This window comes from Dipodomys spectabilis, unplaced genomic scaffold (genome assembly GCF_019054845.1).
Source record: "Dipodomys spectabilis isolate Male_0828 unplaced genomic scaffold, ASM1905484v1 ptg000259l, whole genome shotgun sequence".
Lineage (NCBI taxonomy): Eukaryota > Metazoa > Chordata > Mammalia > Rodentia > Heteromyidae > Dipodomys > Dipodomys spectabilis.
In genome coordinates, this window is record NW_024870936.1 from 1,900,561 (window position 1) to 1,972,649 (window position 72,089).

A 72,089-nucleotide genomic window follows, 5' to 3' on the forward strand; every position below is an offset into this window, starting at 1 on the left:
CTATTCGAAATTATTCTAACTGGAGAGTAGGGAATTGATGGAGAGCAGAGGAAAGATGTTATTCCGTATTCAAATGTACACACTGAAAATGAGGACAAGTGATGTCTTCATGTGCAGCTTATTCTAGGAATGAGAAAATAGGAAATAATGCCTTCTATATAAATGATTTGGGAAATGGCAGAGCAAAAAGTGAAATGCAGCAACCAAAAATATAAAAGCAAAATAAATTAAGATAATTATGGAGCAATCATATTATCTATGAGAACCAAGAAAGGGAGAGACAAAGAGAGAGACAGATGTGTAATGACCTAGCTTGTCACAAAATCCATTCCTCTGATCAATTAATAGAGCAAACAAAGTATTATTTTTTTAAAAAGATGGGAGTTCAGGAAGATGGCGGAGCAGAAGCTGGAAGCTAAACAAGCTCTCGCATAGAAAGCAGTTTTAGAGTTACAGTGAACAGTCCTAAACCAGAGAATCACACCAAGTGTGCCTTCACGGACACAGAATTAGACCAGAGAGAGAAAACACAGCCAAGGACACAGCTCTGAGCACTTGCCAGCAGCCGCTGCGGTGGCGGCAGCGGTGGTGGCAGCGACTACAGCCGCCATACTGAATCACAGAGAGTCCGGGACAAAGGAACCAGACACGTCAGGCAAGCAGATTCCACTCAACACCAGCAAGAACCGACAAGGAGAAGAAAAATTCATCTTGCAGGTCAGAGACCAGGGACGACCCAGGAACCAAGATTTGGCGTGAGTAGAAGCCTAACATCCTCACTCCTTTTCAGGGAACAGAGTAGGGAAGGCCACCCCTCCCTCCCCTTCGGTACCGGAAATCACCATCTTGGATACCAACAAAGCTTGGCTGAGCTGCTAGCTCCAACTCAGGCCTTGGAATAAATCTAGAGTGATCTAGCAGGTCACAAGAGCCTAAACTGACCTGCCAGGCTGAGCTCCACCCAGGGAAAAGTCACCCACCTCGGGCGTGAGCCCCAGGAGTGGCTTTCTTCATTGGGTAATCAGAGCCAGAGGCTGCCCCTCCCTTTAGCAGCCTTGACGATCAATTGAAATTCAGTAAACAGAAACCCTGAGAGTGGCTCCAGGCTGGGCTCTGTGAGTTTCTCACAAACCAGCCCCCAGCAAAAGCTACTGTTTGCAGAAAGGCCTCAACTCTACTCAGAACCTAGCCTCATCACAGCATCTCCAAACTCGAGGAAAAAGCCATCTCCCGCTTTTGTGATACTCAAAGCAGATCTCCCTCCCATTGAACTAAACTGGGAGGAGGATCGCAAAACATTGGGGAAAGCAGAGCATTTTTCTGCCTATTCAAAGAAACTGACTTAAATAACCAACCAAGCCACAGGAACACAAGCAGACCAGAGACTCCAACAAGAGTCTGGTTACAGACACAAGGGAGATACAGGATTTTTCCCACCCCTCCCCAAAAAATAAAGAATTTTTTTGTACCTTTTAAAAAAAATTTTTTTTCTAAAATTTTTTTTAATCTTTAATTTTTACCTTTTTTGAAAAAAAATTTTTTCCAGTAATTTTTTTTTCTCTTAGAATTTTATTGTAGGGGTATAAGTTTGTGTGTTTTTCTTTCTTTTTGTTTTTGTTTTTGTTATTTTTTGTTTAGTTTTGTTTTTTGTTTACTTCTACTGAAATTCTGATCTTTTTTCTTTCTTTCTTATCCTTTTTTTTCCTGTTCTTCTCTTTCGTTCTTTTTTATGTGACTTATTTGCTGTTCTGCATATCCTCAAATAACCCCGCAGTGGATTATGAGACCTTATTCCCCATTGTGTGCACACTTAATAGACAAATTTATTACTCAATTCAAAACCTCTTAGACTTAAATTCCTTAATAGCAGTACTACCTCTTTATACCTATATAATATTTTAAGTATTTTTATTTTTAAGTTTTTCACATCTCCTTTATATCCCTCCCCTTCTCTCATTATATTCATGTTCTTCTCTGGATAGATTGTTTTTCAATCTGAAAAATAGTTTTAATTTTTACCTTTCTATTTTTTTCTGGTCTCTTTTTGTTGCCTTTCCCTTTCTTCTTTTCTCTCTCTCTACTTTCATCCTATCCAACCTATTTCCTGCTTTGAGATTAGGACATAGTTAACACTCCCTGTTCCTTCCCACATCACTCTATTCCTATATTTTACCCACATCTCTTCCTAAACCTAATAATTTGTGGTTTACCAAATTCTTCTAAGGGGTTCGTAGCACATTAATATACAGTTGTTTGACCTTGAATAGATGTATCTGATGAACTAAATTATATCTGTAGACTATTGACTGTGCAAATACAGACTTTGGTTGATGCTTGCCTTAAGGTAGTGTTCTAGCACAGAACTGGTGTTAATTTCATCACAAATGGGCACAGTAAGCCAGAAAAAACACAAGAAAAATGGCAAGTCGGGTATCTCAACTCCTACTCATGATAATCGGGACAGAACAGATAATGAATAATCCAGAGGAGAGTTCCTAAATAGCTCTACAAACACTGCTGGCAAACATGATAAATGAAAAGATTGAAAACATACAAAGGACACTTTATGAGCATGATAGGGAGAGAGATGAGGCAATCCAAAAGTTTATACAGGAATATCATGAGCGTGAGGAAGCTACTCAAAAACTGGTACAGGATTTGCGTGAGCAGCTTGAGAATACACAAAGAGAAAGGCAGGAATGGCATGAGCAGGCTGAGAACACTCAAAGAGAACTACAGGAATGGCATGAACATGAGGAAGCTAAGCAAAGAGTAATACAGGAATTGAGAGAGCTGGAAGAGAATACACAAAGATCACTAAAGGCATTCATGGAATCCATTAACAAAGAGTTGAAGGAAGTCAGGGAGACCACAAAGGGAATGCTGAATGGAACCCAACAGAAGGAATGGGAGTCCAAGGAAACCATAACCAATCAACTAAGTGATTTGAGAATAAACACTGAACACCAAATTAAGGAAGTAAAAAATTTCATACAAGATGTAAAACAAAGCAACAAAGAATTTGAAGCCATCAAAGCTGACCAACTAGAAGGAACAGAAATAAAAAAAACAAAATAGAAAGTATCGACAGCAGGTTAGACCATAAAGAAGATCGAAACTTGGGGACTGAAGACAGCCTGGGCATTATAGAAAAAGAACATACAACCAACCAAGACAAGTCCAAGAAATATGAGAGATCTATCCAACACTTGGAAGACACCATCAGAAGGCCTAATCTAAGGATAATGGGTGTAGAGGAGGACATAGAAACAGAAGTTAATGGTATAGGAAACTTGTTTAGCAGGATTCTAGCAGAGAACAACTCAAACATGCAAAAAGATAGGCCTATTCAAGTACAAGAAGCTTTTAGAACTCCAAATAGAACAGACCAGAATAGGACATCCAACCATCACATTATAATCCACACAGGATCAATTCAGAACAAGGAAAAGATCCTTAAAGCTGTCAAGGAGAAAAGATTAATCACCTATGAAGGGAAATCAATCAGAATGATCTCAGATTTCTCAGCAGAGACAATCAAAGCAAGAAGAGCCTGGAATGATGTATGCCATGCACTACAAACAACTATCAACCAAGAATACTGTACCCAGCTAAACTCTCCTTCATAACTGAAGGCCAAATAAAAACCTTCCATAACAAAGAAAAGTTGAAACAATATATCTCCACCAAACCAGCCCTACAAAAGATTCTTAAAGACGTCCTACACATAGAAAACCAACAAGACCAAAATAAAGGCCAAGAAACTGCACCTAAACTGAGAATCCAAGAACCATAGGAAGAACCCAGTTTTTGCCATCCCCAAGAAGGTGGATAACATGGCAGGAACTCCCCAATACCTCTCAGTCTATCTCTTAACATTAACGGTCTTCACTCTAAAATTAAGTGATCTTGACTGTTTTGTTGGATTAAAAAACAAGATCCTTCTTTCTGCTGCCTTCAGGAGTCACATCTTGCCCCTAAAAACAAACACATTTTCAATGTTAAAGGCTGGAACAAAATTTTCCAAGCAAACGGCCCCCATAAACAGGCGGGAGTGGCAATCCTTCTAGCACATAAAATAGACTTCAAATTAAAATTCGTGAGAAGAGCTAAAGAAGGTCGCTACATACTAATTAAGGGATCTCTCCTTCAGGAGGATATTACAATTCTACATATCTATTCGCAAAAAAACGGAGCACCCAAATTTATCCATGAAACACTACTTTCCCTCAAATCCCACGTATCCAAAGACATTTATTGTTGGGGATTTTAACACACCACTCTCCCCACTAGATAGATCAACTCGTCAAATCTCAACAGAGAAACCGCATATCTAAACAACTGCATAGATCAACTATATTTAACAGACATCTACCGAATATTTCACCCAACAGCATCAGAATACACGTTTTTATCAGCAGCACAAGGAACATTTTCCAAAATATACCACATTTTAGGCCACAAAGGAAACTTGTATAAATTCAGAAACATTGAAGTTATACCTTGCATTTTCTCTGACCACAAGGGAATAAAATTAGAACTCAACCCCAAAAGCCACCAACAAAGACCGGAGACACATGGAGGCTGAACAACACACTGCTGAATCTCGAGTGGGTCAAGGAAGAGATTAGAAAGGAAATTCCAATGTTCATGCTATTCAACAAAAATGAGCATGTAAATTACCAGCTCCTCTGGGACACAGCCAAGGCAGTACTCAGAGGCAAGTTTATAGCTCTCAGTACCTACATCAACAAATTGGAGAGATCTGAAACCAACAATTTAATGAGACATCTGAACCTCTTTGAAAATGAGGAGCAAGATAAACCCCAATCCAGTAGACTGAAAGAAATAATTAAAATTATATCACAATTAAATGAATTAGAATCCAAAAAATTATAGAAAGAATGAAGAAAATGAAGAGTTGGTTCTTTGAAAAAGTTAACAAAATGGACAGATCCTTAGCAAATCTTATCAGAAAAAGAAGAGAACACACCCAAATAAATAAACTCAGAGATGATAATGGAAACAACACCACGGAATCAGCCAAGATTCAGAACATTTTTAAGGGAATAATTCTCAAAACTTTAGGCTAATAAGTTTGAGAACTTGGCAGAAATGGACCTATTCCTAGCAAATATTGACATGCCAAAACTAAACCAAGATGAGTTACACCAGTTTAACAGGCCCATACCAAGCATTGAAATAGAAACAGCAATAAGAGACCTCCCAGCTAAGAAAAGTCCAGGACCAGATGTTTTTACAGCGGAATTCTACAAGGCCTTTAAAGCAGAGCTCACACCAATACTCATCCAACTCTTCAATGAAATTGAAAGAGAAAGTTCACTACCGAACACATTCTATGAAGCCATCATAATCCTTATCCCAAAACCAGGCAGGGACTCATCAAAGAAAGAGAACTATAGAACCATTTCTTTGATGAACATTGATGCAAACTTCTCAACAAAATTTTGGCCAATCGACTTCAACAATTCATCCAAAAAATCTTACACCATGATCAAACAGGATTCATTTCAGGGATGCAAAGCTAGTTCAATATATGGAAATCAATTAATAGTATTCATCACATCAACAGGAGCAAGGATAAGAACCACATGGTTATCTCAATAGATGCAGAAAAAGCATTCGACAAGATCCAACACCCCTTTATGATGAAGGTTTTGGAAAAATTAGGAATCCATGGAACATTCCTCAATACAATAAAGGGTGTATATGACAAACCTACAGCCAGCATTATACTTAATGGTGAAAACCTAAAGCCATTTCCTCTTAATTCAGGAACAAGACAAGGATGTCCACTCTCCCAGCTTCTCTTCAACATAGTATTAGATTGCCTAGCTACAGCAATAAGACAAGATGCAGACATAAAGGGGATCCAAACAGGGAAAGAAGAAATAAAACTATGCCTCTTCGCAGATGACATGATCTTGTATTTAAAGAATCCCACAGACTTCACTCCCAAATTACTCAAGCTGATTCAAAACTTTGGCAAAGTGGCAGGGTATAAAATTAACCTTCAAAAATCAATGGCTTTTCTGTATGCCAACAATGAGAATAGTGGGGATGAATTTAGGAAAGCAACTCCATTTTTAATAGCCCCACAAAAAATAAAATACGTAGGAATTAACTAAACCAAAGAAGTGAAGGACTTCTATGATGAAAACTTTAAAAACTTGAAAAAGGAAATCAACACAGAACTTAGAAAATGGGAAAAACTCCCATGCTCCTGGATTGGAAAGATCAATATCTGGAAAATGGCAATACTTCCCAAGGCTATCTACTAATTCAATGCGATACCTATCAAAATTCCAACCTCATTCTTCAAGGAAATAGAACAGGCAATTCAAAAATTCATATGGAAAAAGAAAAGACTCCGAATAGCAAAAACCCTACTCAACGGAATGATCCCTGCTGGAGGAATATCAATACCAAATTTCTAACTCTTCTAGAAAGCCATAGTAATCAAAACAGTTTGGTACTGGCACAAGAACAGACCTCAGGACCAATGGAATAGAATTGAAAACCCAAAAATGATCCTACAGACCTATAGCCATCTAATCTTTGATAAGGGTGCTAAAAAAATAGAATGGGAGAAAGACAGCCTCTTCAGTAAATGGTGCTGGCAAAATTGTTTAACTACTTGTACAAAACAAGAGCTAGATCCTTATATATCACCCTGCACAAGAATCAACTCCAAATGGATCAAAGACCTCGGAGTCAAAGCAGACACCCTGAAAACATTACAGGATGGGATAGGAGAAACTGTAGCTCTCCTTGGCTCAGGCCAAAATTTTCTTAATAGACACCCGGAAACACAACAAATCAAAGAAAGGTTGAACAAATGGGATTGCATGAAGTTGCAGAGCTTCTACATGGCAAAGGACATAGCTAGCAAGATCAATAGAAAGCCCACAGATTGGGAGAAGATCTTCACTAGCCATACAATGGACAATGGTCTCATATATAAAATATACTTGGAATACAAAAAAATTAAATCTCCCAACAACAAATCCTCAAAGAAACAACTGCCCAATAAATAAGTTGTCTAATGACTTAAAGAGAAACTTCTCTGAAGAAGAAATAAGGATGGCCAATAGAAACATGAAGAAATGCTCAACCTCCCTAGCCATAAAAGAAATGCAAATCAAAACATTGAAATGCCACCTCACCCCATTTAGAATGGCATAAATCAAGAACTCTAATAACAATAGATGCTGGAGCAGATGTGGACAGAAGGGAACCTTACTTCATTTTTGGTGGGAGTGTAAACTTGTTCAACCACTTTGGAAATTAGTATGGAGGTCCCTCAAAAGACTCGACATAGAGCTCTCCTATCACCCAGTAGTCCCACTTTTGGGCATTTACACAAATGTTTACAAACAAGACCATACTAAAGCTACCAGCACAACTATGTTTATTGCAGCATTATTTACTATAGCTAAGGTCTGGAACCAACTCAGATGCCCCTCAGTAGATGAATGGATCAAGAAAATGTGGTATACATACACAATGGAATTCTATGCCTCCATCAGAAAGAATGACATCGCCCCATTTGTTAAGAAACGGAAAGACTTGGAAAAATTATATTAAGTGCAGTAAGCCAAGCCCAAAGAAACATAGGTCCCATGATTTCCCTTATTTGCAATATCTAGTATATGTATGAGTTAAGCCGAAAAGGTCAGATAAGCTGATGTTAGGAAAATGAACCCTAAGGTATCTATTTTAAATGTTCTTTTTTCTTCATGCATTTGTTTCTAACGCAATTTTAAGATTATTTTTTGTTGCTTCGTATGCCTCTTCCCCACAGTATAACCCCTGCTTTCACTGTATTTGATGTCGCTATAATTTGTGGAGGGGCAGGGGAAAAACAAGTCGTTTATATAAGTATACAGGTTGTCCTGTTGCAACAATAAGAAGTACAAGTTGTCATGTGGAAACGAACTTTACAATTTGGGAGGGGGGAGGATTGGGTGGGGGAAGAGAGGATGGGAATGGATGGGAAGGGTAAACAAAGGAGGATGCTACAATGCTTGATAAGAAATGTACTCACTATCTTGCCCATGTAATTGTAACACACTATTCAGAGAAGAACATGAATATAATGAGAGAAGGGGAGGGATATAAAGGAGATGTGAAAAACTTAAATATAAAAATACTTAAAATATTATATAGGTATAAAGAGGTAGTACTGCTATTGAGGAATTTAATTCTAAGAGGTTGTGAATTGAGTAATAAATTGTGGATTAAGTGTGTACACAATGGGGGATAAGGTCTAATAATGGACTACGCGTTTATCTGAAGATGTGCAGAACAGCAATTAAGTCACATAAAGAAGAACGAAAGAGAAGAATAGATGAAAAGGATAAGAAAGAAAGAAAAGAGTTCAGAAGTTCAGTAGAGCTACACAAAAAACAAAACAAAATAACAAAACAAAAAAAAGAAAGAAAAACGCACACACACTTATACCCCTAAAATAAAATTCTAAGAGGAAAAGAAAGATTACTAGAAAACAATTTTTTTTCAAAAAAGGTAAAAATTAAAGATTAAAAAACAATTTTAGAAAAAAAATTTTTTTATAAATGTTACAACAAAAAAAAATTTCTTTGATTTTTTTTGGGGAGGGGTGGGAAAAATCCTGGGTCTTCCTTGTGTCCATAACCAGCCTCTAGTTGGAGTCTCTGGTCTGCTTGTGTTCCTGTGGCTTGGTTGGTTACTTAAGTCAGTTTCTTTGAACAGGCAGAAAAATGCTCTGCTTTCCCCAATGTTTTGCGATCCTCCTCCCAGGTTAGTTCAATGGGAGGGAGATCTGCTTTGAGTATCACAAAAGCGGGAGATGGCTTTTTCCTCGAGTTTGGAGATGCTGTGATGAGGCTAGGTTCTGAGTAGAGTTGAGGCCTTTCTGCAAACAGTAGCTTTTGCTGGGGGCTGGTTTGTGAGAAACTCACAGAGCCCAGCCTGGAGCCACTCTCAGGGTTTCTGTTTACTGAATTTCAATTGATCGTCGATTCTGCTAAAGGGAGGGGCAGCCTCTAGCTCTGATTACCAGGTGGAGAAAGCCACACCTGGGGCTGGCGCCAGAGGTGGATGACTTTTCCCTGGGTGGAGCTCAGCCTGGCAGGTCAGTTTAGGCTCTTGTGACCTGCTAGATGACTCTTGATTTATTCCAAAGCCTGAGTTGGAGCTAGCAGCTCCGCCGAGCTTTGTCGGTATCCAAGATGGTGATCTCTGGTACGGAGGTGGGGGAGCGGTGGCCTTCCCTCCTCTGTTCCCTGAGAAAGAGTGAGGACTTTAGGCTTCTACTCACGCCGAGTCTTTGTTCTTGGGTCATCTCTGGTCTGCGAACTGCAGGATGAATTGGTCTTCTCCTTGTTGGTTCTTGCTGGTGTTGAGTGGACTCTGCTTGTCTGCCCTGTCTGGCTACTTCTTCCCGGACTCTCTGTGATTCAGGTATGGTGGCGGCAATTGCCGCCGCCACCACTGCCACAGCCGTGGAGGATGCTGACAAGTGCTTAGGGCTGTCTCCTTGCCTGTATTTTCTCTCTCTGGCCTAATTGTCTGTCCGTGAAGGCACATGTGGTGTGATTCTCTGGCTTAGGACTGTTCACTGTAACTCTGAAACTGCTTTCTATGCGAGAGCTTGTTGTGTCTCCAGCTTTTCCTCTGCTATCTTCCTGCAACTCTGCATATTTGCTTTTTTATGAATCATTTTATGAAAACCCAGTTTTTATGAAAGTAAATGGAATAGAATAAAAGAATGTAAGTGAATTGGGTAAGCTAATTATTAGTATAACTTTGTTTTCTATTAAAAGTCCATTGAATGTATATGATGCAGTTAAATTATTTCCTTTGTGTCTAACTTCAGTTAGTATTAGAATCTTTATAGTTATGAGTGAACGTTTAGTATAAATAAAGATCTTTTTAAATGATTAGAATTAACCTCGTGTTTTGTGTCCTACTCCCAAGAAAATGAGTTATTTTTAAGTGTTAATAGTTTATCATTATCATTATCAAAGGGAATCTTTATTATCCTAGGGAATTAAAAAATGCAGTATTATTGATGTCTTTTTAAACCAATTGTATTCACAAGTTGGAGAGTCTTAATTCATACTTAGGTCTTGGTGTCTGTGATTTTTAACCTCTCGTTCCTAACATTAATGATAGGTCAGACTGGATTTTTGGGTATATGAATGATGAAATATTTATCTGGGGTCAAAGGTGATTTTTATATCAGTCTTTCTTTAATAACATTTTAAAGTAGTACATTTCTCTCAAAATGTTGGGCATAAAAAGCAATCAAAATACTTCTAATGGTAAAAAATTTAGGTGAGCTACAATGTGAATCGATTGCTCCAAAAGACCTGCAGTCTGTTTCCATCAGGAATTGGGCGGGTCATTCTTTCAGTAAGACTGTGTTATCCAGAGATGGGGTCCCCAGGCAGTTCAGTGTTGAGTGAAGAGATAAAATATGATTTCTACTATTTTGAGCTAGAAATCAAGAATGTTATAGTTTTGCAGTTCCTTTCACAAGTGAGGTATAAATTTATTATGAATTGGGAGTTTTCATATTTCAGTTACTTATTTTCTCTTATTTGTTGTTGTTGGTCATGGGGCTTGACCTCTGGGCTTGGGTGCTGTCCCTGTGCTCTTCCACTGAAGGCGAGCGCTCTACTACTTGGACCACAGGGCCACTTCCAGTTTACTAGTGGTTTATTAGAGATAAGAGTGTCACAGTCTGTCCTGCCCGAGCTGGCTTTGAACCACAATCCTCAGATCTCAGCCTCCTGAGTAGCTAGCATTATAGGCGTGAGCCACCGGTGTCCGGCTTAGTTACCTATTTTCTAACAAAGACAAAGTGAAATATTATTAGAGTGTGCACAATAATTTTAGGAAATTTTCTTAGAATTAGTAGACTGAGTGCTGGTATTTAGTTATAAAATATAATGAGGTTATTTGATATGGTGGGAATGGACTTCAGGCTAACACTTACCATGTGCGCAATGTTGTACTAGTAATTCCAACTCTGAAGACTTAAATATCATCATCTTAGAATTAAAAATAGAAGTAGTTCCACTTTATGGGATTATTGTGAGGATTAAATTAGATACCAAAGGTAAAGTACTTGGAAAAACAATCAGAGTTTGATACTTTCTACCTGTTATTTTATCATGTGATATATTCTAATATTTTATTGTGATTTATATATTGTGTCTATTTAGGTTATGCAAATTGATGTATTGATATTCATTGTGTTGTTCACTTTTCTGTCATTACGAGGATAATACCTGCAAAGAAAATTTCTCAGAAGGAAATTATCATATTGACTCATGGTTTAAGATCAAATGTCTCCATTGTTTTTAATTATATTTGTATTAAATAGTTGTATGAAGGGTTTTCCATTCAAGGAATCAGTTTATAAGTATGATGGATCTTTACATAACTTTCTCATATCCTTCTAAACCTCACCCCAATTTCATTTTTTCTAGTTTCATACTATTTGCATTGAATATTATGGCTTCACTCTCTACTTCCTTAATTCTCTTTATTCCTTCCCTTTGATTTCTACTCACAATTTCCAAGTGATAGTTTCCTGGTATTCATTTTGTTGGATTAAAAGTTCAATTTTATAAGAAATTACACCTTTTAAATACTCCTTTGCAAATAGCATGCTTTGATTAATACTGTTGTTTAACTTGCATAAAATTCTGGCTTCCAAATACGCGTCCTTTGTGTGTCTGGCTCTGATGTCGTTTACTTAACATAATTTTAGATCTATTCATTTCTTTGCAAATGCTGTAACGGTCTTTATAATGGATGGGTGCAATCCAATTGTGTATATGTGCAAAACTTTCTCCAACCATCCCTACGCTAAAGGGCATCTGGGCTGTTTCCATAAGTTCTCTACGGTGAATAGTACAGTAGAGAACATGATTGTGAGAGTGATTTTACTGTAACCTTTTGGAAGAATTCACCACTATTTTTCTGGGAGCAATCCTCTAGCCAATTTTCCAGAATAAGTACATCCCTTCCTTCATCTCCATCACAACGTTTTTCAAGTCCTCAAAAACACACTACCCCCTACAGATGTCAACCAACTAAACCCACACTGTGCCTATATTCTTTCTTGTTGTTGTTGTTGTTTTTTCTGTCCGGTCTAAGGGCCTGAATTCTGGGCCTGGGTGCTGTCTCTCAGCTTTTCTGCTCAAGGCTAGCAGTCTACCACTGGAGCCACCGTGCCACTTCCGGCTTTCTTCTTTTTGCTTATGTGGTGCTGAGGAATCAAACCCAGGGCCTCATGCATGCAAGGCAAGAGCTCTACCACTGAGCAACATTCCCAGCCCCAATGAGCCTATATTCTTTTAATATATTTTTTCATAATTTTACACATAATTTAGTGACAATCTTCTATGTACTTTCCTAATGTAAGAATGAGGGATAAGACAATAGAGTAAAAGTAAAGATATGGAATTTAATTAGCTATTATATTTAAAATAATCTTCAGCTCTCATAGCCTTACTTACTATTTTAATCTTTATTTGATTACTTCACCTACCCCCTAAATTATAACATGTGATTTATATACAAAGGCAAAAAAGTGTGGTTTGACTTTGACACTCATGTGTGAGGATGCACAATATGGACAAATAAAGGGATTGGAATTAATAGCCATTATCCGTTTTGTTAAATGGTTTTCTCAAACTGATTCTCACAATTCATATTTCACTCAACAACAAGAAATGTGACTATTCCCTTTGCTTTGCTCCTCATTAAACTTGTTTCCATGTTATTTTGTAATGAAGGATGATTTCATAAACCTACTGTAGATACAAAAATACATTAAAATATTTCTATATGTATGCATTGATATAAATATACACACATATATTATAAAGTTATAATGATAAATTATAACTTCTGTAACTGTACAATTTACTAAATTATTAAAAACCTAGATGGCTCAGGCATGGAATCCTGGTTACTCAGGAGGCTTGAGATCTCAGGATCATGGTTTGAAGCCACCCTGGGCAGGAAAGTCCATGATCCTCTTATCTCCAAACAACCAACAGAAAATCAGAATTGGAACTCTGGCTCAAATAGTAGAGTGATAGCCTTGAGAGAAAAGACTCAGAGATATCACCCAGGCTCTTAGTTCAAGAGCTAAAATCTACCCCAAAAAAGGATTTAATTTACACCTTTGTAAGAAGAGTATTTCGTTCACCCAAATGCTCATCCATGCTCATTTGCAAGGTAACTGTTGTGTCTGGAGTACCACATAATATTATCACTTAAGTTCAAAGCATTGCAAAATGGGTAAACTCTATCTCTCTCATGGATTTTTCTCCACTCAAATATTCAAATCTTGCAATTATTCCCATTATTTAAAGTCATAGCTATTTTTCTTTAATACCATAATATTAGAATTTGAATTGAATGTCTTGTTTCTCCTAATTGGATGTTCTTACCACTTTGGCATGCCCCCAGCCCTAAATTATCCTGATTAACTTTCAGATAGAATTTCGCTTCCTATTTCTGAATGATCGTGGGCTCAGTCTACTTCATGTTATTCTTCCTGGAATTTAGAATAACAGGTGTCTGGCATTGTGTACAGATCTTTCTTTCCAGTCTGAGCTTTAACCACTATCCTCACAACAGTAGACTCCCATGTAGTCAGGATTTTCATAAGCTTATCATAGCTATTTTTAAAAAACTTTTGCATTTCCTGCAGGTTCTTAAGTACTGAGTTAATTTGTGTTTTCTTGGGTTGGTTTGTTTCTTTTGAATGTATGTGTTGAATTGTTCCTCATTTTTCCTTTTGTTTCTTTCACTCAAGTTCTTACCTATATTGCTGAGAAACCAAATCTTCTTTCTCAAGATAGTCAAGGTAAACAATATTTATTCCAAAACAATTCCAGTAATATTTAAACACCTTCAGGAATTTCGAAAAGATGGCGGAGGAGAACCTGGTGGTTAAACAAGCTCTCGCATAGAAAGCAGTTCTAGTGTTTCAGTGAACAGTCCTAGGCACACCAAGTGTGCCATCACAGTACAGAGAGTTTGGCCAGAGAGGGAAAATCCAGGTAAGGAGACAGATCTGAGCATTTTCCAGCAGCCATTGCTGAGGTGGCTGTGGCAGGTGTGGTGGCGTCCATAGCCACGATACCTACAACCCAGAGAGTCTGGGACAAATGTGCCAGATGCAGCGGGTGAGCAGATTTTACTCAACACCAACAAGAACTGACAAGTAGCAGATATCTTCATCCTGCAGATAGTAGACAATAGGCTACCCAAGGACCAACACTCCAGCGTGAGTACAAAACTGACATCCTCACTGCTTCTCAAAGGGAGCAGAGGAGGGAAGGACACCCCTCCCCCCAACACCAGAGATATTCATCTTTGATACAGACAAAAGCCTGGCTAAGTAGCTAGCTCCAACTCAGTCCTTTGATGAAAACAAAAGAGTCATTTAGCGAGTCACAAGTACCTACACTGACCTGCCATTCTCCACTCCACAACCAGGCTGAGAAGCTACACTCCCGAAGGAGTGGCTTTCTTCACTGGGTAAACAGAGCCAGAGGCTGCCCCTCCCTACAGCAGCCCTGACAATCAATTGAAACTCATTAAACATAAGCCCTGAGAATGGCTCCAGGCTGGGCTCTGTGAATGTCTCAGAAGCTAGCCCCTCAGGGAAAAGCTACTGTTTGCTGAAAAGCCTCAACTTTACCCAGAACCCAGCCTTTTCACAGCAACTCCAAACTAGAGGAAACAGCCATCTCCCTCTTTTGTGATACTCAAAACAGATCTCCCTCCCTCTGAACTAGCGTGGGAGGACGATCACAAACTTCTGCTTAAACCAACAGAATTTTTTCTGCCTGCTCAGACAAACTGACTTAAAAAAAACAATCAAGCCAAGAAAATGAAACACCACAAGCAAACCAGAGACTCCACCAAGAGACTGGTTACTGACAAAAGGGAGATACAGGATCTTCCCATCAACCCCCCCAAAAACAAAATCAAAGACTTTTTTTTCTATCTTTTTAAAATTTTTAATTTTAATTATAAAAAATTGTTTTTATTAATCTTTTTTTCTTCCTCATAACTTTTATTTTAGGTGTATATGTGTGTGTGTGTGCTTTTTAAAAAAATCTCTACTGACCTTTGGGTCTTTTTTGTTCTTTCTTTCTCATTCGTTTTACTTTTTCATCTTTTGTCTTTTTGCATGAATTATTTGTTGTTCTGCTCATCCTCATATATACCTGTCATTGATTATAAGACCTTATCCCACATTGTGTACATACTTAATCCAAAAATGTATTACACACTTCAAAACCTTTTAGGATTAAATTCCTTAATAGCAGTATTATCTATTTATACCTATACAATATTTGAAGTATTTTTTAAATTTATTTTTTATTGTGAAAATACTGCACAGAGGTTTACAATTACATGGGCAAGATAATGAGTACATTTCTTATCAAGCATTGTAGCCTCCTCCTTTGTTTCCACTTCCCATCCCTTCCAAGCCTTCCCCCCAAATCCTCCCCCCCCAAAAAGTTCTAAAGTTCGATTTTGACATGACAACTTGTACTTCTCATTGTTGCAACGGGTCCACTTGTATCCTTATTTAAACGACTTGTTTTTCCCCTTCCCCTCCACAAATTATTATTTTTTAGTTTTTCAGGTCTCCTTTTTATCCCTCCCCTCCTCTCATCCTATCCCCATTCATCTCTCAATATTACCTCTTTAAATTTTCATTACTTTTAAGGGTTTCACTTTTTAAATTTAAATATTTGTCTTTACATTTTTTTCTTGTCTCTTTTTAAAATTTTTACTTCTCTCTCTCCTTTCATTCTTTCCAATCCATTTCTTTCTGTGAGATTAGGACTTGTTTAATTTCACTCTTCTTTTACCTTTCCACATCCCTCTAACCCTATTTTTCCCCACCTTTCTCCCTAAACATAATAATTTCTGGTTTGTCAAATTCTTCTTTGCTATTCTTAGCCCAATAATACATAATTGTTTAATGTTGAATAGACTGTATCTCTTGAACTAGATTGTATCTGCAGACTTTTGACTATGCAATTACAGGACTTTGGTTGATACTTGCCTTAAAAGTGTGTTCTAGCACAAAACTGGCTTTACTTTCATCCCAAATGGGCAGAACAAGCAAGAAAAACACAAGGAAAATGGCAAGTTCAGGTATCTCAATTCCCACTCAAGATAATCAGGTGACAGAACAGATAATGAATAATCCAGAGGAGAGTTACCAAAAAGCTCTACACACACTACTGTAAACATGGTGAATGAAATGTTGAAACCCTACAAAGGACTCAGTGTGAGTGTGAAAGGGAGAGAGAGGAGGCAAACCAAAGGTCAAAACAGGAAGCTCATGAGCTTGAGGAATCTACTCAAAGAGTGATAGTGGAATTGTGTGAGCAGGTTGAGAACACTCAAAGAGAAATAAAGGAATTGCGTGAGCAGGCTGAGATCAGTCAAAGAGAACTACAGAAGTTGCATGAACGTGAGAAATCTAATCAAAGAGTAATAGAAGAATTGCAAGAGTGGGATGAGCATAGACAAACATCAATAGAGGCATTCATGGAATCCATAAACAGACACCTGAAAGGATTCAGGGAGACCACAAAGGAAATGCTGAATGGAGCCCAACAGAAGGAATGGGAGTACAAGGAAACAATAACCAATCAACCAAGTGATTTGAGAATAAACACTGAACACCAAATTAAGGAGGTAAAGAATTTCATACAAGATCTAAAACAAAGCTCCAACAAAGAATTTGAAGCCATAAAAGCTGACCAATCCGAAGCAAAGAAATGAAAAATAAAGTAGAAAGTCTTGACAGTAGGTTAGACCATGCAGAAGATTGAATCTCTGGGATTGAAGACAGCCTAGGTATTATAGAGAAAGAACATACAACTATCCAAGACAAATTCAAGAAATATATTAGATTTATTCAACACTTGGAAGACACCATCAGAAGGTCTTATGTGAGGGAAATGGGTGTAGAGGAGCACATAGAGATAGAAGTTAATGGTCTAGAATATTTGTTTAACAGGATCCCACCAGAGAACTTCCCAACATGCAAAAAGATAGGCATATTCAGATACAAGAAGCTTTTAGAACTCCAAATAGACCAGACAAGAACATCTCATCGTCACATTATAATCCACACAGGATCAATTTAGACCAAGGAAAAGATCCTTAAAGCTGTCAAGGAGAAAAGATCAGTCACCTATAAAGAAAAACCAATTAGAATCACCTCAGATTTCTCAACAAAGACAATTAAAGCAAGAAGAGCCTTGTATGATGTATGCCATGCCCTAAAGACAAACATCTATCAACCAAGAAGAGATAAAGAAGGTTACTACATACTAATTAAAGGATCTCTCCTTCAGGAGGATATTAAAATTCTAAATATTTGCCAAACAATAGTGCACCCAAATTTATCCAAGAAATACTACTTTAAATCTCACATAGATCCAAAGCCATTAATTGGTGGGGACTTTAACACAACACAATCTCCACTAAATAGATCAACTCGGCAGAGAAACTGCCGATATAAACAAGTGCATACATCAACTGATTTAGCAGACATCTAGCGATTATTCATACAGCAGCAACAAGTACACTTTTTACTCAGCAGCACATGGAACATTTTCCAAAATATACATTTTAGGTCACAAATGAAACTTGTCAAAATTCAGAAACATTGAATTCACATCTTGCATTCTCTCAGACCAAAAGGGAATAAAATTAGAACTCAACACAAAAAGCTACCAAAGAAAGCCCAGTAACACATAGAGGCTGAAAAACACACTGTTGAAACACCAGTGTGTCATGGAAGAGCTTAGAAACGAAGTTCAAATGTTCATGATACTCAACAAAAATTACCACGGAGATTATCTGCTCCTCTGGGACACAGCAAAGGCACGATTCAGAGGCAAGTTTAAAGCACTCAATTCCTACGTCAACAAATTGGAGAGATCTGAAACAACAATTTAATGAGATCTGACACTCCTTGAAAAAGAGCATCAAGATAAACCCCCATCCAGCTGATGGAAAGAAATAATTAAAATTAAATCAGAATTAAATGAATTAGAATAAAAAAAAACCCCATAGGAAAAATCAACAAAATGACAAGGTTCTTCGAAAAAATTAACAAAATTGACAGTCCCTTAAAAAATCTTATCAGAAAAAGAAGAGAACACACCCAAATAAATAAACTGAGAGAAGAGAATGGAAACATCACTACAGAAACAACCAAGATTCAGAACATTATAAAGGAATACTGCTCAAAACTTTATGCTAATATGTTTGAGAACTTGGCAGAAATGGACCTTTTCCTGGCAAATATTGACATGCCAAAACTAAACCAAGATGAGTTAAACTATCTTAACAGGCCCATATCAAGCATTGAAATAGAAACAGCAATGAGAGACCTCCCATCTAAGAAAAGCCCAGGAACAGATGGTTTTACAGCAGAATTCTACAAGGCCTTCAAAGCAGAGCTCACAGCAATCCTCCTCTAACTCTTCAATGAAATTGAAAGAGAAAGTTCACTACCGAACGCTTTCTATGAAACCATCATAACCCTCATCCCAAAACCCTCATCAAAGAAAGAGCACTATAGACACTTTTCTTTGATGAACATTGATGCAAACACTCTCAACAAAATTTTGGCTAATTGATTTCAACAATTCATCCAAAAAATCATACACCATGAGCAATGAGAATTAATTTCAGGGATGCAAAGCTGCTTCAATATATGCAAATCAATTAACATAATTCATCACATCAAAAAGAGCAAGGATAAGAACCACATGGTTATCTCAATAGATGTAGGAAAAGCCTTTGACAAGATCAAATACCCCTTTATGGTGAAGGTCCTGGGAAAATTAGGAATGTTCCATGGAACATTCCTCAATACAAAAAAGGCTGTGTATGACAAAACTACAGAAAGCATTATACTCAATGGTGAAAAACTGAAGCTATTTCCTCTAAACTCAGGAATGAGACAAGGATGCCCACTTTGACTGCTCTTCAATCTAGTATTAGAATGCCTATCTACAGCAATAAGACAAGATGCGAACATAATAAGGAAAGAAGAAGCAAAACTCTCCCTCTTTGCAGATGACATGATCTTGTATTTAAAGACTCCACTCCCAAGTAACTCATGGTAACTCAAAACTTTGGCAAAGTAGCAGGGTATGAAATTAACCCTCAGAAATGAATGGTTTCTCTATATGCTAACAATGAGAAAATTGTGGCTGAATTTCGGAAAACAACTCCATTTGTAATAGCCCCACAATAAATAAAATACCTAGGAATTAACTTAACCAAAGGAGTGAAGGACCGCTATGATGAAAACTTTAAATACCTGAAAAAGGAAATCAAAACAGACTTAGAAAGTGGCAAAAACTCCCATGTTCCTAGATTGGAAAGATCAACATTGGGAAAATGACAATACTTCCCAATGCTATCTATAAATTGAATGTGACACCTATCAATATTCCAACCTCATTCTTCAAGGAAATAGAAAAGGCAATCCAAAAAATTCATATGGAACAATAAAAGACCCCATATAGCAAAAATGATCCTTAACAGAAAGAACAGTGCTGGAGGAAAATCAATACCAAATTTCAAACTCTTCTAGAAAGCCATAGTAATCAAAAAAGCTTGGTACTGGCACAAGAACAGACCTCAAGACCAATGGAATAGAACTGAAAACCCAGAAATGAACCTAGACTTACAGCCATCTAATCTTTGATAAGGAAGCTAAAAAAAATAGAATGGAAGAAAGACAGCCTCTTCAGTAAATGGTGCTCTGAAAATTGGTTAACTACTTGTAGAAAACTAAATCTAGATACTTATATATCACCCTGTACCAGAATCAACTTCAAATGGATCAAAGACCTTGGAGTCAAAGCAAACACTCAGAAAACATTACAGGATGGAATAGGAGAAACCCTAGATCTCCTTGGCACAGGCCGAAACTTTCTTAATAGAGACCCAGAAACACAAAATATAGAAAGTTTGGACAAATGGAATTGCATGAAATTGCAGTGCTTCTGCGTGGCAAAGGACATAGCTAGCAAGATCCATAAAAAGCCCGCAAATTGGGAGAAGATCTTCACTAGCCATACAATGGACAAGGGTCTCATATCTAAAATATATCTGGAACTCCAAAAAATTAAATCCCCCAACAACAAATCCTCAAAGAAACAACTGGCCAATAAATAAGTGGGCTAAAGACTTAAAGAGAAACTTCTCTGAAGAGGAAAGAAAGATGACCAATAGACACATGAAGAAATGCTCAACCTCCCTTGCCATAAAAAATGCAAATCAAAACAACATTGAGATACCACCTCACCCCAATTACAATGGCTATAATCAAGAACTCTAAATAACAACAGATGCAGGAGGAGATGAGGATAGGGGAACCCTACTGCATTGTTGGTGGTAGTATAAACTTGTTCAACCACTGGAAAGTGGTATGGAGTTTCCTCAAAAGACTCCACATAGAGCTCCCCAATGACCCAGCAATCCCACTTTTGGGCATTTACACAAATGATCACAAAAAGACCAAACTAAAGCTCCCAGCACAACTATGTTCATGGCAACATTATTTACCATAGTTAAATTGGAACCAACCCAGATGCCCCTCAGTAGATGAATGGATCAAGAAATTGTGGTATGTATAAACAATGGAACTCCTTGCATCCATCAGAAAGAATGACATTTCCCCATTGTTAGGAAAATGAAAGTCTTGGAAAAAATTATATTAAGTGAAGTAAACCAGGTCCAAATACACATAGGCCCCATGGTTTCTCTTATTGGTAATAAATAGTATATGTCTGAGACAAGCAGAAAAGGTAAGATTCGTTGATGTTATGTGAAATGTACCCCAAGATAAGTATTCAAATAATTTTTTCTTTCATGCAATTGTTTCTAACATATTTATAAGATAATATAACTCTTGTTTTCACTGTATTTTATGTTGGTATAATTTGTGGAGGGGAAGGGAAAAAACAAATCGTTTAAAAATGAATAGAGTTGGACCCATTATAACAATGACATGTACAAGATGTTATGTCGAAAAACGAACTTTAAAACTTTCCAACGAGGGGTTATATTGGGGGTGGCAGGAGCGGTGAGATGGAAAGGAATAGAAAGGGGAAACAAAGGAGGAGGCAACAATGCTTGATAAGAAATGTACTCATTATCTTGCCCATGTAATTGTAACTCCTCTGTATGGTATTTTCAGAATAATAAAAGAAAACTTCATACATATTAATGGTATACGAATTCTATGCGCTTAGAGGGGTCTTTTTATTTTCACAGCCGTCTTTGGCATACACAGACAGATCATGGATTATATGAAGATAATAAATTTCCAGATGCTTGCCAGGAGGAGTAAAACCTATAGTTTTTTTTTCCCCCCAGAGGCTTCCCTTTTCATGAAAGAAATATGCTGCTTGATGCAGGATTTCATAAAATTACATTGAAAGGAAGAACTTAAACAATCATCCAACATTACAGATTTGAGGTAGATGAATTGATCTCCTGAAAAATTTACTTTTGTGTCAAATAAATGCAGGCTGCCATAAAGAGGGTAGACTTTAGAGAAACATGGTGAGTTGTATGTAAATAGGTGATTAGTTGATTTTGTTAATTGTGAACTAATACAGGGAAATAAAGTACAGCAAGGTAAAAAAATAAAGAACTCTGCATTGAAATACTCATTTGTGAGTGTGCACACACGTGCCTGTACACACACGTGCATGTTCATGTGCTCATGCATTCATCATTCTTGCTCTAAGCATCTGTGCCCAAGGATAGTGGTCTACCACTTGAGCCACTGCTGCACTTCTGTTTTTTTGGAGATAATCACATGTTTTTTCATGATTGGAGTGGCTTTGAACAGTGGTCTTCAGATCTCGGCCTTCCGAGTTGCTAGCTAAGCTAATTCACCCTGTGAGTAGATAGATAAATTCTGTCTGTCCTCTATGCTTCACTGCTCTTTTATTCTTTTTCTGAGGTAATCACAAACCTGTCATATATATGTCTAATTGCTTTAAAAATACTGTTACTGCTTGGCACCATGGGCTCCAATCTGTACTCTTAACTACTTAGGAGTCTTGAGAACAAATACCAGGACAAATTTTAGGGGAGTTCCTTCTCAATCATTGGATCATTTCCACCATCCTGCACTATCTAAAGACTAAGATTAGAAGGACTGCAGGATCCAGGAAGCTAGATAAGTTGGTGTGCAACTCTGGTGCCATTGATGATGGGAAGGATAAAAGGACAGATCAGGTGCATGTTCTTGTGGAAAGGGAACCTCTATCCTAAAATTTACCACTGATATAATGCCAGCCTAGCAAGAACAATACCCCAAGTTGAAATCCTCACAATTTTCCAAAACTAAAATAAGTACATACATTAACATCCCAAAACTTAGTACAATCTGTTCTTTGTTCTAATATCATCTTTATCTGATTATCATATGATGTGAGAGAATAGTTTCTTCATTAAACTTATGATATATTTTAAAAGACCTAGAAAATTCTTTCTCACTTATTAAGTGCAAACGAATGGCATATTGCCTCTTCTCTTACATATTTGACTGCCACTAAAAATCCATCCAATGATTATTATAGTAATATATTCTGATTCATTACTTTAATTGTAACAGATTTTAAACATTTTGCTTTTCTGCTGAAGTTTAAGTATTTAAATGGTATCATCAAAATATATTCCTTGGTTACTTGGGGCAGTTTTTCTATAAAGTTTTTAACTAATGGCTTCTAAGAATTCTTAATTGCTATATTATTTGTTTTATTTTTAATTTCAATATGATTTTATTGTTAAGGTAAAGTACAGAGGGGTTACAGTTACATAAATAAGGTAATGAGTACATTTCTTTTGGAAGGAACATGATTACCCCCCACCATCGATTTTTTTTTGTACACTCAAACAATTACTGATACTTTTGCTGTTGGTATTGTTCAAATGTACTTTTGCTTTCTTTGTTCATGCATTTTAATTATAAAATTGATATAAAAAGGGTTTACAGTTACTTAAGTAAACTAAAGAGTACACTTGATTTTATTTTCTATATTTCAAATTTGATCTTAATTACTTATTTTCTTGTTTTTTTAAGATAATTCTTTTTTCAGAGTTATAGGATTAGTTAATTTAATTTTGCATGATTTTTACACATGTAAATTATTCACATATATGTTACTTTTAAAATATTTAACATGTGAACATTTAGAATTATTTTCTTAATTTTTATATGGTTGGTGAATTTAAATAAATTGATTTCCTTATAATTCTAAACGTATTTTTCCAGGTAACAAATAATTACTGTATTTTCAAGAAGCACATACTATATTAAGAGAGGATTCATTTCCTGGTCACTTTTTTGTAAATATTTGAATTAAAAAAATAATTGAAAATTAAAAAAAAAATACTTGTAAATACTTGAATTAAAAAAAAGGTTGAGGTAGGCATGGTGATTTGTCACTTCCATTTTCTACCTATGGTAGGAACTGCAATAAGGTTTGTAATTCAGGAGATCCTGAGAAACTATGAGACCTTATCAAAAAATATCCAGAGTGAAATCGTAAGAGATATAGCTACCCATAGCGAGATATAGAGCACCTGGTTATCATATTCTAAATCTTGAGGTTTAAACACCAGTAACATTAATCTTTTGTCAAAATTAAAGGATACATGTTTCAAAATGTTTATTATTTAAAACTTATTTGCAAAGGTTCTCATGTCTTCTATTTCTTAATTTTCAACTTACTTAATCTATAAGAATCCAAGTATATTGTGACTATTTGATTTCTACTAAACGTTTAAATAGTACAAGCAATGTTATGATTTCATATATTAACCTATTTTTGTTATTTGTGATAATTTCCTCTATTTAATATTATAATATCAATATTCCAAATGTGTGTATGTGGTATGTGTGTGTATGTGTGTGTGTGTGTGTATATGGTTTTTGTGTGTGTGTGCTTTGTGTGTACTTTGTAATGCTTGGGATATCACACCATTATTTCACATATGCTAGGCAAGATTTTACTACTGAACTATACTGTGTAGTTATAATGTAAATAGTGTTTTAAATTATGACTTTTAAATATTCATTCCTAGTATGTTTTTTCAAAATTATATATGATTTAATATAATCCATTTTCTATCCACATTAGCAATTTTTATTGTTATTTTATTGTTATTTAGAATATTTCCACTGCTTTTTCACTTCCAAATTCTTGTGTTTTGTATTGATAAAGGTTTTACTTTGCTTCTTTTCTCTCTTCATTCTCTTTGCCTTTAGAGTTTAGCTATTGTTTTCTTTATTTCTTTGGAAATTAATTATCATATTCCTATTACAATTTATTTACATTGTAAGAGGTCTATATAATGCTTTATTTTCTATTTTATTTTTCCCATCTTCTCTGATTCTCAGTCCACACTATTAGGTGGTTTAAAAAGATACTTGATTAAGGACACTTTGATTATTTTCCTCCTTCTCTTCTCTGAAGTCTTTCTGTTTTTGAAACAGTAACAATGACATACAGCTCATAGGTGGTCCACCATTCTATCCCCTTTCACTCTCCTCTGTAGTACAGCTCAAGTCGTTATCACTCAATTTGATTATGCTATTGTATTATCTAAATATTAACTCATTCCTAAATTAATTTTAGTTGTTTTAAGCATTCCCTAAAGACATTTCTCCCTATATAATATCTGGGGTCTTGTGTTTTCACAAGGTGCAAAATATGAGTGACTATCAAGCATCTAGATATCTGTAGAATATTGGTCCACCTGCTAAATAAACTTGTATGTAAATTCAAGGAATACAGTTCAGTCAGAACAATCTTGTAAAATGGTGTAGCTTGAGCCCTTATACTAGATTTCAATCTTATTACCGTGTTTATTAGTGAAAGAACTGACACATAGAAGAATGTAACAGATTTATCAAAAACAAACTCCTAGTTTTATTGTCAATTGATTTTGAAAAGGATGCCATGACTTAATGAAATAAAAATCGAATCTTAAATGGGTGTATTGGCACTATTGCCTTTCTAGTTTTAAAGAATGATCTTAGACTACTACCTCAAACCTTATACAAAACTTTAAAATAAAAAATAATTATCAACTAAATGTGAGTTGTAAAAACCTACATAACATAAATGTAAAAATTCATGACAATGGATCAGTAAAGGTTTCCAAAAATTTGACATGGAAAGCATTAGTGGCCAAAGAAAAGCAAGAATAAACTAATACCAACTGATAACCTTTCTTAATTCTATGAAAGTAGTGAGAACATATCCAACAGATAGAGGACACATATTTGTTAATGCTACAATGTTAATGCTACAATGATCCTGAATCTTAAGTACTTTTATATCTTCCAATTCTGTATAAATTTTCCTGAACAGGATATTTCTATAAAGAACATATGTAAATAGTCAATAGGAGGAGCATATGAATTAAGCTCCTCTTTAGTATCTAAGAAAAAAGAAAAAGAATACTCACTAGTATGACCATAATTTAAAAAGATGACACAAAATATAATAATGCATTTGTGGAGAAATTGATATATTCCATAAAGCAGAATGATTTATGTAATACTGTAGTCATTTTAGCAAGCAAGTTTTCAAGTCTTCAAAAGGTCAAAGAGAATTATATATGTTCTAGCCATTACACTTCTATGTATGTATTAAAGAGAAGTAAAAAAACTTGTATAGATCAGGAATGTAGTTCATTGACAGTGCACTTGGACAGTATGAGTGAGAACCTGGAAATAATTCCCCAAAACAAATTTTGAAAAGACACCCTATACAAGATGTATGCAGGACAAATTGCTGTAACTCAATTTTATATCTATTTTAATATCTGTCCTAAAATTTATAGCATTTCTATTTGAAGAAATGCAAGTTTGTGAAAATTAGGTTTGGAAAACCTATGATTGTACAATTCACTTCCAAAGCACTAAAATGTATACAATGAAAGGAGATAATATATTGCATGTGAATTTCATGTCAGCAAAAAATAAAACCATAGTTAAAAATTCTTCACACAATATGCAAAATACCTAAAAATATGTTTAGGGTGTTGGCTAAAAATTCTTTGTAAACTACAGCTTCTAAAACAAAGATGTGATTTCTGTTTATTTTGAGTTTTTTTTGTCTGTTTTTTGAGTTTATGCAGAGATAACCCAATCAAAAAATGTATGTGATAACTGGAATATCTAGGAATTATACATTACTTATACATAATTCATAAACTTTTCTGGAAGAAACTTTTAGCAAATGATAGAAAACACAAATCTATGCATCTGCATTTTATGATAGCCATATGTTACTTGCTCAATCCAATTGCTTTTCTCTACTTTGCTAGAAAAAAGTATTCTCAGGATAAGAGCCAATAATGTGAAAAGAAAGAAAATACACAATCATCTTGATTTATTTGTGACAAAAACAAATGAAATAAAACATTTCCACTTAAGCGACTCCATTATTAGTATCTATGAAGATGATCCTGAATGCCAACATCCATTGAATTTTTGGAATTTTAATTTTTACGAATGCATGAAAATTACAACAAGAAATCAAATATAGTCTTAGAGCAAACCAGCCTTGGAATAATTTTCTTAATTGTTTTGAAATTACAAAAGAATTAATACCATTAAAATTATCCTTTCTTATGGAAATCATTTTAAAATGTTTATGACTTATTTTAATTCAAATACCAAGCAAGAGTAATTTTACAGAATAATTACAAATATTATTTTATTACTATCAAAAAATAGAATAAAAGAGCAGTCCCAATATATTATCATTATTCTTAATTTTGAATCATTACCTAAATATCTTAAACAATCTAAATAGTCATGTCTTTAACATAGATGTAAATATTCTATACTTTTTACCTAACATTTTCCATGGGCATGTATTCATGTTTCTAAGAAATGTTCACAGCAGGTAAAAGATGCTTCTGTGAAATTAATGTGATATATTTTGTTGTTGTTCTTGATGTTGTTTACAAGGTTAGGCATTGTCCCTTAGCCATTTTGTGCTCAAAGCCAGCACTCTACAACTTGAGGCATAGAGCTAATTCCTGTTTTTAATGGTTAATTGGAGATAAGAATCTAACAAGTACTTTTCTGTCTGGGCTAGTTTCGAACACAATTCTAAGACTTCATTACCCAGAATAGCTCAAATTATAGGTGTGAGTCACTGGCACTTGGTTTAATGTATTTTTTAAATTTTAATTATGTTTCAAGATTTTTGTTTCAGTATAATGTACATCGTTCTACACATAAATTTAGATATATGTATATATTTCTGATGACAAATAATCTCTAAAAATGTATGTCTTTCTACACATAATATATATATATATGTATATATATATATATACAAATATATTTCTGAATACAGACTCCGTCTAAAACTTTTTATGCTACTATTTTCTACCTTTTTATTTTAAAGATATACAGTCTATTTTTCCAAAATTTTCCTAGAATAAAGTAACTAATATTTCAATAGCACGTAGCATTTATTACTTTTAAGGGAATTTTAGATATACACATTATATTGTATTAATACTTATAGTATATTACTTGAAATAATTCTGTCCAAACTCTTAAATATTTGTGTGTAGTGGTGGGGAGAGAGGAAGTTAATTCATACTGGTTAGGAAATTGCAATACTTCAAACATCTATTATATAATTTGTTTTAAGCACATAGTCAAGATACTGTTATGGTTTAGTTTTTTTTACTTCTTTGTTCAAAATTTTAATATGGATACATGCACAGTGATAACATTAAAATTATTAATCAAAAGACAAATAATCACAAAATCAAAGATACATATCAGAGTTTCAATAGCACTTATGATGCTAAAAATAATTTTGATGAGGATGATGAACACAGTGTACCCTGATAATGACAATATTGTGATTGAAAAGGAAAAAAATTTATACATTTTTTGATGCTATATTTCCCACATTGAATATATAGTACTAAATAGCATTGGATTACATACAATAAGAATATCAAGAGGAGAGTTTCAATATCAAGAAATACTATCACATAAACAGGTAGAGACAGTAAAAACCCTAATGTTATTCCTGCAGTCTCTCTAATGTATACACACTTTTCTTGGTGGTATTAATTTCTTATAAATAAAATTATTTATTTCCACATTTTGATGGACTAAGATGTAGTTTTCAGCTTAGTGTGATTAGTTCAAAAACATTCTTATATAGATACTATTCAATAACCAATGTTTCCAATGATATATTAAGTGTATGTTCTTCAATATATCTGAAAATACATGACACTATTTACATAGTGCCATTTATATATCTGTAGTTACCTTAAAAGGACATAGACCTTAGAGCCAGGAGGTGAAATTTATTTTTATTTCTGCAGGAAACAATTTGTGACTTTATACCAACAAACTGAATTTAACTCTTTCCTTATTTGTAAACTAACGTGGAAAATGTAAGAACTCTTTTCTTTTTTCTTGCTCTAGAAGTCAACACATATATTCTTCATTATTTCTGGTAGATTACATCCATTTATAGATGAGAAATGTAAGGCCAACAGTTAATGTAGTGCGTAAATACTGATACCTGAATTTGTGTCTGAGCTCTTCACTCTGTGTGCTTACAAAGAGATTGATTTGCTGATGGAGAGGACCTATATGAAAAGACTATGGGGAAAAAGCATACTTTGGAAATGTTTGCTTTAGAACTAAGTGACAGTATTGAGTAAATGAAACAGGCTGGTGTCAGGGGCATAAAAAGGAGTATATAGAAATCATTTGAGTGGGGGCTGGGAAGGTGGCTCAGTGGTAGAGCGTTTGCCTTGCATGCATGAGGCCCTGGGTTCGATTTCTCAGCACCACATAAGCAGAGAAAAAAAAGCTGGAAGTGGTGCTGTGGCTCAAGTGGTAGAGTGCTAGTCTTGAGCTGAAGAACTGAGGGACAGTGCCCAGGCCCAGAGTTCAGGCCCCATGACCGGACCCACCCAAAAAATAGAAATCATTTGAGTGACAGAATCTGAGAGAATCTTGATCATTCATCTTATCTAATGGGAGGGAGTAGGGTAAGAAGAAATCTAATGTGCTTCCACACGTTTGCCTGGCAACTGTGTTAGTGCTACTCTTAGTTATAAGGACCACAGGTGGAAATGATGGATTTGGGGAAAAAATCTGATAGTTCTAAAGTTTAGATGCAAAGATGGGTCTGTTTGGACATCATCAAAATATCCACGACCATGAATATGAAAAAGAATAATGAAATTGGGGGCATTATTGAAGGGGAAAGAAAAAGGAAAGTTCTGACACAGGTGTGAGTAATGTGGGAACCACTGTAGACAAGATTGGAAGAAAGCAATAAATAAGGAAATAAAAATTAATAAACACAAATTTACAGAAGTAAAGGAAGGAATTTGCAAGAAGATATTGAAAGAAATATGCTATTTGGATTTGAAAAGTAAAAGGACATAGACAAGTTCAATAAGAACATTGTTTTGGTGAAAGTCATATTGATAAAATTTTGGGATATGAATATGAAGCCATAAAATTCTGGATCCATAAATTCAACAGGTCCTCTTAATTTTAAATGTTGGGAACCAATGCTTTTATCCTGACATTAGAAGAATTATACAGATATAACTGTCATAAACTTTACTCATAGGTATGTTATGAATATTTTTGAAGACTTTGTTTATTCAGGAGTTTATAGATTGAACTACAGCACAGACAAGCCTAATTTGTCCTACAGTTCCAACGTGTGGCCCATGTATCCACATCAGTTTGGGGCTTTCTTGAAATATCTTTAGATATATTTGGATGTCTTATCAGCCTTTTCATTATAAATGTAGGACAAGTAACACCAAGTATTAGGTTGAACATACAGCATTACTGATGTGACTAAAGACTCCTCGAATTGATTCTTCTTTAGAATAGAAAATGCCTCAATAGCCATTGACACATCATAACTGCCATATATTCTATTTAACTCTAGTTCTTGTTAGGGATATCTCCATCATGAAATAACCCTGTCAATCAGCCTGCCACAAATTCTTATATGTAGGGAATGCTTTTTATAAACTTCAAGCTTTTATTGAATGGAAGAGTTCAGACTTTACCCTCACCAGTACGACTGAATGCCTAAAAAGATAAGACATTTTGTTTTAATGCCTTTCTTTCATTTTCTCATACCCATTGGCAAGTAGGGAAGGATTCTGATGTAACAATAATACAATGGTGACTTGTACTAACACAACATCTAGGATCTAGTGTTAATTCGGATACTTACTAATTAGCTCTAGATTTTGTGGTTATTTATATTTCTCATGGGAAAACTAATGAGCTCCACGGAAACTGACCTAAGGAGACTTTCAATTCTAGTATCATTTTGTCTCAAAATGCTTTAAATTCTACATCCTCTAATATAGGCATATGGTTACACAGTGGAACTTTTCTCCTCAAAGAGTGAGTACTACCCTATTGCTTAATATGGACAAAGTATTTTCATACATAGACTGGTCTTGTGCAAACAAGAAGTTGTAGTTGAACAATGTTCTTAGCAGTTTGTATAGATGAAATGGAAAGAGAGCAACTATGAACTCAAAAGGAATGTGCAAAAAAGTGAAAGGCGCAAAGTAGAATGTGCCAAAGAAATGCTGAAGTATAATTTCAAATTATGTGCTCTGGTGTGAGGGTGTGTTCAAAGTACAGCTTAAGAAAATGTAGTTGGGTATCTTGGGGAAAAACTGCTTTAAACTCTTGTGGGATAATTGTACAAGTAGAAGCCCCTAACTCTGACTCTAATCAGCCACATCATCATCAACTTAGGGACTATTTTCCAAGTGCAAAGTGAGAAAAAGAGGGCTCATCACAGTTAGCGTTCAGGTTGAAGTAATGGAAATAATATAATTTTTCTTATAAGACTTCACTTATTTTGGAGGGTTAAAGTAGGAAAAACCCAAGTAAATATTTTGCATGTACTTAAATTAAGTGGGACATAATATATTACTCTCTTTTTAACTAGGAAGTTGTAGGTTATGTCTTTTTATACTCTAACTTGGGACAATGATCTGCTGTCAGTCATTTTCTTCCCCCTCCCCATCTTTTACCCTAATAATTACATAATTTTTATTTAAAGAGACATACTTGAGCTTGCCTTTCTAAATCCTTCAAAATTATCTGAACTAATTCATACTTCTGGAAGCTTCCTATATCTTTCTCAAGGGAATATTTTGTCACTACCATTTTAACCCATATGATATTGGATATCTTCCTGCATAATTCAGTGCAAGATATACATTAGACTCATCCAGATATCAAAACACTTGTACCACCATGAAATACTATCTTCATAAAAATCATGATTTTAGAATATCTGGGGAGGTGATATCTGTCATTTTTGAATGACCCTAAGTGATACTTACATGCAATCATGTTTTAAATCAATATGCCTCTCAGTAGATGAACAAATTGACAAAATGTAATAAATATATCCACTGTGGAATTCTATGCTTCCAATTCATATGGAAATGGATAAATCCTACAAAGTAAAATAAACAAGACACAAAGAAAGGGATTCCATGGTTTCCCTAATTTGTAAAAAGTAGGAAAGATCTAGGATAGTCCTAGCAGATGAGCAGAATGGCTCAGTAGCACTGTATAAGATGATGATGAACAAAATGAACTCCTACATATGGAAACAAAAGTTTTCTTTGTAGTTGTTGTTTTTCATGTACTCTGTGATTCTTTTATCTTTTGTGTTTTCCCCTATGGTTTGTCCCCTGCTCTATTTGATTTCAGCATCATATGTTATTGTGTATATATTTATCTTAATTAGGGAAGGGAAGAGGAACAACAAAATGGCGTGAAAAAGGACAAAGTACAAACAATGTAATAGCAATGCTCACAAGACAACATAATGGAAATTTACATTACAACTTGTGAAGAGTATTGAGGTGAAGGAAAACTGTGAGAAAAGTGAGGTAGTAGGTAAAAAGTTCGACATGTTATGTATTCACCATCCTACAATTACTGCAACCCGTTCTATATATCACCTTGACAATAAATTAAATTAAAAAATAACCTACATAAAATATAATTTCACTGTATTGGTATAGTAAATACCATTCTATTCCCCCTTTCTTTATCAGAGCGTCATCAACTTGAATGTAATCAAACTATACAATATCTTCACAATATATTTGCCTTTATGTTGAAAAAAACCATTATCTCATACTAAAACAGAAAACAGTTCACTTCTACGGAAACTCCTAACTTTTAAATTTGAATAATTGTTAAGACGACAGAATAAATGTATTCTTCAAAATTCAGATGACTACTAACTAATCATTTTCAAATTCTGATCATGCCATACCAGAGACATTTAAAATAGTATCTGTTTGCATTTTAATTATTTCTGCAATAGATGACATTTCCAATGTGATGTTACATATTTAAAAGTCAATAGAAAAAATAGCCACATTCTGGTAGAAGATAAAACTATGACCTACCTACAATAATTAATTCCTGAAGAGTAAACATTTGTTCATCAGAGTAAGCTATTATTTCTATTACAATCAATCCCAAGTGTTTATGCTGTAAAGTCATCCTAGCCCAACAGTTTGCAACTTGTAAGGTGCACGTTAAAATTGCCTCAATTCACATCATGACTAGCTTATCACTATTTTGAAAAAAAATACTGCACTTCTGCTGTGATGCCTTCCCAATTGTGCAAAGAACACTACACTAAACTTTTCTGCATCATTTTCCTTCCAGTGGTATTCTTGAGATCAGAACACTTGCGAATAGTATTTATATTATTATTTAATATTAATTTTATTATATATTATTTTTATCTATCATAGATATTCAGGAGATCTGAATATCTGAATATTAAGATCTGAAGATTATGGTTCAAACCCACCCAGGTAGCAAGGTTCCTTAGATTCTTATTTCCAATAAACTCATAAGGAATAGCCAGACACAAGTGGCACTGAGGTTCAAGTGGTAGAGCAGTAGCCTTGAGCAAAAACAGGCTCAGGGACAGTGCCCAGACCCAGAGGTCAAGCCCTAGCATAAACTAAGCAACAAAAACAAAATAAAAACAAACATTAAACCTAACTTTATTTTCCCTCATTGTATGAGTAATTAAGAGGTATGTAAGGAAATTTCTTCCTGTGTTATATATAGGTAGAAGAAAAAAGATGTAATACATTACTCTCTTCATACCATATTACACCAAATCCTCAAAAAATTGCTCTTTTTCTAAATTTATAAATTAATAGCATCCATTTGTTGGCAACTTTGTCTAGATTATTCAGATTATCATGTTATACATGAACTGTTGCAATTATCTATTAACTAATTTCTAATTATACCTCACCTGAAAGAATATTCTAAGCAAATAGAATGCCAGAATCATTTGTGAATTTCTAAATTAAATCTTCTACTTGAAAAGAATTTTGTATTATCCTAGAGAATATGACATTACAAACAAAAAAACATTTATTTCAAATCGAAATTCTAATTTTGGCAGGTCTCCAGAGTCCTACATTAGATGAACTTTGCTATTTCTCTAGGCTTAAGCTTTTGTCATCCTTCATCATTTCTTTGGAATCCAACAGAATGATGCTTACTTTTTCAAATTTTTGATTGTGAATCATGAGCTATTTTACATCTACCAATGTTCTGTAATGAAGAGAGCATGTAAAACACAAGTGAGGATTAGATATGAGTTGCATTTCAATAGGAAACTTGACTTATCAAAACATAGTGAAAAAATTAGCACAAACTTCCAACTGTGTATTCCTTTCTTGTTGTTTGGCTTGTTTTATTGAGACAAAATTATACTACCTGGTCCAGGGAAGGTATCGCTATGTAATTCCACTCTCTAATCTCCTATCTTAGTCTGAGTGCTAGAATTCCAGGCTTGTATCACATTGCCTTGCCATAGTTTGTTGGTTTATTTAATCTAGAAACAGGCTAGCAATTCTGAACTTCTCCGATGATCTTATTCACTAGACTGACTGCTCTCACTGTTTATGTACAATTTTCAAAGACGTTCTAACATTTGACACAGGATATGAACATTTTCAGATGCACCTGCAGGCTTCTCTGATTCATTCCTCCATGGATTTGATCCCTTTAATAATGATTACTTGACTTTCTTAATATCTCTGGTCCCTGTCTTTGTAATATTCTCAAAGTATTTTTTGGGAAAGTTCACTTGAGGACTTTCTAATATTAAAAATTATCACTTGTTGTAGTCTTACTCAGGACATATTTTCTATTATTTTCCAACGTTTTCTACACATTGTGAGAGTTGTTTCATATGTGTGTTTACACATATAAGTGCTGTGTATGTGCATCCTTGCGTGTATGTATGCCAAAACCTCAAGCTCTTATTCAACAGTCTTGCTCATACCTAGTATTCCATCACTTCAGCCATTCTTACAATGCAGGTTTAGGGTGGTTAATTATAGGTATTGTCGCAAATACTTTTTTTTCCCAGGCTGGATGCAAACTGAACTTCCCAGAATCCTTTACATTCTTAGGTTTTATCTTTCCAGGAGTATCAATTTTTAAACTTGAAACAGTTTTGTGAGTGTAAAGTCTAACCTGTATCCCATATTTTTAACGTAAGAATTCATATAAAGTTAGATGAACATACACATTACATATATTTAGTGTACACTGTTAGATATGTGATCTTTAGCCGGATGACAGTGGCTCACGCCTATAATCCTAGCTACTCAGGAGGCTGAGATCTGAGGACTGCAGTTCAAATCCTGCACAAGTAGGAAAGTTTCTGAAACACTTATCTCTAATTAACAACCAGAAAACTGAAAGTGGCACTGTAGAGCAAGTGGTAGAGTGCTAGCCTTAAGCTGAAGAGTAGAGGAAGAGTGCCCAGGCCCAGACTTCAAGCCCCACAAATACCAAAGAAAAAGAAAAGGAAGGAAATAAAAAGATATGTGAACTTAGCCACCAGTTCATTGCTAGTATAATTCCTGCTCTCTCAACATGGCTTTTTTTTCCAGTTAAGTCCATGCTCTTATATCTGACTTGTTTTGAAACTAGAATTATTCTTCCATTCTAGTTTTTACAAATTTGCATGATTAGTTGCCATGATTTAGAGCTAGAAGAAGAAACAGAGTGGCCTCATCCTTCATGTTCTACTTAGTAGTAATGCTTTCTGTATATCACTCTTGTAGATCAACATACTGGCCTTGGCTTTATTGTTTCAAATTTGTCTTATTTGCAGAGTCTTCTATATTGTATTGAACAACCATATGTAAACACAGAACTTCTTTTTCTCCTATTATTCATATTGTTTCTCCTACTGTTAACTTATATGCACTTGTGAAATAATGCACAACACACACACAAATATTTCTGAGAACCTTCTTCTCGCTTAAAATTGGTCATAATTTATAGAGCACTTAGGAAATTTGAACTTAATGTACTCCAGGATAATGGACTTTTCATGTTTTTTATTGTAAAGATGTTGTACAGAGGGGTTAGAGTTATATATTTAAATTAATTAGTACATAATCTATCAAGCATTGTTACCTCTTCTTTTGTTTTTCCCCTGCCTTCCCTTTCCTCCTCGCCACCCCAAGTGCCCCCTCCTCTCCCCAAGTTGTAAAGTTCATTTTCTACATAGTGTCTTGTAGAACTGGGTCATACTGTATCCTTGTTTCAGCATTTTGTTATTTCCCTTCCCCTCCCCACATTAGAAAAAAGTATATGCAAGATGCAGATCACTGACATCAAATACAGTAAAAACAGGGGTTTTACCGTGGAGGTAGAAAATAGAAGAGAAACAAAAAAATCACATAGTACCTGTTAGGTAACAATAAAGAAAAATCAAGTTATGTCCTATCTTTGAGTCTATTTCACTTAACATCATTTTATATGGCCATATATATATGTATAATGTTTTATAAGCAATTTAAATTTCGTATTTTCTCATGACTAAGTTGTTTCTGAAACACATGTTACCTCATGTACAAAGATGTACTTGTGCTATTTCAATGAAGTCACAAAACGTTCATTTTACTTGGAGCAGCATCATAGATTGTCACTTGAAGTAACTGGAAGGAACTGTTACTGGAAGTGGAAACTGATTCCAGAGAGGAATTGAACATAGAGAAATGACAAGTTCAACTTAATTTGTGTGCTCGTTTTACTGTACAAGAAAAGAATTCAAAGCTTGAAGGAAACTCTGTCCCTGATTTTTCGAGTGTGTTCTTTACTCACATAAAACTTGTCTGTAAATTTCTAGTTGAGAGTATTACAAAAGAAAACAATATGCCATTTGAAGGCCATCATAGATAAAAAGGAAATAACGTTGTTTTAAAAGTGTTCTACTGCAAAGAAACAAAGACATGTAGGTTTAAAGGTACCTTATGCCTAGATATTTCACTCCTGACATGATTCTCTTGTTGCAGGAGTCAGTTATCCATTACTTTAATCTGGTCCTGAGTTCACCATAGCAATAAGGATTCCAAAAAGCAAGATCCAATGAGTATGATCAGCAAAAGGAGCCTCTTTTCAAACCAGTGCTTTAAGGACGGTCCAAAAGAAATATATGGGTTTTTTTGCTTGCTTGTTTGTTTAGTTTGTGCTGGTTCTGGGGCTTGAACTCAGAGTCTGGACCCTGTCCCTGAACAGTTGTCTTTCTTGCCCTCCTGCCACCATAGGTAGTACTCTACTGCTTGAGCCAAAACTCCACTTCTGGCTTTTTTGGTGTTTAATTACAGATAAGAGTTTGACAGACTCTCCTGCCTGTTGGCTTTGAGATTGTAATAAATCCAAGTGACATCAACTGTATGGATTTTTCTTTTGAACCAAGACATGTTAGATGAAGTTTATTATAAAGCTAGTATTCGACAATTTTTTAAAAGAAGAAAATATGTTCAGCAAAGAAACCATAACTTAACTCAGCAAAAGTAGGTGCACTGAATTATTTTGGAATTATGTTCTCTGCTTGGGAAGATTAGTATTGACTTCCTCGTTCCTTTTGAGGAACTTTTTCTGTTGGTCATGGGGCTTGAATTCTGATCCTGGGCGCTGTCCCTCAGCATTTCAGCTCATTAGGTGCTCTACAACTTTAGTTACAACACCACTTCCGGATTTCTGGTGGTAATTGAAGATAAGATTCTCATGGATTTCCCTGACCAGGCTAGCTTTGAACCACCATCCTCTGGTTTCAACCTCCTGAGCAGCTAGTATTACAAATGTGAGTCACCAGCACCCAGCTCGTATTTGCATTTATGTGCACATAATGACACTATGTTGACAAAGAATGGAAATTTGAATCAAATGGTGTGACATTGCAGCTTTTCAATAAAATGGAGGTAGCAATAAATATGTCCTCCTTTTCCATGTTCTTACATTAATGACTCATGAGCTATGGGAATCTTACATTAGCATCCTCTGTTGTCTGCGTATGTGGACTTAGTATCAGAAATTGTTCATAGAGAAATAGAGAAAGACAGATTTGTAGAAAGCAAAGGAGATCAGGTATGAAAGAGCAGCATAGAAGTATATACAACTTATCACACTGAGATTATGAACTAGCCTAAGTTATTTGGTTATTGATAATCAAAAATGGTTCTCTAGAACAGTTTATGGTATAACTTAGTTATCATTATCATTTATTCCTTCCATCTGGAGTTATTCCTTCTGTCAAAACTATTAATTAACCTCTGCCTTTTTGGTGCCATAACTTACCAAAAAGATTTCCAAATTTCACTTATACTATCCTTCTGATTGTGATTAGCAGTGGCCACTCAAGAGCCTGGAATCTTTGAATTTCCAGGATTAATCTTCACTGATATCTAAGCACATTCTTGGTATTAATTGCCATGACCTATTAACAAAACGTTTTTTTTTTCAACACAGTATTCTAATATAGATAAAGTACATGAATTAAGGACTATTGATAGGTATCACTTGGAAGGAGCAATTATATATTCCAAGTATGCATTCTTTATGTTGCATTTCCTGGCTAAATGACTCTTTTGCCAGTCCTGGGGCTTGAACTCGGGGCCAGGAAACTGTTCCTGAGCTTCTTTTTTTTTTTTTTTTTTTTGATTGAGGGTAGCATTATACCACTTGAGGCAAAACACCACTTCCATTGTTTCTTTTTCTGTTTATGTGGTACTGAGTAATTGAACCCAGAGTTTCATGCATGCTAAGCAGTAACTGTTCCATGAAACCACATTCCCAGAGCCCTAAATGACTTTCTTTTTTATATTAATAAGATTTTTTTGTGAAAATACAGTACAGAGGGGTTATAATTACATGTGCAAGGTAATGAGTACATTTCTTATCAAGCATTTTTGCCTCCTCCTTTGTTTCCGCTTACCATCCTTGCCCACCTATCCCCCCCCACCGCCAAATTTGTAAAGTTCTTTTTTCAACATAATGTCTTGTTGCAATGGGAATTTCTTAAGATGGCATTACTTTTTCATTCCATTAAGATGTATTACAATTTAGGCCAGGTGTTAGAAAAGGAATTGGAAAAAAATACTAAGTCCAGTAAGGCTGGCATTCCTATCACATCACTAAGGAAGTAGTGTCAAGACCTCCAGGACTCTTAGGGCTGTTGTATGTGACATTATTATGTAAAACACTATTAACTGTCATCTCCGACATCCATAATATTCTGCTTCCACTTTCCAGGTCAAGAACCAAATATCTATGCTATTTTATTGATTGGGTGTGTTTTCTAGGAATGAAGAAGGAGGATGTAATAGGTGATGGTGGAAAAATATGTATATTGGCTCCCTGTCCACATTTTTTGCATTTTTAAAAAGTGCTACTGATGAACTCCCACTTACATCTATTTGACTTGCTGTTTGCACAAGATGCAGATAAATGAAGACATTTATTCTGGTGGATAGTCACATATATTAACAAAATCCATTTCTGGAAAAATAAGATACTAGGTAAGAAATTATAAATTATCGTGTATAAAATGGTTTCTTTTCTTGGAGAACAAAAGGTAGTATTGAAATGATTACTCCAACATTCTTTGAGATTTTATGCTGTCTTAGTTTCAAAATATTCTCTAATTTCTGTAACATCCAAACATAAAAGACATGATTTGAAAATCTCAGTATTTTAGAAAATAAGGAACGTAATAGCAAACTTCCTGCAGAGACATGTGATGGCAAGTATGATTGATTGTATTATGGTTCTCTTTTTTTTCCTCTTTATCTCAAGTGTTGCATATCTTGGCATATTACTCTATGTCCTGAATCAGCTTCTTGTAGGTGAGATTTACCTCTACTCTTCAGTGTCAAGATGGGTCATGTGACTTACTTCAGCTTACAAAAGTGAAGCAAAAGTGGTGAAAGGCTATTTCTAGGGGAAGATTTCTATCTCATTATCTGTGTCTTTTTCTCCTTAGCTATAAAAATAGCATATTTCCAGAGGGAGTCTTCTTTCAAAGTATATGTTGGAAGAATATAGCATGTGAAATTGAGGCAAAACTCAAATACAGTCTCATACATATAACACAGGCAGAACTAAGCTAATATTAGAATATGATATTAAGATGCTAGTTTCTTACCATTCTTTTATATCTTTATGATAGCTGACTATAGCACACCAGAATTTAACAAATCCTAAACAAGAACTAAACAAATTGAATGCATTTCCTATTGGAAGATCTTACAATTTTTTTTTCAGGTAAGGGGTAGGTTTATTCAGTAGACCTGCTGGGACCAGGCAAGGTTGGCACTCCACGTGGCTGGGAAAGAGAGAGGAAAGAACTAGAGCAGAGAGAGAGCAGAGAGAGCTAGAAAAGAAGAGCAAGAGCTAGAAACGAACAGAGAGAGAAAGAGAGCTAGAAACGAACAGAGAGAGTAGAGAGCTAGAAAAGAAGAGCAAGAGCAGATCTTACAATTTTTTTTCAGGTAAGGAGGAGGTTTATTCAGTAGACCTGCTGAGACCAGCAAGGTTGGCACTCCACGTGGCTGGGAAAGGCCTGGGAAAGAGCGAGAGCTGGGAAAGAGAGGAAAGAGAGAGGAAAGAGTGAGAAAAGAGCAGAAAGAGAGCACGTCTGGGAAAGGTGGGAAAGAGAGAGAGCTAGGAAAGAGAAGGGAGCTAGAAAAAAATAGAGGAAAGGGCAAGAAAAGAGCAGAGAGCAGAGAGAGATAGAAAAGAGCAGAGAGAGAGCAGAGAGCAGAGAGAGCTAGAAAAGAACAGAGAGAGAACAGAGATCAGAGAGAGCTAGAAAAGAGCAGAGAGAGAGCGTCTGGGCCTGGACTAGGCCTTACGGGTGGAGAAAGGTATGGCCACATCAAATTCAGATGTGACCTCTTCCAGGTGTCCCAGTTGCCTAAGTAATGCAGGTACTAGGTGGAGCATTCCGGCTGGCACCAGGCCATCTTGGTCCTCCATGCGGTGGGGAAAGGCCTGGGAAAGAGAGCTGGGAGAGCTGGGAAAGAGAGAGAGCTGGGAAAGAGAGAGAAAAGAGCTAGAAAAGAACAGAGAGAGAGCAGAGAGCAGAAAGAGCTAGAAAAGAACAGAGAGAGAGCAGAGAGAGCTAGAAAAGGGCAGAGAGAGCTAGGAAAGAGCAGAGAGAGCAGAGAGTGCTAGAGCAGAGAGAGAGCAGAGAGCAGAGAGAGCTAGAAAAGAGCAGAGAGCGATATTACAATTTTTTATAAATAAGCATTCTCCATGTGATCACTTGTGGGATTATCTATTTCTATAGATGTGTTTAATCACTCAAGAGCACTGTTTCTAATATCCACAATCATTATCCAGACCTTGTGATTGAAATGAGGAAGAAAAAAATATCTAGATTTCTCCTTCTCTTTTCCTCTTCTCCTTTTTCTAGTGTGGATTCTCATCTTTTCTCCAAATTCTCCTATTAACAATGGAAGAAAGACACATTGTGGATATGAAGCAAAAGGCTTCAAAGCCAGAAATTTATTCTTTCAGAAATAGATGAAGTAAAACAGAGTGGCTCAAGGAAGAATAAAGACATGATTATTTTCCCTTTCTGGATTTCACCATAGACTCTGAACATGACTATAAATAGCTAGTGAACCATTTGTCTTGGCTACCTTTTTTTAAAATTTTTATTTATTTTTTATTGTGAAAATACTGTACAGAGGGGTGACAATTACATGGGAAAGATAATGAGTATATTTCTTATCAAGCATTGTTGCCTTCTCCTTTGTTTCCCCTTCCCATCCTTTCCCAGCCTCCCCTCACCCCCCCAGCCACTCCTCCCACCCCCCACCAAAGTTGTAAAGTTCATTTTCGCATGACAACTTGTACATCTCATTGTTGCAACGGGTGCACCTGTATCCTTATTTAAACGACTTGTTTTTCCCCTTCCCATCCACAAATTATACCGACATCAAATAGATAAGTGCATAGGACCATATATAATGAAATGTATCAACATTAACGCCAAGAATTGTAAACAAGAGGTTATTATGTCCTGTATGTAGTTATTAATTTTTTCTACTTATTCTTTTTCTGTTTTTTCTTTTCATTAAAGATAAAAAATAAAAATAGTAGATAAAAAATAAATATTAAAAATGAAATTTGAAATCTGAAAAAAATGTTAAAATAGTTTCTTTGGTCAACATTCCTGCATACAGTTCACTGTCTTAAAATATATATTACTTCCTAGAATCAGAATAGATTTTTCTTGTATTTTTATTTTATTTTATTTTTTTCCAATCTAATATTTACTTATTTCTCTTTTTTGTATTGTGAAAATACTGTACAGAGGGGTTACAATTACATGGGCAAGATAGTGAGTACATATCTTATCAAGCATTGTAGCCTCCTCTTTGTTTACCTTTCCCATCCCTTCCCATCCTCCTTCCACACCACCAAATCCTCCCGCCCCCCAAGTTGTAAAGTTAATTTTTGACATGACAACTTGTACTTCTCATTGTTGCAACAGGGCCACCTGTATCCTTATTTAAACGACTTGTTTTTCCCCTTCCCCTCCACAAATTATACCAGCATCAAATATAGTGAAAGCAGGGTTATATTGTGGTGGAGTGACATACAAAGCAACAAAGAAATAATATTATAATTGTGTTAGAAACAAATGCATAAAAGAAAAAAACAATTTAAAATACATATCTTAGGGTTCATTTTCCTAACATCACCTTATCTGACCTTTTCTGCTCGACTCAAACATATACTAGATATTGCAAATAAGGGAAATCATGGGACCTATGTTTCTTTGGGCTTGGCTTACTTCGCTTAATATAATTTTTTCCAAGTCTTTCCATTTCCTAACAAATGGGGCAATGTCATTCTTTCTGATGGAGGCATAGAATTCCATTGTGTATATATACCACATTTTCTTGAGACATTCATCTACTGAGGGGCATTTGGGTTGGTTCCATATCTTAGGTATGGTAAATAATGCTGCAATAAACATAGTTGTGCTGGTAGCTTTAGTGTGGTCTTGTTTGTAAACATTTGGGTAAATGCCCAAAAGTGGGACTGCTGGGTCATAGGGGAGCTCTATGTGGAGTCTTTTGAGGAACCTCCATACTACTTTCAAAAGTGGTTGAACAAGTTTATACTCCCACCAACAATGAAGAAGGTTCCCTTCTGTCCATATCCCCTCCAGCATCTGTTGTTATTAGAGTTTTTGATTTTTGCCAATCTAACTGGGATGAGGTGGTATCTCAATGTTGTTTTGATTTGCATTTCTTTTATGGCTAGGGAGGTTGAGTATTTCTTCATGTGTCTATTGGCCATCCTTCTTTCTTCTTCAGAGAAGTTTCTCTTTAAGTCATTAGCCCACTTATTTATTGGGCAGTTGTTTCCTTGAGGATTTGTTGTTGGGGGATTTAATTTTTTGAGACCGTTGTCCGTTGTATGGCTAGTGAAGATCTTCTCCCAATCCGTGGGCTTTCTATTGATCTCGCTAGCTATGTCCTTTGCCATGCAGAAGCTCTGCAACATCATGCAATCCCATTTGTGCAACCTTTCTTTGATTTGTTGTGTTTCCCGTTCTCTATTAAGAAAATTTTGGCCTGCGCCAAGGAGAGCTACAGTTTCTCCTATTCCATCCTGTAATGTTTTCAGAGTGTCTGCTTTGAGTACGAGGTCTTTGATCCATTTGGAGTTGATTCTGGTGCAGGGTGATATATACGGATCTAGCTTTAGTTTTCTACAAGTAGTTATTCAATTTTGCCAGCACCATTTACTGAAGAGGCTGTCTTTCTTCCATTCTATTATTTTAGCACCCTTATCAAAGATTACATGGCTATAGGACTGTAAGTTCATTTCTGGGTTTTGAATTCTATTCCATTGTTCCTGAGGTCTGTTCTTGTGCCAGTACCAAGCTGTTTTGATTACTATGGCTTTCTAGAAGAGTTCGAAATTTAGTATTGATATTCCTCCAGCAGGGTTCTTTCCGGTGAGGAGCGTTTTTGTTATTCGGGGTCTTTTACTGTTACATATGAATTTTTGGGTTGCCTGCTCTATTTCCTTGAAGATGAGGTTGGAATTTTGATAGGTATCACATTAAATTTGTAGATAGCCTTGGGAAGTACTGTCATTTTCCCGATGTTGATCTTTCCAATCCAGGAGAATGGGAGTTTTTCCCATTTTTTTTTAAATTTAATTTTATTTTATTTGTGAACATACTGTACAGAGGGGTTACAATTACATGGGAAGGATAATGCATACATTTCTTACCAAGCATTGCAGCCTCCTCCTTTGTTTACCCTTCACATCCCTTCCCAGCCTACCCCCTACCCCCATCCCTACTCTTCTCCTTCCCCCCCCCCCCACCGCACCGACATTGTAAAGCTCGTTTTGGACATGACAACTTGTACTTCTCATTGTTGCAACAGGTCCACCTGTATCCTTAAACAACTGGTTTTTCCCCTTCTCCTCCACAAGTTATACTGACATCAAATATAGTGAAAGCAGGGGTTATACTGTGGGGGAGGGACATACAAAGCAACAAAGAGATAATCTTATAGATGCATTAGAAACACATGCATGAAAGAAAAAATATTAAAATACAAATCTAAGGGTTCATTTTCCTGACATCACATTATCTGACCTTTTCCGCTTGACTCATACATATACTAGATATTACAAATAAGGGAAACCATGGGACCAATGTTTCTTTGGGCCTGGGTTACTTCACTTAATATAATTTTTTCCAAGTTTTTCCATTTCCTATCAAATGGGGCAATGTCATTCTTTCTGATGGAGGCATAGAATTCCATTGTGTATATATACCACATTTTCTTGAGACATTCATCTACTGAGGGGCATCTGGGTTGGTTCCATATCTTAGCTATGGTAAATAATGCTGCAATGAACATAGTCGTCCTGGTAGCTTTAGTGTGGTCTTGTTTGTAAACATTAGGGTAAATGCCCAAAAGTGGGATTGCTGGGTCATAGGGGAGTTCTATGTGAAGTCTTTTGAGGAACCTCCATACTGCTTTCCAAAGTGGTTGAACAAGTTTACATTCCCACCAACAATGAAGTAAAGTTCCTTTCTGTCCACATCCCCTCCAGCATCTGTTGTTGTTAGAGTTCTTGATTTTTGCCATTCTAACTGGAGTGAGGTGATATCTCAATGTTGTTTTGATTTGCATTTCTTTTATGGCTAAGGATGTTGAACATTTCTTCATGTGTCTATTAGCCATCCTTCTTTCTTCTTCAGAGAAGTTTCTCTTTAAGTCTTTCGCCCACTTATTTATTGGGCAGTTGTTTCTTTGAGGATTTGTTGTTGGGGGGTTTAATTTTTTGAGTTCCAAGTATATTTTAGATATGAGACCCTTGTCCGTTGTATGGCTAGTAAAGATCTTCTCCCAATCCGTGGGTTTTCTATTGATCTTGCTAGCTATGTCATTTGCCCTGCAGAAGCTCTGCAACTTTATGCAATCCCATTTGTCCAACCTTTCTTTGATTTGTTGTGTTTCCGGGTCTCTATTCAGAAAATTTCGGCCTGAGCCAAAAAGACCTAGGGTTTCTCCTATTCCATCCTGTAATGTTTTCAGAGTGTCTGCTTTGAGTTCAAGCTCTTTGATCCATTTGGAGTTGATTCTGGTGCAGGGTGATATATAAGGATCTAGCTTAAGTTTTCTACATGTAGTTAACCAATTTTGCCAGCACCATTTACTGAAGAAGTTGTCTTTCTTCCATTCTATTGTTTTAGCTCCCTTATCGAAGATTAGATGGCTATAGGTGTGTAGGTTCATTTCTGGGTTTTCAATTCTATTCCATTGTTCCTGAGGTCTGTTCTTATGCCAGTACCAAGCTGTTTTGATTACTATGGCTTTATAGTAGAGTTTGAAGTTTGGTATTGATATTCCTCCAGCAGTGTTCTTTCCGGTGAGGAGCGTTTTTGTTATTCGGGGTCTTTTATTGTTCCATATGAATTTTTCGGTTGTCTTTTCTATTTCCTTGAAGAATGAGGTTGGGATTTTGATAGGTATTGCGTTGAATTTGTAGATAGCCTTGGGAAGAATTGCCATTTTCACGATGTTAATCTTTCCAATCCAGCAGCATGGGAGGTTTTGCCATTTTTTAAGTTCTGTGTTGATTTCCTTTTTTAAGATTTTAAAGTTTTCATCATAGAGGTCCTTCACTTCTTTAGTTAATTCCTAGGTATTTTATTTTTTGTGGGGCTATTACAAATGGAGTTGCTTTCCTAATTTCAGCCACACTTTTCCCATTGTTGGCACACAGAAAGGCATTGATTTTTGAGAATTAATTTTACACCCTGCTACTTTGCCAAAGTTTTGAATCAGCTTGAGTAGTTTGGGAGTGGAGTCTATGGGTTTCTTTAAGTACAAGATCATGTCATCTGCAAAGAGGGAGAGTTTTATTTCTTCTTTCCCTATTTGGATCCCCTTTATGTCTGCATCTTGTCTTATTGCTGTAGCTAGGCATTCTAATATTAGGTAGAAGAGAAGTGGAGAGAATAGACATCCTTGTCTAGTTTCTGAGTTAAGCGAAAAAGGCTTTAGTTTTTCTCCATTAAGTATAATGCTGGCTGTAGGTTTGTCATATACACCCTTTATTGTATTGAGGAATGTTCCATGGATTCCTAATTTTTCCAAAGCCTTCATCATAAAGGGGTGTTGGATCTTGTCAAATGCTTTTTCTGCATCTATTGAGATAACCATGTGGTTCTTATCCTTGCTCATGTTGATGTGATGAATACTATTAATTGATTTGCATATATTGAACTAGCTTTGCATCCCTGAAATGAATCCTGTTTCATCATGGTGTATGATTTTTTGGATGAATTGTTGAAGTCGATTGGCCAAAATTTTGTTGAGAAGTTTTGCATCAATGTTCATCAAAGAAATGGGTCTATAGTACTTTCTTTGTGGAGTCCATGCCTGGTTTTGGGATAAGGGTTATGATGGCTTCACAGAATGTGTTCAGTAATGAACTTTCTCTTTCAATTTCATTGAAGAGTTGAAGCAGTATTGGTTTGACCTCAGCTTTGAAGGCCTTGTAGAATTCCACTGTAAAAACATCTGGTCCTGGACTTTTCTTAGCTTGGCGGTCTCTTATTGCTCTTTCTATTTTAATGCTTGATATGGGCCTGTTAACATGGTTTAACTCATCTTGGTTTAATATTCGCATGTCAATATTTGCTAGGAAAAGGTCCATTTCTGCCAATTTCTCAAAATTATTAGTGTAATGTTTTGGGAAGTATTCCCTTAAAATGTTCTGAATCTTGGTTGTTTCCATGGTGATGTTTTCATTCTCCTCTCTGAGTTTATTTATTTGACTGTGTTCTCTTCTTTTTCTGATAAGATTTGCTAAGGGTCTGTCAATTTTGTTAATTTTTTCGAAGAACTAACTCTTTGTTTTGCTGATTCTTTCTATAGTTTTTTTGGATTCTAATTTATTTAATTTTGATTTAATATTTATTATTTCTTTCTGCCTACTGGTTTGTGGTTTATCTTGCTGCTCTTTTTCAAGGAGGTTCAGATGTCTCATTAAATTGTTGGTTTCAGATCTCTCCAATTTGTTGATGTAGGAGCTCAGAGCTATAAACTTGCCTCTGAGTATTGCCTTTCCTGTGTCCCAGAGGAGCTGGTAATTTGTGTGTTCGTTTTTGTTCAATAGCATGCACATTTGATTTTCCTTTCTAATGTCTTTCTTGACCCACTCGAGATTCAGCAGTGTGTTATTCAGACACCATTTGTTACCGGACTTTGTTTGGTGGTTTTTGGGGTTGAGTGCTAATTTTATTCCCTTGTGGTCTGAGAGCAAACAAGGTATAACTTCAATGTTTCTGAATTTGGACAAGTTTGCTTTGTGACCAAAATGTAGTCTATTTTAGGAAATATTCCATGTGCTGCTGAGAAAAACGTGTATTCTGATGCTGCTGGTTGACATATTCAGTTGATGTTTGTTAAATCTAGTTGATCTATGCAGTTGTTTAGATCTGCGGTTTCTCTGTTGAGTTTTTGCCAAGTTGATCTAGCTAGTGGGAAGAGTGGTGTGTTAAAATCCCCAACAATTAATGTCTTTGGATCTATGTGGGATTTGAGGGAAATAGTGTTTCTTGGATAAATTTGGGTCCTCCATTGTTTGGTGAATAGATATTTAGAATTGTAATATCCTCCTGAAGGAGAGATCTCTTAATTAGTATGTAGCGACCTTCTTTATCTCTTCTCACAACTTTTAATTTGAAGTCTATTTTATCTGATATTAGGATTGCAACTCCTGCCTGTTTATGGGGGCCGTTTGCTTGGTAGATTTTGTTCCAGCCTTTAACATTAAAAATGTGTTTGTTTTTATGAGCAAGATGTGACTCCTGAAGGCAGCAGATAGAAGGATTTTGTTTTATAAACGAACTAGATAGTCTATGTCGCTTAATTGGACATTTAAGACCATTAATATTAAGAGATAGGACTGAGAGGTATTTGGGAGTTCCTGCCATGTTATCCACCTAATTGGGGACTGAGAAAACTGGGTTCTTCCTATGGTTCTTGGATTCTCAGTTTGGGTGCAGTTTCTTGGCCTTTATTGTGGTCATGTTGGTTTTCTATTTGTAGAACGTCTTTAAGAATCTTTTGTAGGGCTGGTTTGTTGGAGATGTATTGTTTCAATTTTTCTTTGTTATGGAAGGTTTTTATTTGACCTTCAGTTATGGTGGAGCGTTTAGCTGGGTACAGTATTCTTGGTTGATAGCTGTTTGTTTTTAGGGCACGGCATGCATCATTCCAGGCTCTTCTTGCTTTGATTGTCTCTGCTGAGAAATCTGAGGTGATTCTAATTGATTTCCCTTTATAGATGATTAATCTTTTCTCCTTGACAGCTTTAAGGATCTTTTCCTTGGTCTGACTTGATCCTGTGTGGATTATAATGTGACGGTGGGATATCTTATTCTGGTCTGTTCTATTTGGAGTTCTAAATGCTTCCTGTACTTGAATAGGCCTATCCTTTTGCATGTTTGGGAAGTTCTCTGCTCGGATCCTGTTTAAAAAATTTTCTAGACCATTAACTTCTGTTTCTAGGTGCTCCTCTACATCCATTATCCTTAGATTAAGCTTTGTGATAGTGTCTTCCAAGTGTTGGATAGATCTCTCATATTTCTTGGATTTGTCTTGGATGGTTGTGTATTCTTTCTCTATAATGTCTAGGCTGTCCTCAATCCCTGAGATTCGATTTTCTGCATGGTCTAACCTGCTGTGGAGGCTTTCTACTTTGTTTTTTATTTCTTTTCCTTCTAGTTTGTCAGCTTTAATGCCTTCAAATTCTTTGTTGAAGCTTTTGTTTTAGATCTTGTATGAACTTCTTTACTTCCTTAATTTGGTGTTCAGTGTTTGTTCTCAAATCACTTAGTTTATTGGTTATGGTTTCCTTGGACTCCCATTCCTTCTGCTGGTTTCCATTCAGCATTCCCTTGGTGGTCTCCCTGACTTCCTTCAGGTCTTTGTTAATGGATTCCATGAATGCCTTTAGTGATCTTAGTGCATTCTCATCCTGCTCTCTCAATTCCTGTATTACTCTTTGATTAGCTTCCTCCTGTTCATGGGATTCCTGTAGTTCTCTGTGAGTGTTCTCAGCCTGCTCACGCCATTCCTGCCTTTCTCTTTGAGTATTCTCAAGCTGCTCATGCAAATCCTGTATCAGTTTTTGAGTAGCTTCCTCACGCTCATGATATTCCTGTATAAAATTTTGGATTGCTTCCTCTCTCTCCCTATCATGCTCATACTGATTTTGTTGTATGTTTTCATTTATCATGTTTGCCAGCAGTGTTTGTAGAGCGATTTGGGAACTCTCCTCTGGATTATTCATTATGTTCTGTCCAATGGTTATCAAGAGTGGGAGTTGAAATACCTAGACTTGCCCTTTTTCTTCTGTTTTTTTGGTTTACTCTGCACATTTAGGATGAAATTAACACCAGTTTTGTACTAGAACACTATCTTAAGGCAAGCATCAATCAGAGTCTGTTTTTGCACAATGAATAGTCTGCAGATACAATCTAGTTAAACAGATACGTCTATTCAACATCAAACAACTATATATTAATGGGCTATGAACCACAAAGAAAACAAACTCTTCAGAGAAGAACATGAATAAAATGAGAGAAGGGGATGGATATAACGGAGATGTGAAAACTTAACAATAAAAATACTTAAAATATTATATAGGTATAAAGAGGTAGTACTGCTATTAACGAATTTAAGTCTAAGAGGTTTTGAATTAAGTAATAAATTTGTGGATTAATTGTGTACACAATGGGGAATAAGGTCTAATAATCGACTACAGGTTTATCTGAGGATGTGCAGAACAGCAATTAAGTCACATAAAGAACGAAAGAGAAGAACAGGTGTAAAGGCTCAGAAAGAAAGAAAAAAGATCAGAAGTTCAGTCGAGCTAAACAAAAAACAAAACAAAACAAAAAACAAAAAAAAAGGGAGGAAAAAAACCCACAATCACTTATACACCTAAAATAAATTCTAAGAGGAAAAAAAAATTACTAGAGAACAATTTTTTTTCAAAAAAGGTAAAATTTAAAGATTAAAAAAAAATTTTAGAAAAAAAATTTTTTTATAAAAGGTACAACAAAAAAAAAGTTCTTTGATTTTTTGTGTAGAGGTGGGAAAAACCCTGTGTCTCCCTTGTGTCTGTAACCAGCCTCTAGTTGGAGTCTCTGCACTGCTTGTGTTCCTGTGGCTTGGTTGGTTACTTAAGTCAGTTTCTTTGAATAGGCAGAAAAATGCTCTGTGATCCTCCTCCCAGGTTACTTCAATGGGAGGAGATGGCTTTTTCCTCGTGTTTGGACATGCTGTGATTAGGCTAGGTTCTGGGTAGAGTTGCGGCCTTTCAGCAAACAGTAACTTTTCCCCATTACTGGTTTGTGAGAAACTCTCAGAGAGTGGCCTGGAGCCACTCTCAGGGTTTCTGTTTACTGAATTTCAGTTTATAGTCGAGGCTGCTAAAGGGAGGGGCAGCCTCTGGCTCTGATTACCTGGTGAAGAAAGTCACTCTTTGGGCTGGCACCCGAGCTGGGTGACTTTTCCCTGGGTGGAGCTGAGTCTGGCAGGTCAGGTTAGGCTCTTGTGACCTGCTAGATGACTCTAGATTTATTCCAGGGCCTGAGTTGGAGCTAGCAGCTTCTCCGAGCTTTGTCGGTATCCAAGATGGAGATCTCCGGTACTGGGTGGGGGAGGGCTGGCCTTCCCTCCTCTGTTCCCTGAGAAGCAGTGAGGATGTCAGTGTTCTACTCACACAGAATCTTGGTTTCTGGGTCGTCTCTGGTCTGGGAACTGCAGGATGAAGTTGTCCGCTCCTTGTCGGTTCTGAAATAATTAGTCTCTTTTTGACCTATGTTAATATTCTTTACAATGTGAATGAAATGTTTAAAAAGTAGTATTTGTTTTAGCTTAATTGCTCTGAAGTGACAATAAATGATATTATCAAAACTTAAAAATGATTTGATTTAAAATTTAGAATTCAGGAAATGGTTTTGACTACTCTGGTTACTGGAGCCTTCACTACAACCTCATGAGACAATTTATATTGATGAAGCAAAAATCTGACTTTAGATATTTATGAATAAAAAATCGTCATTCTGAATATGTAGAGCTACATATAAAACATAGAAAATTTAGCTTCTTAATACTGGAATATGCTAGTACATTTAGTTGCAGGGTAAGTACTTGTTCTGAAAGAAGATAAAATTGCACTTATTTGAAATGTAAACCTAAGTATTTATTTGAATAAAAGACAATGATTATCACTCATTCAAGAAACAAGACGTACAATTAGTTCTTTTTCATGCCAATTATGTTCTCTAAACTTACTACAAATACTAGATTAGTAAACATAATTCATTGCTTTGTATGGAAATAGCAATTCCGTTTCTTAAAACTCATGACAGTAACTTTTTCTCAAACAATTGCTAAGTAACTGTTTTATATATTTTGTCATGGAACCTTATTCGAAAAATTTTTATTCATCAAGTTAAATAATTGGCAAACAATATAAAATATGCATGGACAAAGTTTATCTAACACGAGTTTTTTTATTTTCAGAAGACAGATCATGGCTCTCTTAATGAATACTAGAAGGCAGTGTGTTCTTTATCAATTTTTAGTTATTTTGTTAATAGATATTAATTGTCAGAAGTGACAATTCCATAATATATTTAATGTATTTGATTATACTCCCTCTATTTCCTTCTCATTACCCCTTCCTCCAAAGATCTTCTGTTTTTCACATAAAATTACATCTTTATATATGCGCATATAAACTAATTTGGAACATTTAAGCTAAACTGCAAGTTAATTCAAGATGTACAGTGAATTAATACAATGAATAAAAACCTGAATATTTTTGTTAACTTTTGAATTGAGCTATCATTATTATTATGGTTAGGGTTAGGATCTCAGACAGAATTAGGATTAGGATTAGAGAAATAGAAAATTTAGGTTCATCACAGGATGACCCATTACAACCATGATACTCACAAGACACTATGTTGAAAATGAAGTTTACACCATGGGGAAGGAGGGGTATGAGAAGTGGGGAGGGACGGGATAGTGTGAGAACAAGAAAGAAGTGGGTAACAATACTCAACAAAAATCGTACTCCTTACCTTACACATGTAACTAATCCCTCTTTAAAGCATATTTTCAACAAAATAAAATTTTTAAAAAATAATGAAAAATAAAACCTGATAGGAAATAGAAAAAGACTTAAACATTTATGTTCAAAATGCAAGTAAAATTTAGACCTACACGCTGAGCAAGAGTTAGGATAAATATGAAAAAAGTGGCTTGCTATTAACATGATGATTTGGTTATACGTAGGTTTAGGATTAGGCAAGGTGTGCCAGTTAGAGCGGGGTTAGGATGAGAAAAAAAATGTAAGACATTGTGTAAAAGGATTAGGCAAGTTGTGCCAGTTAGAGCGGGGTTAGGATGAGAAAAAAATGTAAGACATTGTGTAAAACTGCCACATATTTTAAGAAGAAAGAATAGCAAGAATGAATGAAAACCAGTCTGTGTTACTTTAAACATTCAGATATAATTTGGTTTAAAGTGTGAGATACTTTTTTGTTCTGGTTAGGGTTAGGGAAAGATAAGCTTTAAAGTAAATTTTAGTTTTCCAATAAGAAGTAGAAGCCAAAAAAAATGTGCAATTGAACGGAATCTAGACAATTTTCCTTACATTAACCATTTTGTGTAAAATCAAAATGTGATTAACATATTGTACGTCTCATAGTAGATTTATATTTATAGATTTTCTTTCCTTGGAGACAAAAGGTTCTGCAGTGTAAATCTGGCTTTCCTCAACTCCTAATTCTGTCTAGCATTACCATGTGGAAGTATAGTACCATGTCCAGCTATAGTATTCACATTTTGTACAGTAGAATATTAATATGAACAGCTTTAAGTTACATATCTTCATGAGTATGAATGAATTTCTTGCAAAAAAATGTTATAGATAGAGTTACTGAGTGAAGCCAATTATGGTAGACATGCCTGTAATCACAACACCCAGGAGGATTGTAAGCTTAAGTGCAGCCTGAGCTACACAGCAAGTCCCTTTTAAAACAAAACAAAACAACAACAACTGGTGAGCTTGGAAGTGGGAAAGTATTGTTAAGTGGGGTTATAGGAACATACAAAATTGTGTGTGTGTTTGTGTGGTGTGTGTGAGTGCCTGTGTGTGTGTGTGTGTGTGTGTGTGTGTGCTTGTGCTGGCCCTAGGGCTTGAACTCAGGGCCTGGACACTGTTCCTGAGATTTTTGCTCAAGTCTAGCACTCTACAACTTGAACCAAACACCACCTCAAGCTTCTTTAGAGGTCAATGGAGATGAGTCTGATCCATTTTCTTGTTCAGGCTTAGAACCTTGATCCTCTTTTCTCTGCCTCTTTTATAAGATAACAGGCATGAGCTGTATAGTTGCTGTATTACTGTTAAGTAATATAGTAAACATCATGCTAGTTTTTACTCCTTCCAGCAGTGTTTGAGTGTTGCACACACACCTAAGATAAAACCCACTCCAGGTTTGATGACATCCAGATCTCATAATGTGAGATATGTATTGTTATGCTCACTTTAACTATGAAGACTTTGAGCTCCAGAGAGTTTTGTTAATTTTGAGTCCCTATCTCGTATACAGTGGAGCCTGTATTCAAGTTCAACTAGGTCTGCTTATTTCAGAAAACATGGAGTCATCATCTGTTCTAGTCAACACGTGTTCTAGCAAGTACTGCTCCTTAAAAGCACAGTTCTGTGGCTGACAGCTTACTTTTCTCTCTCTTTATCTGTTTGCACCCCTGTTCATGAGCTAGGGAAAGCACACATGATGAGAAGAGCCATTTTTAAGGGGAAATTGATAATGGGTTTTGAACTTGGTATCACATACATATTAGTCAGATAGTCCATTTGAGTTATGCCTCCAGCACTATATTTCTGTTTTTTTTCTTTTGTATTATTATTACAAAGATGAGTTACACAGAGTTTATAGTCATATATGTGAGGTATGCATATATATTTCTTTTTTGAAATGTCACCCCTTCTCTTGCTGTCTCAATTTTTCTCTCTCACTGGTTTGGTTTTATTAACTTCCTCCTCCTCCTGTCCTCCTGCTCCTGCTCCTGGTGCTCCTGCTGCTCCTGCTGCTCCTCCTCCTCCTCTTCCTCCTCCTCCTCCTCCTCCTCCTCCTCCTCCCCCGTCTTCTTCTTCTTATTATTATTATCATTATTTTGCTTTAGAGGGGATAGTTACATACGTTTGGTAATGACTACATTTCTTTTGTATTTGTTTCTGTTTCAGTCAGTAATTAGGCTTGAACCAAGGGCCTGAGCACTGTCTTTGAGCTCTTTTGCTGAAGAATGGCACTCGTATTGAGCCACAGCTCTACTTCCCTGAGTGCATTTCTTTTTGGACAATGTTAACCTTTCACTTCATCTCTTAGTTTTCCTGTCCTTCCCCACAAATAAATTGCATAGGTCATTTTCAATATAGTACCAATTGAATACCACTGTTGCACATATTCATCATTTGTCTCTCTTTTAATATGACCCCTTTAACTTCTCAAAGAGAGATAAATGAAAAACATGACAAAAATGAAAGAAAACAAAGAAAATATCGTCTTATTTCTGTTTCCTGGTCACTGGCAATTTTGAGATAAAATGTGTTTTTGTGTGTTTGTGTGTGTGTGTGTGTGTGTGTGTGTGTGTGTGTGTGTGTTTGTGTGTGGGTGTAAATACTTGGGCTTGAAATCAGGGAGTTGACTTTTAGCTTTTTATTCAAGGGTAACTGTGTGTGTGTGTGTGTGTGTGTGTGTGTGTGTGTGTATGTGTGAATAATGGAGCTTGAACTCAGGAGGCTGACCTTTAGTTTTTTAACTCAAGGGTAGCCGTATACGAGTTGAAGCAACCTTCACTTCTTGATTTTGAATGGTTAATTGGAGATCAAAATTTCACAGATTTTTCTAACCTGGTCTAGCTATAATCCACTTTCCTCAGATCTCAGCTAGAGTTACAAGTGTGAACCACTGGCCATGATTGGCCTACATTCTTTTTGTTAAGTAGTTGAAATGTAAAAGACAGTTGCAACCATAGTAAAAAAGAAATCCATTTAACTTTCCCAGCTTAAATAACTTTTAATACTTTGTCACATATGATATGTACAGAAAAACATTTTTAGTTTTTTTCTGGATTTTTTCCTCATGATGAACTTGATTTTATATAGCTTTTAACCTAGTAAATATTGATGAGAATATGTCAGATGGCATTAATGACCTTTTGTTGTCTTTCATAAGGAATGGTGCAAACTAACACTTGTGATAAATGTGTGTGCAGGACCCTGATAATATATCCACATTCTTAGCCAGAAGACAGTAGTGACTGTTACAAATCATCTAGATCTGACAAAACCCTGACTCAGGCCTTATTACCACATTCCTGTATGTCCTGTTAGAGTGTAATCCTGACTCTCCAGTGAACATTACAGAGCCTTGCTGGACCTTCTCAGGACACAGCTAAAGTCACCAGTCAGGCGTGGCACCTACAGTGTGATGGGAGACTGGTGACAGCTTCCTAAGATGGAACGACACAGGAAATGTTACGTCCTTAAGCTGTCATTAGTCCATAGGGTTCCTTATTGAGCATTTGACCCTAAGATTTAAGGAGAAATCAAACTCTCACTTCCTTGTGCCACTTGTTGATCTGTATATCTTCTGCTGCTTTCATCTTCTGTGGAAAGTAATGATCTGAGCTCTAAAAGCCATTTTGCTTCTTCTAGGTCCTTAGGGTAAGTCTGGCTTCTATATTTAGATGAAAAGAAATGTAGTGATATAAAATAGCAAACTTAACCTTTTTATATTCTATTTAATACCCAAATATTTTTTCAGATTCTACCAATACTTATTATTAATAAGAGGCACTAAATTACAGTCATTTTCTCAAACTCCTAAGTTCTTCAGTAAGCTGTGCGAGAGAAACAAAAGCAAGTGTGAAGGGTTTTCCAGTCAAATTCTTGACCTGGGAGGAGTGTCTCCAAATTGAACAAAGAATACTACTTATATCTCAGATTACATGTCCAAGTTATACATACCAAAGAAAGTTAAGGACAAGAGATTAGTCTGACTTGGGAACAGCGCAGATAACAAACACATATTCTGTGTTAACAGAAACAAAAACATATTTTCCTTTATTCATCTAACAAAGTAAAAAGTGCTACTTTTCTCATTATCTCTTAATTGTAGTTGTATGTACTAGCTTCTTGATAGTCCTGAAAAACTCTTTGACACGAACTCAGAAGTTCCATTGGTATCAGCTTGAGATTTTATGAAAAAAATTAATTTTTATATTTTAAAAAATCTATTTTATTATAAGGATGCTGTATAGAGGGGTTACATTTACATGAGTAAGTTACATTTCTCATTGAACATTGTTACCCACTCCAGTGTTTATCTCCCTCTGTCCCTTCCCTCCAATCCCCCCTCCATTGTAAAGTTAATTTCCACCATAGTGTCCTGTGAATATCATTGTTGCAATGAATCACCATTTAAACTTCTTTTAGCATTTTGTTATTTCCCTTCCCTTCCCCCAATCAGATAAATGAATATACAGAATGCAGGGTATCAGAATCACAGATGGGACTTGTCATGGATAAAACCAATAGGAGAAGAAAAATAACATAAAGTAAGAAAAATGAACTGTCTACAGTACATTGGTTACATCAACCTTAACAACTAAACAAAAGAAGACCTGCCGTTTCTATGTATTAGCATTCATTTCAGTTAGCATCATTTTATATGGTCATGTATATATTCATAACTCCTGCGCTACTATGATCCACTTTCAGGAGTAATAGGCTAATGCTAATCATTGCAAGTGAGGGAAATCATAGGGCTCATGTTTCTTTCGGACTGGCTTGATTAACTTAGCATGATTTCTTCCAAGTCTTTTCATTTTCTTTCAAAAAGGATGATGCCATTCTTTCTGATAGAAGCATAAAATTCCATTCTGTAAATATACCATATTTTCTTGATCCATTCATCTATTGAGGGGCAACTGGGTTGGCTCCATATCTTAATTATGGTAAACAATGCTGCAATGAACATAGATGTGCTGGTAGTTTATTGTGCCCTAGTTTGAGATCATTTGGATAACTGTGAGGAGTGGGATTGCTGGATTTTAAGGGAGTTCTATATTTAGTCTTTTGAGTAACCTCCATACTGCCTTCCAGAGTGGTTAAACCAGCTTACATTCCTACCATAAGTGTAGTAGGGTTCTCATTTAGGCATATCCACCCCAGCATCTGTTATTATTTTTTTTTTATAATGGCCATTCTAACTGGGGTGAGTGGGATCTAAATGTGATTTTGGTTTTGATTTGCATTTCTTTTATGACCAGTGATGCTGAGCGTCCCCCTTCTCTCTCCAAGAGGCCACACTATAACAAGTTTATAGTGTCTCAACAGAGGAATAGAAACTTGTAATATTGTATGCTTTTTGATGTACATTCACTTCACTTGGAGTTTCCAATGACTCCTATAACTTACAGTAAAGGTTTATACTATTTACCTTACTGAATAAAACACCAATTTTCTAAAAGCATAGAAAAAGGTCTCTTTTTCAGGGGTCCCAGTGAATACTAAGGAAGTTTCGTAAAGAAATTTGGGAAATTTTACTTGGTTGCTTGTTCGTTATGTCATTTGAACACATGTTGAATTTTGGGTTTCCCTGCCAACACTTCAACAAACTAGCAACTATGTTGCCTTATTGGATTTTGCTTTCACAGGTTACAAAATATTTTGACATATTTTTGGTTTGGTGTTTGGGGGGAGGTTGGCTTTTGAAGTACTAGTGGGCCAGTACTCAGGCTTGAACTGAGGGTTTGCAGCTCTTGCTTAGATTGCTTTACTCAATGCTGTCACTGTGCCACTCGAACCACATCTCCACTTCTGGCTTTTTCTACTTAATTGAAGATAAGAATTTGATGATTTATTAGCTTGGGTTAGCATCAAACTGTGATCCTCAGATACCATCATTGTGAACAGCTAAGATTACAAGAATGATCGAGAGGCTGGATATATTTTGCTCCCTATGAAACCTAAACAAGGGCACATAATTCTGAAGCATGTGTGTAAGATAATGCATTTCTCTGTACAGTATTTTCACAATAAAAAAGAAAATTAGTTAGAAAATATAGCCCTTATATGTGTGTATACATAATAAAAATGTGCAGAGGGAAATGAGGATGTATCTGCTGATTTTGAGGAAAGATTTCACCTATGGCTTTTCACAGACTGGGATAAGCTGTACACTAAAGGTGAGGTAATTGATGTCATCATTACATTCATCTACATCCCTTGTTAACATGTGCATATACTGTGGTGTAATCATGATTATTTTGTGTATGAGAGGCAGTACTGGGGTTAATTCAAGACCTAGGTACTGTTGCTTAGCTTTTATATGCGATGCTATCACTGTACCATTTGAAGCACAGCTCAGCTTTCTGTATTTACTGTTTAAATGGAGGTAAGAGTCTTCTTTGCTCAGTTGGCTTTGAACTTAGTTCCTCATAACTCAGGGTTCTGAGTAGATAGTTTTACAGGCCTGATCTTCCAATGCCTAGCTTTTCATTATTACTTTTACAAGTTATATGCCCACACACATTCCTTGCATTCAAAAGTCTCACTGTTCAGGCTGACAAGATGTGAAGAAAGATGGTTGAGTGGATAAGTTTCCAAATGGGCCTCTAGCCCCATTAATATCATTCTGGCAGTAACTTACATTTCAGTCAGTGAGTACATATTTCCAATTTCACTCTGCCTTTTTTTAAATGCCTTTTTGAACTGTCTTTGATACATTTTTTAAACATTATCTCCCAAACAGAAGATATTATGTGAATGCATTTGATAATATTTCAAATAGGGGTGTTGTATGTCTGGATGTCTGTTGTCAGAGGCCGTACATCTGGGCTTCAGGAACAGAGCTAATGTTTCCTGTCTGCTGGTTGCAGACAGGAAGGATTTTCCTGGCCAAGCTTTGACTTGGGATCAATTCATCTTAGACTTCTAAGTAGGTAAGATAACAAGCATGAACCACCACCAACTGGCTTGTTTTAGAAGCATTGCTTTTCATTGACTGATTTTTTTTTTCTTGGAAGGTTGATCTAGACAACTGCTTGTACCTCATGATAATGTGATTTGAATAATACCCTTTGCCTCTGGCATTTCTGAAACTGATTTCCACAGTTCTAGACAAATGAAATTGTTCTAAAGCCTATAGCATTTTCCTTCTGAGATGTTAGGTCACTGATTTAAATCTCTTATCATTTCCTTTGGCAAAACAATCAGGGTGTTTCTGTAAAACCTTATTTCTTGAGATAATTAGAGATAGAAGATATCATGTATACACTTTCAAATAGTCTCTCCTTTTATAAACATATGTTACAAGATTGGGTGGAAGAATGATGACTATTGAATTAATTTCATTACCATTCTCGAATTTTTAAGCTTTAATGTTTATTAACTCAAAGGAGGATTATAACCATTCAGAATAGTGGAATGTGGCTACTACTCATTTGATGTATGAGGAAAGATGATCAGAATTCTCATAGTAAATAAAATATATCTTCAAATTTCCAATGGTTGACTGCTATGCTAACTGGGAGGAGACATTGGTGCTGCCAGGGGTTTGAAAGTTGGTAATGAAGCAAAATATCTGGGGAGAGAATTTGCTAAGGGTATAATTTCCAAGACTCATACCAAATACATTGATCTAGAATGCTAAGTGATGAATGACTGAGCACCAAATTTTAGTTGTTTGCTTCTTTGTTTTTGACGTCCTGGGTTTTGGTCCTAAGGCCTCGGTGCTGTTTCTTAGTTTTTTCCTCAAGGCTAGTGATCCTCCAGTTCAACCATAGCTTCATATCCATATTTTTGGTGTTTAATTGGACATGTTTTACCAAATTTCCCCTTTGGGCTTCCTTAAAACTCATCCTCAGATATCAGCCTCCTGAGTAAATAGGATTCCAATTGTAAGCCACCAGAGCCCGGCAAGAATCACATTTTAGAAATATTATTTCGGTGAATCAGATGTGTCTGACTGCTAATTTAGCACTTTGTTTCTAGTGGGTCATGTCAGTTTTATACTAAAATCAGAACTTTTCTTCTTGTAATCCACAGTATCCCATATCTATCTATTTTATTCCTATCTTCAATTCTGAACTCTTTTTTCTTCATTGTACATTTCCATTCTTACTTCACAAGCAAGCATGTCAGTGCGGTTTTCCTTTTTTGAATTAAGTCAGGTCCATTCCCATCAATAGGGGATGTACTCGCTGTTCTTACTGCCTGGAGTACCTGCTCCTAGATAATTGCCTGGATGATGGCTCTCATATCAACTATCTCTTGTTCAGGGTTGTCTCCTCCCATCCTCACTGTGAAGTTGTTGCTACAAAATCACCAATGTCATGTCTCTGATTTATAGGAATTATCATTATGATTTCTGGTTTTCGTTTCAGCATGAAATTGGTGAGGAGAGAGCCACATTCACTTCTGTTTCTCCAATACCTATAATAGTGCCTAATTCTTATTGTTCAGGAGTCTTACATGGAGATCAGCCTTCCCCAGCTCAATTTATCCTAGCTTCTGGTCAGGACAGCTCTTCAAGCTGAAGTCTGGTGGCTAGTAGTCATTCCCTCACATTCTTTGTGTCTGTTGGTGTGGTTGAGTCCACTTCAGGGCAAAACCAGTGCCTGACACCTATTTGTTTCTATGGCAAAGGTGGCTGTGACCTCATAGAAGGTATAGTCATTATTTTGTGAAGCTGTGTGAGGATATTCACCCCCACATAATTTCTTCCATATATGTGTCTCCTTTGCCCAGGAGTGCATTCAACAATTCAGCAACCAAACTGTCACTCAGTCCCTGATACATTCAGAGTATGTTTCCATTTCCTTTAAAAAAAAAAGAAAAATTCAAGACATGCTTTGGTGATTTGTCATTGAATTACTGAAACAGAGTATATAATTTTATGTATTTGTAAGTCTTTGTCCATCTCTCTTGAGCCCTTGCCATATTTCTATGTGTTTGCAGCTTAGGAAGGGAAATAAGGTTTAATTCAGTATAGTCAGAGATTATAGTTCAGAAGGCTCTTTTTAGACCCTTTTGGAAGAAATGCCTACTTTCTCTCTGATGTTCTACAGATGGCCATCTTGGTACAGAAACTGAGTAGAGTGTCATAAGAGGCTTGTCCTGATTTCTACTTACTTTCCTCTGGGTTTGGGGAGTGTGATCCCACTGCATATGTGTCTCTTTGCTACACCGAAGGGCCCAGACCTCCTCTGAAAATCTAAGGCCTTCGTGGTAAGAGAGACTAAACCTCAGAACCCAGCTTCCCACATCGCTAGGATTACAGGCCTGAGTCTCTTGGACTCAACTCATACCTGCATTTTTATACATAGTGTAGTCAGTTTCATTATATTCACTTCATAGACAGATATATACAAATATATGTATATGTTTATTCATCTATTAATAATCAGTGTTAGATCTAGAAACACACAAATATATATTCATATAATCATATAATTAGAATCAAATTATAGCTGTATTTCCCCAAAAATATTTTATAATAATATTTTGTGAAATAATTACTTAAGACTAAAAATTTAAATGCCTTTGTAGCTTGAAAACTCATATTCAATTTTATATATTATATAATATACTATATATAACATCAAGAATATAACATGTATTTACATACAACTTATTTAATTGTGTTATTTTCCTTCCTGATTTTGTGTTTGTTCATCTATGTAACCTTCTTTCTTCTATTGATGATGGTTTTTACTTTCCAGTATACATATTTCCTATATATTTTGTCAAATACATAAGTAGATTTGTATATTACTGGAGTCAAATTTTTCTTCCATATTTACCCATAGCACAAAGAAAATGTATACAGATTTGAACTCACTTTTGGAAGAGTGTCCCACATACCACCATAAGTATTATGTCATTTGTCCCAATTGACAGGATAGCTTTCTAGGATATCTTATCTGCTGTCCAAGACCTTTTCTAGCCACCTTATCACCCCAGCCAGGCATGTCCTGGCTTCTTTGCTGCTTCCTGTGCATTTAACAGTTCCATTTATACACAGTAGGCTCTCTTGTACAGCCCCCTGTCACTCTGTGTTTTCCACCCAACAGCACACGTATGCACGATGCTTCAGATTGTAGGCTTAAAAAGAAACATATTTAGGATTCATGAGTCTACAATATATGAAAAACATTGACATTTTAATAAAGTTAGACAATTAAATAGAATTAACACTTTACAACAATCAGAACAAAAAGAAGAATAAAGATTTTTCCAGGAAGGGGGAATGAAATCTCTAAATCTAGATTGGTCTCTAAGTTGCCTTCAGGCAGAAATTCTGCCTCTGAGTCCTCAAAGGGATTTACTTCCTCATTAAAGACAGGATTTTCTTTCTGAGTCCAGGGAGGGACAGATTCTAATTTCTTAATTGGAAATTGGATCCCCTGCAGGAGGACAAGTTGGTCTGGGTATTCTGTGAGGAAAGATTGTCTTTCCTCAACTGAATCTAGATTTTGGACCTCTCTTATTGGTTTTCCTGAACATAGACTGGGGTCATTTTCCATTAGAACACATTTACCCGGCACACGAAGACGAGTCTTTTTGACTGGTTTGGTGCTGATCTAGGTGGATTGTGAATATCAATGGGAGACATTCTGGATCATCTTCTTCCTTGGTTGTATGTGCAGGTGCACCTGCATCACATGTGGTGTTCAGAACCAGTGAGCTGTCCACAAGACTCAAAACTTGCTTGGGCCTTTCCACAAATTAATAAAAAGCCCTCTATGTTCACATGCTTTGTGGAGATTAGTGATGGCTTCCTATGTCTATCAGTCACCATAGATGACATCACTGATGGGTTCTTTATCTGGAGTTCTGCAGGAGTTGTTCTACAGTGATGCAAACCTGAGCATGGAAATAGGTTCAGGAGTCTTAGAACTATAGAAGTTAAGGTGTGACTAAACTTTCATGAGGATCTAATGGGGGAAGCTGTAGAACTTGAGTTTGGACTGAACACTGATGAGAAAGTAGGGTGTTTCTAATGAGTGATTACTTCCAAGTTCTTTCAAAAGGAGAACAGATATTACCTGGCAAAGAATATCAATAAAAGGACATTTTTGCCAAGCTGCGGTGTACTAAGGGCTCTTGGCCAATCAGGCGCAGACCTAGAGACCCAGATTCCACCCGTACTCACCAGCTCTAAGGCATCTAAACAAGGACTTCTTCCTCTTTTTCTTGGTCTGAAGGATCATGCGTTCCTACAGCTGCTCCAGAAGAATATGTGAGCAGAAGAGCAAGTCTGAAGAGGGCATGTTGAGCTTGACATACTGTGTAAGTTCTTTCATGGTGTCATGGTCCTTGTGCTCATAGAAATCATCATTGTAGAAGTCCATCCACATAGGAAAAATGGAACAAACCATGCTGTGGGCAGACAAGGAAAATGAGAGCCCGCCCTCCACATCCTGAGCCTATAGCGTTTTTCTGGACATGCATGTTGGGAGATGGGAAGAGACTCCTGCAAGCAGGATGCTCTTCACAATTTCTCAAATACAATACTCTAAAATTCTCCCCGTGATAGGGGGAGAAATTTGTTTCCCCACTGAATCTGACTTGTTATACACAGACCTCCTTGTCATCCATGAGAGTCCAAAACAGCAACCGCATCCACAATGTGTAATCTGCTATCCAATGAAGTGCCGAGCCTCAACCCCCTGGTGAAAATCACAACTGGTGTGCAAAGAAGAATGTTGACTTTGAATCAGAAACCTCAAAGATACCCATTTTTCAAGGACAGAAATTCTCTTTGTCCCAACATCCACTTTCTTTTTCATCTTGTTCATCTTCCTCCTAGTTTTGGTAGAAAGATCTGTACCAATGGGAGGAGAGAAGGAGAATAACTCTGTGCTTCTCCTTGTTCTGAACTAACAGGACACACATGGGACTGGTTAAGTCCCACAGAGTAATGTAAACATGACAGACAAAAAGTGGAGATATGTCTACACAATTTCAAGGAAATTCTGTGAGGATGCTTATATGCATCTGTCCAAATAAGTGCACAATGGCTCATGCCTCTAATCCTACTAACCAGGAGGGTGAGATCTGAGGATCACAGTTTGAACACAGTCTAATTTGTAAAATTCTAAATATACTTCAATTAACGAGCCAAAGGCCAGACCTGGACCTGGGGATCAAATTATAGAGTGCTACGAACAGGGAGGCACTCAGGCCCTGACTTCAAGCTCAAGTTGCATTCTTTCTTCTGTCTATATTCCTTCAAAGGCTTCCAAGATAGTGGTTTCCTAGGTGAGGGTGGACGTTGTGTGCCACTGGCTCATTCCTCTAATCCTAGTCTATCAGCAAGCAAACTGCTAAGGCTCCCCTAGCTTCTGTGGCAAATGAAATGTTCTGGCAGCCCAGTCCTAAAGAGTTAGCCAGGGAGTGAACTTCTTTATCTCAAGACAAGCTCCTGTGGTCCGACCCCAGTGAAAGAGTCTCAGAGAGGTACCAAGTACTCCAATCATCTGCCAGGTTGTTTCATCAGCCCTGTTTGAAAGAGGAGCACTCACTTTTTAAACAATATCCAGCAACTGCTCCATTGTCTCCTACTCTATAGTGGTGAAGGATGTTTCCAACATAGAAAAGATTACCATTCTGGTAAGCAGGGACCAGGTCCATTAGCAGCATTTCAAACAAGCCTGAGTCCAAGCTCCCTATATTATATGTCACATTCAGGGTTTGGGCTGACTCATTATCACACTGAGGTGGTGAAAATAATGGATTTTTGAAACATGGAATTGGGAGTACACTTTAAAATAAGTAATAGAGTGGATTGAAAAGTACACAGTAAATATTTTCTCAGTATACACATATAAAAGCACACAATAAGAAGGTTGTACTGTGGGTTAGGATGAGATTAAATAGGTTTCCTGTCAGTTATAACTGGCCTGAGTTGCTTTGCGATTTCCTTGGTTTCTTCGTATAAAAAGGCCCGAGAATATGGATTCGTGTTTTGGCACTGATCCAATGTCTGCAGCATTGAGTGAGGCACTCACACCTCTCATGCCTGAGACCTGAGTCTCTTGAACTTTGAAAACAACACAGGAATGTCTTTCTTGTTCCTGAGCTACAAGCCACTTGAGCTGGCTTGAGCTGACTGTCAGTTACAGTTGCCTGGCTCTCAGAGTTCCATATTCTATTCCATTGTGAGGTAGAGAGTGTCATCTCTCAGAGCTGAATGATCTAAGTTGCTTGCTCACATAAGACCATCCCATGACATACTGGAGACTGAAATCTTCCTTCATACATCTCTCTATACACATGTGAACATTGTCAAATCCCAACATCCTCTGCTAGGTCTGGGAATCAGCATGCTCTCAACCTCAAGGAACACTTCTTAGGTCAGATCCATGCCTTATTTGTCACTATTCCTCTCATCCTGCAGAAATCATTTTGCCTCTCAGGGCCCTCTCAGCCTGCCATGTACTTCTTGCACCTATTTTTGATATCTACATCCTAGGACTTTGTTAGTTTTTTGTTTCCTAGTCTTTTTTGCCCTTGAAGCCCCAATGTGCTGTCATCTGGAAAAAACGTAAGTTCTTAGAGGTGGGAAAATCATACAAGTATTGAAAAATAAACCTTACACATATTGTCAGACATTTTTTAGATGTACATTCTTGTAAGATAAGAGTATTTTTGATACTTTTGTCATATTTTATGACAGAGGGGAGGGGGAGGAGGGAAGAGGTGCTGCATTGTCTTCTCATAATTCAATGATTATTATAGAAAAATACTATAGTTGAAGGAATGTAAGCTTTAAATATGAAAACTGTGCTCCTGGTTGTTTTTTTTTTATAAGCTAGTCGTTTATAAAGAATTCCTCACTAAAGTCTTGTCATCTTTGTCCCATGAACTATCCTCCTCCTTCAAAATAATCAGGAACAAAACCTTCACAAATGAGTGGGCTGTTGCCCAATCTCTGGATAAGAATTTATGATACAACATTGCCAGCGAATCTGTGTGTGTACATCTGTGTAGAGTGTGTGTGTGTATGTGTGTGAGGGTATGTTGTGCATATCTGTGTTTTAGGTCTTGAATTCAGGGGCTATATGACAAGCCTGAGTATCTTTCTAGTGACTGTAGTGATCTACCAATTGTGCCACAGTTCCACTGCAAGCTTTCTGTAGTGAACTGGAGAGGAGAGACTCATAAAATTTCATATTCAGGCTGTCTGAACTAAATCTCAGGTCTCAAACTCTTGATTAGTTAGAGTTATACTTATCAGTCTCCATAACCTGGTGACAAAACTGTTACTGGAGGCAGTGGGGTTGCAAGTTTCAGTCTAGCTTCACAAAAGTTTATATCATAAAATAGCAACAGTAGAACCCTATATAAAAATAAAATAATAAGATGTAATTAGAATAAAATTTAGTGATATTGTCTGTTAGCATAAATTTCAGGAAACAATGGTCTTAATGATTTAGCATCACAAATCCAAACAAAAAGAAATAATTTCAGTAGACTCTACACATTTTTAATTCCATCATATAATAATTTCAAAACATTATAATAAACAGGAAAACATTCATACTTATAATGTAAAAAGATGTAATAAGACGAAGATGGCAGATTATGAAATGGGAAATTCTACATTGCAGGAAAATTATTGTTATGGTGAATATATGGTGGTATTGTCATGGTGAATATAAGATAATATTCTTCAGAGGAGCAATAGATAAATGTATATTTACTACACATAGTCTAACTTGCCTCTATCTCTATCAACTTCCAATATTCTGCACATTGTCAGTGTATTCGTGTTTATGGTATATTCCCAAATAGCTAGCAGAGTCAGGAGGTTACCAAACTACATTAGCTTGAATGTTTTAGGAGATAAACTTGCTAATTATATTGACTATTTTATATGTTTAACATGTAGTGTGTTATCATTGTACTCTCTAAGTATATACATAAGCTATCCAAAGTGAAATGGGATATAACATTGTTTTGCCTGTAAAGGTAGGTATTTGGGACATCAGTTCCAGACCAGTGTAGAGTTACCTGCAATGCTCCCCAACCCCTGGATATGCGTGATGGAATACTTCTATCATCCCAGGCCCATGAGGAGCTGAGAACAGGAGGATTTCAATTCCATGCCATTCTAGGAAAGATCGTCCACATGGCTCCATCTCAACCAAAGAAAGTTCAACACTGGCTAGCACTTATCACCCCCACCTAGGTGAAAATAAAAATAAGAGTATTGTAGTATAAGAAACAAACAATATTAAAGCATGGCAATACAAACAATCATGAACAACACTTAACTAGTGTTTGTTTCTCATAACTGTAATCCTAACTATAGCTAGGATTATATATGTGAACCAGAGGCACCAAGCAGTTCATTTTAAACATGACTATTTGAAGCCAGGAGCCAGTATCTCATGCCTGTAATCCCAGGTATCATGAGGCTGAGATCTGAGGATCGCAGTTCAAAGCCAGCCCAGGAAGAAAAGTTGCCATAAGACTCTTATCTCCAATTAACAACTCAAAAAACAGAAGTGACTCTGTGGCTCAATTGGTAGAATGTTAACTAACTTGAGCACAGAGTCTCAGGGACAGTGCCCAGGCCCTGAGTCCAAGCCCCACAACTGTCAAAAAAATAAATAAACTTTTTAAAGTCTGAATTTCCTGTAAATTAAAATGACAGCTGTGGTATACAATTCTGCAGAAAACTACAGATTTCATTATATTTGTAGTTAGAAAAAGTAGCAGCACTTGAATAAAGGACATTTTTTCATAAACTAGGGCAGATTAGTCTATAATTCGATGAAATTGCTGCTCTCATACGTAATATTTTTTGGTGGCTTTTTTTTTGTTTTTAGAACAGGATGAGAAACCTTATTTCTGACAATGGCCATTTGGGTGTCTCTAAAATCATTCACAGGCCATGCAAAATTAACAGTAAAGACAGGACACAGTCAACTGACAATAAATTTACTTGTCTTTATGCCATATTCCAAATGATTTGTTTAGCTTATATGTCCCTATGGCCTATAGTTTCTTACTCCTGCCTTCCTCAAAATACAAGTATGTTCTATCAATTCAGATTTGAGCCAGGCAATATGTAGTATTAGTGCCAAGTGTTGACGAAAATTGTAACACAACCAGGGAAGCACGAAACCAACACGTTAGTAGCTGGACACTAGGGACTCAGGCCTATAATCCTAGCTACTCAGGAGGCTGATGATCACAGTTCAAAGACAGCAGGAGTGAGAAAATCTGTGACTCGTCTCTCCAATTAACAACCAAAAAGCCGTAAAGGGAGCTGGGACTCCAGAGGTAGAGTAGCCTTGATTACAAAAACTCAGGTGCAGGAACCAATCCTGAGTTGAAGCTGACGGTTAGGCACAAAAACAAAAACAAACTACAACAAAACAAATAAAAGCTGGGAGAAAGCTCAGGAAGGGATGGCATTGTCTACAAGGCAAATGTACACATTACATGAATTGTGATATGGTAAACTCACTCTACACACCTTAGTAACAATTACATTTAAAAAAGAATCTGAGAAATCCCAAAGCCATGGACCTTATGATGTGCATCTGCTTTCTAGTATTTCAAAGTCCCATCATCTGACTTGGTAGCACACAGGTTGTAGCCCAGGGTGATTAGAAAATATGGCGGCAGAGATCTTTTCAGATTATCCCACCAAATCTTTGATTACTTTATGTTAAAAACAAAACAAAGCGGAGTTCCGGGAAGATGGCGGAGGAGAAGCTGGAATCTGAACAAGCTCTCGCATAGAAAGCAGTTTCAGAGTTCCAGTGAACAGTCCTAAGCCAGAGAATCACACCAAGTGTGCCATCACAGGACAGAGAGTTAGACAAGAGAGGGGAAGCCAAGACAAGGAGACACATCTGACCGCCTGCCAGCAGCCGCGGCGGCGGCGGCGGCAGGGTCGCAGCGGCTACCGCAGCCACGGCCATACCTGAGCGCTCACACAGAGAGTCCGGGACGAAGGAGCCAGACACAGAGGGCGAGAGGATTCTACTCAACACCAGCAAGAACCGACAAGGAGCGGACAACTACATCCTGCACTTTGCAGACCAGAGACGACCCAGGATCCAAGACTCAGCGTGAGTAGCCCCACTTCCTCACTCCTTCTCCGGGAGCAGAGGAGGGAAGGCCACCCCTCCCCCCCCAGCACCGGTGATCTCCATCTTGGATACCGACAAAGCTCAGAGGAGCTGCTAGCTCCAACTCAGGCCTTGGAATAAAACGAGTCATTTAACAGGTCACAAGAACTTAACGGCGAAGTGACCTGCCAGACTCAGCTCCATCCAGGGAAAAGTCACCCAGCTCAGGCACCAGCCATTGGAGTGGCTTTCCTCACTGGGTAACCAGAGCCAGAGGCTGCCCCTCCCTCTAGCAGCCTCCACAATCAATTGAAAAACAGAAACCCTGAGAATGGCTCCAGGGTGGGCTCTGTGAATTTTTCACAAAATAGCCCCAGGGAAAAGCTACTGTTTGTTGAAAGGCCTCAACTCTACCAGAACCTAGCCTCATCACCCCTCTTTTGTGATTCTCAAAGCAGATCACCCTCCCATTAAACTAACCTGGGAGGGGGATCTCAAAATCTTGGGTAAAGCAGAGCATTTTTCTGCCTGTTCGAACAAACTGACTTAAGAAAAAATCAAGCCACAGGACCTCAAGCTGACCAGAGACTCCAACAAGAGGCTGGTAACAGACAAAAGGGAGATACAGGATTCTTCCCACCCCTCCCAAAAAAAAATCAAAAAAAAAAAAATCAAAGAACTTTTTTTTTTCTTCTTTTCTTTTTTTTTTTTTTTGGTACCTTATATATATAAAATTTTTTTTTCCTTTTCTAAAACTTTTATTAATCTTTAATTTTTGCCTTTTTTGAAAAAATAATTGTTTTCCAGTAACTTTTTTTTCCTCTTATAATTTTTATTTTAGGAATACGTGAATGTACGTTTTCCTTTCTTTTCTTGTCTTCTCTCTTTTTATTTCTTTCTTTCTTAATTATCTTTTTGTTTTTTGTCTAGCTCTACTGAACTTCTGATCTTTTTTTTTCTCCCTTTCTTATCCTTTTCACCTTTTCCTTTCTTTTGTTCTTCTGTATGTGCCTTAACTCTTGTCCTGCACATCCTGATAAACCCATAGTTAACTAGTAGACCCTATCCCCCATTGTGTACACACTTAATCCACAAATTTATTACTCAATCCAAAACCTCTGAGACTTAAATTCCTTAATAGCAGTACTACCTCTTTATACCTATATAATATTTTAAGCATTTTTTAAGTTTTCCACATCTCCTCTATCTCCCTCCTGTTTTCTCATTATATTCACATTCCTCTCTAAATAGATGGTCTTTCAATCTCCATAACTATATTAATTTTTACGTTTCTAATTTTTTTTCTGGTCTCTTTTCATTTCCCTTTACCTTTCTTCTTTTTCTCTCCCTCTCTACTTGCATCCTACCCAACCTATTTCCTGCATTGAGATTAGGACATAGTTAACTCTCCCTGTGCCTCCCCACACCAATCTATTCCTAATTTTTACCCACATCTCTCCCTAACCCTAAAAATTTCTGGTTTCCCAAATTCTTCTCTGCGGTTCGAAGCCCATTAACATATAGTTGTTTGATGTTGAATAGATGTATCTGTTGAACTAGATTGTATCTGTAGACTATTGACTGTATAAATGCAAACGTTGGTTGATGGTTGCCTTAAGATAGTGTTCTAGCACAAAACTGGTGCTATTTTCATCTCAAATGGGCAGAGTAAGCCGAAAAAACACAAGAAAAATGGCAAATCCAGGTATCTCAATTCCCAATCTTGATAATCAGGGGTCAGATCAGATAATGATCAATCCAGAGGAGAGTTCCCAAATAGCTCTACAAACACTGGTGGCAAATATGATAAATGAGAAGTTCGACAACTTACAAAGGACTCTGTATGAGCGTGATAGGGAGAGAGAGGAGGCATCCCAAAAGTTTATGCAGGAATATCATAAGCGTGAGGAAGCTACTCAAAAAATGATATAGGATTTGCGTGAACAACTTGAGAATACTCAAAGAGAAAGGGAGGAATGGCGTGAGCAGGCTGAGAACACTCAAAGAGAACTGCAGGAATCCCAGGAACGGGAGGAAAGAGAACTGCAGGAATCCCACAAACAGGAGGAAGCTAATCAAAGAGTAATTCAGGAATTGAGAGACCAGGTAGAGAACACACAAAGATCAGTAAAGGCATTCATGGAATCCATTAACAAAGAGCTGAAGGAAGTCAGGGAGACCACAAAGGGAATGCTGAATGGAACCCAACAGAAGGAATGGGAGTCCAAAGAAATCATAACCAATCAACTAAGTGATTTGAGAACAAACACTGAACACCAAATTAAGGAAGTAAAGAAATTCATACAAGACCTAAAACAGAGCTTCAACAAAGAACTTGAAGCCATCAAAGCTGACCAATTAGAAGGAAAAGAGATAAAAAACAAAGTAGAGAGTCTTGACAGCAGGTTAGACCATGCAGAAGATCGAATCTCAGGGATTGAAGACAGCCTAGATATTATAGAGAAAGAACATACAACCATCCAAGGCAAGTCCAAGAAGTATGATAGATCTATTCAACACCTAGAAGACACCATCAGAAGGCCTAATCTAAGGATAATGTTTGTAGAGGAGCACCTAGAAACAGAAGTTAATGGTCTAGGAAATTTGTTTAACAGGATCCTAGCAGAGAACTTCCCAAACATACAAAAAGATAGGCCTATTCAGATACAAGAAGCTTTTAGAACCCCAAATAGACCAGACCAGAATAGGACATCCCACCGTCACATTATAATCCACACAGGATCAACTCAGACCAAGGAAAAGATCCTTAAAGCTGTCAAGGAGAAAAG